We start from the raw sequence: 50,663 nt of genomic DNA on the forward strand, positions 1-50,663 counted from the left end.
GTCTCCTCACTGCTAGTAGCAAACCTTTCTTTTTGAGTGGATTCAGCGGGGATATTATCCATTTCATCCGACAGTAATAACTGAAGCTGCTGCTCAGCATTGTGGGTTGACAGGGGCTGGGGGGGGGGGGTTGATTGGCCTTTGTAACAAGTCATTCCGGAATACTCTGAGATTTCCATCGGTAACCAAAAAAGAAATAACATATTGCCGAGCAAACGTACGATCAGGCTGATAATAATCTATAGTCTGTACCCGTTCTGATTTATAATGAAAACGTTTTACAATAGGCAGAGGGTCAACTTGTTTGTATATCGGTATGTTTGTTTACAAGTACATCGATCGCAGACTATCAATTGATACAGCCGCAATTATGACTTTGAAACAAACATAAAGGGAATACACATTGCTCTAAGGAACATTAAACTGTGTTATCATTTTTTGTTCAAAAAGAGCAAATTTTAAAGATATAAACTCATGATCGACTCGAGTTTGGTATGTGTTTAAGATCTGATAAGTTATTGATGACGCTCGTAGTATATTGGAAATTAATGACCGCAAAATCTCTTTGATCTCGGCAATAACTGTAGTAGAATATATCTTAATATCAAAAGTCCAAAGGCATGTTAATGCTTGATTGAAAAAGAATGTAGGCTTTTCCAATATTTAATTTGTAAAAAATGCATTTATCTTTAAAACTCATTATTTTCCCCTTATTTCATTGAAAATTGACAATTCAAAAAGATGATTCACAGACTGAACATTTTTCATGCAGTAAAATAAATGGTAAATACTAGTAAGAAGAAACTAAATTGTATTTAAATTGCAAACATCTGTAATTCAGTTACTTTGATAGGCCTTTCAATTACACATGACATTCAGGTGATAAATGGCAATCCGGTCAAAATTATGAGAAAATATGTCCAAATCATTTCTATTCAAACGCAAATTTTAGTTTATTATACATCAATGCCCCCTTTTTCAAAGTCATTTTAATTTTTTAAAGTATCAAGCCATTTTATCAAAATTCAAATAAAAATGGCTAACGACACGACTAATAGGGAAAACCAGTCCCTTCTTCAGGACCAAAATTTTTTTTAAAAAATTACATGAGTTAAAAACAAAGAGAACAAAATCTAAAGCTACTACTCAACTACTTAAGAAACTATAAAAAAGAACAGCTACATTATAAACATCTTTCGTTCACATTATTAAAGAAGGTGTTGATACTGCCGCCGATCGCTCTAAAGTAATAGGCGATCGGCGAATGTCAAATTTTGAAAAAAAGATATTTATAAGCAATGATATACTTTAACTAATTTTCTTTTAAAAAATGAAATAAATGATAAGCTAATTAAAATTCAAATTCCGTTTAAAATACTTGTTTGATTTTTTTTTTACACTTTTTAAGTGACTTTCAACGGAAAATAATCTTGGTAATAATTCATTCTTTAAGACCTGTTAATTTAAAAAAAGCTCAATTGGCATGACCATTTTATACTCTATTGATCTTCTTTTAAATACGAGCTCTATCATAAACTATAGAGTAGTACCCAAGTTTAAAGGTATATTCTTTGCCATTTAATATTTTATAGCTTAACAAATCATATCTTCAAATTGTATGTACACGTTTTGATAACAATATTGTGGAAAGTTTAAAACAAATACATTTACATCTAGAAGTCTACATTATGCCTGAAGGATATGCTATAAAAATATACAATAAACAATGCAATTAAATTTTCATGATAAACATAAGTTGACAAAGACAAATTATATTAATCCAAACCAGCTGAATTTAGTCTTATCCACATTTTTAAAAAGTTGTCTCCCTTTGCAAGGTCAAAAAGGGAAATAAACCAACGTTTCTTCTGCAACCAAATCTGGGCATCCTTAGATGAAATCCAAAACCAATTTATTCCTTCCTACTACGGTCTATATATAACAAAGGATAAAGATATGTCATTTAGTTCCATTGAATATGGTTAGCAGATAACTAAATGTTAAATCAATGGCATAGCGCTGATTTCTTAAAACCTTTATCGTATCCACGCAAACTAAAATAATGCATATGCAATTATTCTTTTAAAGACATTATCAATTTCTTACTGAATATCCTTTTCACACACAAAAGGGGTGCCATAACTGCAAGGCCTATCATTCCAAGTCCCGGTGCGCCCAAACATTTCTACACAGTGTTCATTGGTTCCTGTGTTATCTGGCTGGTTGCCATGCCAATTTGTAAATGTAAAATTATTTCCGCTGTCGATCCAAACGAACACTCCTTCAACCTGCTGATCACTTCCACCAATCCATACAGAAAACTTGAGGATATCTGCAGTTTCTAAATTTACTAGATACAAAACAATCAGAAAAGAAGAAAAGATTAATCGGTCATGGTTATTTATTAAAAAGAAAATGAGTAGTATGCAACTTACTGTGAAATATTGTAATATAATTATCTTTGATATATTGATATATTAAAGTTTGTGTACTACCACTATATATATATATATATATATATATATATATATATATATATATATATATATATATATATATATATATATATAATCAAAAAAAGAAAAAGAAAATGAACAGTTACAAAGTTTCTTTTCACTAGCGCTTTCTGGATTTACATCCTTCTTTAGGTGAACGTAAATAAGTTATGAAATTGTTTTCCTTAGAAATGTTAACTATGAAGTCATGATGTGATCACAGTCTTTTCAGGGAGGGAATAAATACATGACGTCATAATACAATAAAAAGCTTTAAAGTTTGAAAAAAACTGAATTAGACAAAATATGATAATAACGACATCAATAAATTTACAAAGCCTGGCTAGAAAAAAAATAAATATATATACAGATATTCAATGTTTGTTGAGTTTTGGGGGGAAATGATTTAATAAAATAGTTCTCTTTCACAAGTCTCTTGGCTGTTGAATCGGTTTTAAGTTTATAAAATGGGAATACTTCATAATCTCCCTTAGCACATCTATCAAAATGTTCACTGCAAGGGGTGTTTCTAGTACTGGGATCATTGATCTGTTGGCGATGGACGCGCATGCGAGTGGTAAGTTGTGTTCCGGTTTGGCCGATGTAATCTTCGCCACAGTGGTTATATGTAATACAGTAAAGCAGATTTTTGGATTTACACGACATATTTTCATTAAGTAAACATAAAAAGTCTTGCCACATTTAAAAAAAATAGAATCTCCTGTCTTTAGATAAGGACACGTACCGCACCCTGAATCTCTGCATTTGGAAACAACATATATTTCTGGTGTTGAATTAAATTTTGCTCTAAATTATCCTGAAATACTAATAGATTCGGCCATAGAAGAAGCAAAGAAAATACCACATAATATACTCAAAACAACCAAAAAAAGGAAAAAGATCCATTTTTAATATATTTCAAGAAGCAAAAAAAATTTTTTCTATCATTGACCGGGATCAAGAACTTACACAACTTATTAAAAAATATGACCTATTCCGTAGCCAAAGACAACCACCAAATCTAAAGAAAAAATAAACAAGAGGAAAATTTTAATAAGTTTTGCCGATCTTTAATGTTTTATATTGTATTATGGCGTCATGGATTTATATCTTCCCCTTCCCTGAAAAGACTCTAATTACATCATGACGTCATAGTTAACGTTTCTAAGGAAAACAATTTCATAAGTTATATACGTTCATTTTTACCAAAAACAATTTTTGATTATTTATACCGTGTGATATCACATTTCACTCTTTTTCCACAAGGCTTTTGTTTCCACATAATGTGACGGAATTGGCATATTATACTGACTCATATTTACTAAAGTCTGACAGGTATGGCATTTAATGAAGGATTTACCAAAAGGTCAACATAAATGTGGTTTTTTGACATTTTGTCATACTTGATATCCCTCTGAAATGTTGAATAACCAGAGTTTGGTGGATCCAGTTATTTTCTTGAAGTGAGTTGATCTCTGCAATGTACGCCCCCTTGGATTCACAAATTTCCTAGAAATATTGGTAAAAGGTTTAAACACGATTTTTTCGTATGCAAGGATTTTCCATTTTACACAAAGTGTAATGAAAATTAGGAATTTAAAAAAGTTCTTATTTCATTAAATACAGACCTTAGCATTCATCCACGTTTTTTTGTCTGCGAACAGGCGATATATGTGATTACCAAATTGTGCCCATCCTAATATAAAATAAAACGTCTTTTACATACATGTAGGTGTTTGTTGATTTTGCAAAATAGTCTGTTAAACTAGTTTTAATTTTTGTTTGTTTTGTTTTTTATAAGTTAGTTGTGAATTTTGCATTTTAGTCTTTTTACCCTTTCCGCCGTCCATAGTATGTTCACCAGCCGATCAAGTAACAACAATTTGTGAATAAATCAATGTAGGTAAATTGGTTTATTATTTTTGGGGTAGAGATATTTATAGCGTACTTTTAGTTTGTTTCTCGTATTTGGAAAATTTATCGCGAGTTATTATTATTTGCTTTTGTTTATTAGTATGCTGCGTCATCTTAAACTGTGAAATTATTAAAACAATTTTCGTTTATTGGTAAAATTTAACAGGTTCGTGGGGACGTAATTTCGTGTTTTCTCTTAGACCTTTCAAAGGGAACTAAAACTTTATAACATTTATCTACTAATTTGAGGATGAAGTTAATTCTTGGATTTAAGGTACCCAAGCATTCCATGGAATCTATGGACCACACAATGTATGCACCGCGAAATCTCATAACTATACAGTAGTATGTTAAGGCGAACAAATTTGAGCTTAGGGTTTAATATGGGTCTTATCTAGTAAGTTCGGAATTAGCTCAAAGTAAACCCTGAAAGTAAACTAAGGATTATGTTGGGGTTTACATTCTGTTAGGTTGGGTCTGATCGATACGATACTGTTTACGAACACAGAAGAGAGTTATTTTATTAAGAAAGTACTACCGTAACAGCAGTTTAAACTAAGTCATATAGTGTTAATTCTAAAAATAAGGTGTTACCTGGTTCCTCACACAGAATGTCGTATTTCCACTCTCCGTTCGACTGACACACAAGACGACCAGATCCAAACTTTTGGTAACCGTCAAAACAGGAGGCGTGTATCCTCCTTCGTAAACCAATGGCGTCTTCGCGATTTTTTTTATCGGGATCCATTCCGTTTCGTTGTGGTATTCCACAGTCTTTAAGAAAAAACTCCAGTTTACGTTAACAGTGTCAATTGCTGAATTTCATAGACAATCCTTTACCTAAGGCATAAGTTCAGTGACTCATAACACACTTGCTAAACATTATTTTTATTTAAGTTTAAATTGTTCACAATAGGCCTAAGCAGAACATCGCTCACCTGAGCAATAAAAACATTACACTTTGTCTTAAGTCGTTAGTCTTAAGAGTATCAGTTACAAAATATAGATAACGTTGTTAAATATATGTCTTAATTTGTATATGCCTTCAAATTGTACTCAACATATTTTTAAATTTAACATTAAGCTCCCTTTGGTTTTCCAGTTTTTAAAAATAAGATCTTTTTCTATCAATTCCTCCCCATGGTGACACACCTTTCCCCTGAAAATCCTTATTTGAAAAATTAAAAAAAAAAATACACAACCTGAGGATGCTTCAAGCTAAATTAAATTTCTCTGGCAAACTGGTTTTCGAAAAGATTATAACAAGGGTTATATATTCCAATGTTTAAATGTTGACATCCCCCCCTCCGCTATTATAGCCCTACCTTACCCCCGGGTATATTGATTTGAACACCCAAGCTACAGATTTCTTAAAGAATTTGTTTTTGAGAACAAAAATTTTGAAAGACTATTATATTTTGTAATAAAGGATGCTTCCGAACGAGTTTCAGCTTTCCTGACTGAATGGTTTTAGAGAAAAAAAACCAAATTTTCAATAACTCCCAAGGAATTGTTTCCCTTCTTAAGAGTCATACAAATCATCAGGGTACTGCAAGTGCTGACCTGTTTTTTTTCTTGACTTGACTTAATGACGGCAAGATGCTTACCTCCCAAAAAAATGAAACTATGCATTTCTCAAAGTTACATCATGATGTGATATGCTTGGCAGTTCTTTAAATGATTTCAACTTTGTTATTTGAACAGTGATAAAGAAAACAAATATTGAAGTTGTGTAGTATGAGGTTGTAAGCATTAATTCTTTTATTATTTATTTATTATTTATTATAATTATTCATTTATTATTTATTGACATTAAGCCCAACAGAATAATTTTGTTGAAATGGAACACTGACACTTGTTGATGAGGGTGTTTAAAGAGTTTAAGAGTTTCGTTTATAAACAGTTCACCAAATTATCAAAAGAAGGTACATGTTGTACTTATTCAAAGCGCTTTACATAAAATGGGGGTATATTCGTTGGTTTCTCAGGCATGATTCACATTGGTACTTATATTCTTTACAAATGTTACGTAAAATATTTTATATTTACATTCAACTGTGCTGTACTTAATCCGTAAAGGTAGGTTGTCATTGCCATATGAAAGTAACTTTTTATCAATATTAACTAAGTCTAGCATAAATAATTGATCAAAAAGGTATCTCGATCTAGAGTTTGAACAAAGAAAAAAAAGATACTCATCCTCTCTTACACCACATAAACAAAACGGATCATGTATAATATTACGTTTACAAAGATCATAATTTAATACACAGTTGTGTATTATTATGTTGGTATACCGTTTAACAAACGAAAAATAAACAGGGGGTTTCGTAACATTAGAGTATGTTTGCAAAACAAATTGATTCAGGTGGCTGTCCAGGCTTCTATATTTAGTTAATTCTACTGATTGACAGCATTACGTAAAAATGATTTGTTTTTAGTAAATCTAACCTACACTTAGGAACATTAAAATGATCCGTGTTTCTTGTGTTGTATTGTGATATATTTTCCCGTTTGCCATGAATGAATCAAATAAATAGTCGGACAAAGTTCTCATGCTAAATTTGAACACTGTTTTCATTTTAGCGATGTAGGGTTTGGTTTGTAAAGTTCCCCACCCTGTTTCTAAATAAAGCGCTTCCTTTATTAAAAAAAAATGACAACCCGGTAACAGTTCGAGCACACACAATTGAAACTTTTCAAGTTCGCCTGCATCAATCACAGAACATCCATCCCATACAATTTAGGCATACGCAAGGGTAGGTCTAATAAATGAAATATATAATTGAGAGAGATATTATCTACTAATTTTATAACTAAGTTTTTTTAAAAGTCCTAATGTTTTAGTTTCCAATATCATCATTGTATTTAGACCAGCTGAGATTTTGTAATAATGAAAGTCGTAAGTGCTGATGAGTCGGGAAAAACTCTTGTCTATCGCCTTCAAAAAGTAATTTAGGTAAAACAGAGTTATGCTTCTTAGTAAAAAAAATCCTTTCTTTTTGTCCGACTGAATTTGAAAAGGACGACGATTCTTAATTTTTTAAATCCTGATTTTAAAAAAGTTCAATGCAAAGAATATCGTTTGAAGAGTATTAAAGCAAATTATCAGCAACTAATCTACACATTGATACAAGTTACATTTACATATTTGTTGATAAAAATATGCCTTTTCTACTTATCCCAGGTAGTAATTGTTCAAAGTTTTCAAAACAACCACAATAAGTATTTTGTAAGCATGTTTTTTGCGTGTTTATCATGATAGGAGTTGCTACAACCTAAATTAATTTTTGTGAGTGATGCCCACCGAGGGGTTATTTTACATATTTATGTCGGTGCATTTTGAAATTAACTGTAGTTGGTAAACTATTAATAAATTATCGATAAAGTGAGAATGTGTTCTGTTTAGAGAGTCCTTTTAACTCGTATAATAAAATGACCGTGGTGGGACGAAGATCTGTTTTCAGCACGTGTCAATTACTGTAACTCAAAATCCACGTGGTACAAAAAAAAAACGATATACAATTATTCCGGTTTGTATGACCCTTGAATTTCCGAAAGCTCCTAATTACGTTAATTAGGTATGTGAAAGGAATTTTTAGTATTTCAACTATTACAATCAGCGTAATTTCTTATTCCCTAACGATACAATTAGGGAAATCTGAAGTTATTCGCATATGTGTTTTCAGCTGTACTGTCTTTTTAACTTAGATAAAAATACTAAACTGTGTGCGTATTCATATTTTCATTTGTTTCATTTGCATAGAGACTAACGGATTTATTGGTTTACCTGACAAAACACATTCATAGAATTTGTCCTTGGAATATCTCTTGTTTTTACATGTCTGGTTCATATGACAGTTTGAGTTTGCACAAGATCCAGCCAGATCCTACAAAAGTAAAACACATTTGAACATGACACAGAACTAACTGTCAATATTGATTGTTCAAACTTATTCGAAGCATTTTTTTATAACTCATTGTGCACAATTTATGCATATTTGTTCGAATATTTGTTTATTAATTCTTAACAAAGTATGGAAAATGTATAAATATATTTCCCAATGAATGATTGATTTTTTAAGATTGGCTTTGTGTGTAACGTTGCTCGTTGGCTGTTAGAGTTATCCGCTCTTACACCACTTCATTCACGTTTTAGTTCTTTCCAGGTCGTCCATGTGAAATCAAGTGTCCTTCAGTCTTAATCTCTGTAGTGCTTGATAAATAGCACGGTTAGTTGAAAATCAAACCCTTAATTTCATCAGTCGATGTAATCATAACATAAGGGTGTGTGGAATGTTCCGTTACGATAATTTCTGTCCTGTTACAGTAAGAGTTCTTTGTCAAAATGATTCTGGTTTGTCTTATTTCTGACATCCCCTCCCCTAAAATATTCAAATAAACGATTTATGTTTTCTAATTTTATGATTTATTTGATCAAAGACAATTTGCCAAAATGTGTATTTTTTGCATCTGGTTTTGCTTTTTAACTTAAAAAAAAAATACAGACAAATTTATAAAATTGTGACGCTCTTTTTTATATAATTTGCATAGTATCACAAAATTTGTAGCTTTTGAATGTGTATGGCCGTTGACATCTTGTAGACTCGAAGTATTTCATGTTGTTTTTGTTGTGTTTTGTAAAACAATTGCGAAAGATTTTTTTTAAAATGTCAGTTATGGCTAAAAATATGTTTTGCTTTTTAACGTTTTAAAGATTCTTATTTTGATTTTTTAAAATAAACAATATTAAGGATCCATTAAGACTCTTTCTGTAAGTTAAGTAAATGTTTCCAACAGTGAGCTTAATTTTGACCATCCACGTTTTTGTCTTTTCTCAAAAATTGTTGGGCTTTTCTTCACTCGGAAGCAATTCAAACCAAGTATACTGTAAATTCCTTATATTACGCGAGTACTTAATTCCGCGATCTGGTGGTTTTGGATCAAATCGCGAGAATATAAAATCGCAAACACGGAATTTCCATCCTTATTTCTTATAGATTTGAACTCTTAGAAAATAATAGCGAGGTTTTACAATCCGCGAAGGGTGCTTCTCGCGATTTTACGCGGATATTAATTCCTCGCGGTTAAATAGGAATCTACAGTATGCCGTTTCTGTCATGATGATTTATTTTGTGACAATGCACTCGCCTCTCACCACTGCGACCTTAATTAGATACTCGTGATCGACAGTTGATGTATATGAAAGGGTATATTGGACGCCTGCTTAGAGAAGTGGGGTTTCACCGGGTATTCAGGCTCCCTTTTACATCGACGATCTCCTCACGCTAACATGCTTGCCGACGAGATAAATTAATATAAGTTGAAGAACTTATTTGTCAACCGTGGAATAAAGAAAAAACTTTGTTTTCTGTTAACTCCGCTAATGCGATTAAGGTAAATGATGGAAAATAAAGAACATTACGAAATACAATATGTATCATTTAGAAAGATAGTGTATAAATATAAAACATCAACAATTATTCAAACTTCAACTATGATCTTGAAAACAGTGACGTTGTTGAATTAAAAAAAAAATATATAAAAGGTTACAAAACTGTACAAGAACAACAAACGGTATGACTTACCTGAGGCCAATGCTCCTTTTCACTGTAAACCCATCCAGCGCTCACCTCGTACTTAGCGACCAGTCTGTTTTTATTCTCGTAATTAGTTTCACAGAAATTAGCCCCTTTGAAATAGTTGACAGATTTACACCGTGGTGTTACCAGACATTCTATAACACAGTCCAAGAAACTGAGTTGTGCGAAGGATTGGATCATTTTTCTGTCCAGTCTATGGCCCCACCGAAGCTGAGAAAAGCCAGGCTGTAGGCTTCCATTACATGGTAAAATAAAACTGACTAGAAAGCACAGCCATCTCGAGATTTTAAACAGCAGCATTGTACTGAGGAAAAAAACACATGAATGTTAAAAACTGTTGAAAGTTCAACAGTGGAACATTTGACAAGAAATTGTATCTTATATCACGTTTTGGATAAATTGCCGTTAGGCCTTGGACCAATCAACTGGTATTTTTAAACGGAAAGAGCAGATTGGATAAGTAATGCGAGAACAGGAAAAAATACAGTATTGTCATTAAAAATATTGATCAATCTGCTATTGAATTGGTTTAACAAAGGATCTCTACACGACAAATTATATATGATTGATCGAAAATCCTGCATATATATATATATATATATATATATATATATATATATATATATATATATATATATATATATATATATATTTGATGATGTAGCCCCGCCGTTTTGTAATAACATAACTGATGTGTATCTGACATTTGTTATATCAAAGTCCGGAAAACTGAAACCAAGGTTAAATTTCATTTCCGTACCATTCTTTTTAGAGAGAGCCGAAGTTTGCATTCAATACTCTGTGCATTATTCAATAGCAAAAACATTTAAAAATATGATATGAACGTTTTGCTTGAAGAACAATTTTTCTGCACTACATACTCATTTCCGTTTGTATTCAAAAACTACAACTGCATTGGTTAAAGAAAACAAAGGTATAGAATATTGGACAATCCCAATTGTTTGACAGGTAAAAAATAACAAACTAAGTAACAAATTGCTTAATCAATAAAATAGAATTGTATAGTAGCTTAACGTCTAGGAAACTGATCTCAAAGAGGGCATTAAATTTTTGCACTTAAAATAGGCAATTTCTATAACAGTTACAATTTGATTTTAAAAAAAATTGAATATCAAGAATTTTATAAGATAAATCCAGTTTGTCTAGCTATGTATTCAGTATCATTTCGACATTATAAAAAGTAGGGGGTCAATGATGTCAAATTTCATATATATATCTTTAAAGGTAAAATTCTCGCAAAATTTAGCTTGAAAAATTCAGACATTTTCTTTATATCTGCATTATTTTATGCTTAACGTCTATCAATCTTTCAAGATTTAATTTTGTACATGTCACACAGGACCTTCAGAACATGTCACAAACCTCTCAAATGTTTAAAATGTATAAAATGAATAAAGTATAATAAAAAGAAAAGTATATTGACAATTTTTAAAATTCTTGTTTCTGTAATTAATGTATAAAAAAAACCTTTTACCCAAAAATATATTTCCGCCGAAAATTTGTTTGTTTTATGAATTCAGATGGATTTTTCTATGAACGTTATGTATAGTTACATAGTTTTGTAGACATACACCCTCTAGCAATAGAATTCAATGTACGTTTGCTAATTTATGAATGTTTCATGTTTAACGATTCTCAACTGTAACTTGTATTCTGCAAAGTAATAGTCCGAGATGAATGATGCATTTCTGCATGTTTATACATGTAATCATATAGGACAAACTATATGAATTCATTTATTATAGAGTTAAGTTTTTCAACTAAGATAATATAAATTATATTGAATAAATCCACGAAATAATAGTCAAGCAATTATATCATTACACGTTCCATCTATGACGCAAACAATGAGACGCTGGCTAGCTTCATCAATTATTTAAGTCAAAAGATGGAGTTACATTTTACAAGAACGCTTCATTTTAGCTCTTGAAAAACTCATTTGCATCGATTTCTTGCTAGAATATTTGCTATGTTTGATACTACAAGATTTTACTGTGAATATCACATGAATATTCTTTCTCCTTGATATCATTTGTAAATTCAAAAGAAATGAAATAGTTGTTTAAATGTTTGATTACTTCCCTTTTTTGGCATCCAAATTTAATTCAAATGAGAAAAGTTTTATAAGTAATCAAAATTAATAGCGATAAAATTATCAAACGTGTACTTATTTGTATAAGTCAGCTGTCTTAGAGTCTCAAAAATAATGTTTACGTTTGACTAAGAGACTATTAATTCGGTGTTAAGTGTATCAAGTATGACTATCATATAAATAGTTTACAATCAACAATAAAGGAATCAAATGCTTATTAGATCATCAAAAATATACTTAATTTTAACAAAGGTAAGTTTTTTTATTTACTGAATCGATGAGAACATCTACGTTCCTAATTTGAGAGACAAGCCTTTCAAGCTTGATATCATTGGAAGCCTTCGAGTTTTGCTATACGCACACTTATTGATTTTCAAAGTTATTACAAAGTTATTACAAAATTTTGACTAGCAGTTTAAAAAACAAGACCCGTATCTCTCCTATTGGAGTCACTCTAACAGTTTTGAGGATGGATTTTTTTATGAATTATATTCAAAACAACTTTTGTTTGTAATGAGATACATGTAGATATTTTTTTTTTGAGATGTACATAATATGAAAGTCATGAAATGTTTCTTACTTTGTTATAAATCGTAGTGTTTGAGTGTCAAACACTTGTATTGAAAGCAGTTAGGAATGTGACCACAAAAGAGCCTGATGTTACTCAATGTACCATATATCAGTTTAAAAATCTGTTTAAAATCTGGGTTTTCTGGAAATAAAGGCTGCTAGTATAACGATTCAAAGAAAATTTTAGTTAGCTCCCTATAGCCGTAAATCTTCCATTTGGTGATATCTTCTCTCCTAATATATACAGCTGGTGATATTTTGAGATGGACGAAGAAATCGTATTAAAATAATCAGATTTCATTCGTTTTAGAATTTATTATACTATGCAAATATAAATTGAAAGAAACCAAAAAATGGTCTTTTATTAAAACCTAAAAAAAAAATGATCAGCGACTGTTTTTTTTAAAGTATAATAAAATAACTACAACGACAGAAATAGCAATAATCAAAATGGTAAAGATCTAGTAAGTTGTCGGAACTTGTGTACTATTCATTTGTATATGTATCGTTGTCACGAATCAGTATCTATTGTAATTTTTTTTTGCGTATTAGTATCCTGTAGAAAACATTTAAAACATTCTTTTGTTACTAGTTTTTATACCACTCTGAACAAGGTCTCAGCCACTGTTCTGGTCAGTTCTTTTTCTACCGTTTAGGTATCTTATCTAAACTGCCGCATTGCAGACCTGGCAGACAGTAGACACGATTTCTCCACTACAAACCAATCGCAAATGCTTTGTAACTTGTAATGCTATAGATTCTTTTTCATTAATACGAACAGAGACAATTGCAACTATTTCGCCAGTAGTTGATAGTAATTTGTAAATAGATCACACTTGTGCCACCCTTATTTATTCAAAAGTATAGTTTCTTCAAAGAAAGAGGACATTCGATCTTTGATCACAATAGTAATCGCTTCAGGCCCCATTGGAAATTCATTCATGTTTGCACAAGGCAGACACATAAACTAAAACTAGACTTATGTCTGCTACCCCTTTTTGGGCATAAAACGATTACAAGATTTCTTTTCTATCCTGTGTAAAACTGTCTATCTCTTTCCAGTTTTTGCCCATTTGTTTAATATCATCTCCAAATCTTTCTGCCAGGTGTTCATTGGCCTGTCCCTATTGCGTATTACTTCGGGGTTCCAAAATAAGACTTGTGTTGTAAAATTATGTTATGACGTGCTTAGAGTATCTTCCACCTTGCACCTTCTACCGCCACATCCCCACAACATAAATCCACAAATATTAGTTTATAAGGTTATCTATCAAAATGTACTTAACCCCATATGCACGCTGACATAAATGACGAAAAATAATAGCATCTGTGAACGGTTTTGGAAATATATAGATATTGAATAGTACGCTATCGGATTTTGAATAGGGTTAAATTATAAAAATGAATAATACATTCGCAATCTTTACTTTTTTGAAAACAAAGTGAAACAAATTAAATGGCTGAATATATAAATTGGAGAAGGAGCAAAACATCACTATGTAAAAGATTCATAAAACATGATATGAAGATAATTGTCATTGGTTGGATTGAACGTATAAAACACTTTGAGAAAAATAAGATTTCATTTTACAAAAATATCTTCTAATTCATCTGAAGCATAAATAAACAGTTCATAACGTATAACACATTCATTTAAGGTCTAAAATTCGACCTTTCAATTCCACATTCAAAATGTAAACAAAAGCATTGTTTTCATAATAAAGAATTGTGAGCTTATAACTCAACGAATGACTCTCAAATTTTGGTTACATATTAGAAATGCCTTACTTAATTATTGTAAACATTAAAATCGAAAAAATAATTTTTGACCTTAATCGTGACCATGCCCCTTTAAACTGCTAAGAGGTCTGCAGCGTATATAGGGGTTGAAGGGATAGCGATGGTGAAAAAGAAATATGGCGGACAGTGCCTATTAACGAGCGGTGTTCAGCTTTAAAGACAGAACCAAATCTACAATGCTCCTGTAAGTCATCTATATACATGTATGTATATCAGTTTAAGTTTTTTTCACATATAAAATGGGTGTTGTAATCACATGGCCTGCCATTCCACTCCCCAGTAATAGCTAACATCTCAATACAGTCTTCGTTGCCTTTATGTTTATCTGGGTTATCCGATAACTATTTTGTGAAAGTGATTATATTTTTACTCTTGCTCCAGATAAAATTTGACTCCCTACTCTTGTCACTGCCACCAATCCACACTGTACAGTTCCCTATATTGTTTGAACAATGATCTACAAAACAGGTAAGCAAGCAGTATTACTCATAGTTTGTTGTTTATCATCTCGTGTTTGTCTTATTATTGTATAAGCACAGACTCTTTGAGTTCGCTGTTGTAGATACAAAAACCAAGAATTTGATGTCTTTTGTTATACAGATGTCACTTTCATTTTTCCCGTATAATGATGACCGGTATTACAGATTTCTACGTAAAAACTTGACTCGGGCTCGATACTTTTTTCAGTGTTTCTTTATATCAAAACAGCAAATACAAAAAGACGTACCAAATCAAAACGCGAAAGGTCACAATAAATGCATTGCACAGAGATACACAATCGATTATGTTAAAAGTGACTTTTTAGGGGCTTTTTCAGAAGTTTTATACAAACAACCATACATGAGATGAATAAAATATTTTTTATTGAATGTGTGATAATTTCAAATTTTCTTTCCAACTTGCTGAATTGGTATTAATACGGCAAGAGTACAATTTAAATTCATCATTTTGACTTGTTTGATAAAACGAATATAAAGTCACAAGATGTTGACATGCACATTTCATATATTTACATACAGCTTCATTTTGATTACTGTTACAGTTAAATGGATGTCTCTTGAAAAATTCTAAACAATTACTGACAATCTCATTGAAGTATTCAAGTAATTACAACTTGTGTTTGCTTTTTTCAGTTTCTCATATTTTTTTTATATATATTTAATGTATATTATTATTATACTTATTTGAGATTTGAAAAAATAAGCATTGGATGAATAGGCAAACTAAAGAAAATAATGGAGCGGATTAAAACTTAGAATGCACAAATTTTGTATTCAAGTACTTGTACTTACAACATTGTTTGCTATTTTTCAAACAATTACAATACAAATTTAATGTTTTAACTTTCTTGCATTAAATATATCTTGGAGTATTTGACATTTCAAAAGTAGGCTTACTCATTATCGGGAGAAAGTGTTGTTGAACGATTTTATCATAGATCCAAGTGTTTTCTTCCGACGATTCGATCTCTACCAGATATGCATCTATTGATTCACAGTGGTCCTAAAAACGTATATTTGCATTTAAAAATTTAATGTAATGTGTTTATATATCATATTTGCTTAATTTACCTGATAAATATTCAGTTTAACCTTTCTTTACCTTTGCACTCTCCCAATTCTTCTTTTCTGTGAATAAGCGATAGATATGATCCTCGTTCTGAACCCAACCTAACGAATGAAAATAACATCCGGTTTCAATACATTACTCTATAAAGATCAATTCGTCTGCATCAGTTAAACGTTAAAGTGCACTGAAAATAAAAATGTGAAAATAAAACTGTAAGGTATTCTTAGAGCTTCTGAATAGATGCAAATGTCACCTTCAAATGATATACATGTATCTCAATTAAATATGTCTTACGTGTAGTACACAAAAACAAAATAAAGATGATTATATAGTTTCTAAATCAAACGTGTTTGCAAATATTGGGTGCGTTATTCAATGCTTAATTATTATTAACACGTACCTTCTTCACATGCAATTTTTTGCGTATTGCCATTCTCCGTTTGACTGACATATCAGTCGTCCTGAACCAAACTGGAAGTATCACGCAGAACACGAGGCGTGTATCTTTCTGCGTATACCAATGGCGTCCTCACGTTTTTTTCTACTCAGATCTATTCCTGTTTTGACAGGTATCCCACAATCTACAACATTTATAATAATGATGACTTCAGCTGCGTTAGTCTTACTCAGGAGTGAGTCCAAATGTTTAAAACTCTATGACTTTTTAAAAAGTTCATAAAAGTGTAAACTGTTAACAGATTATATATTTACTTATCATTGACAATATTTTTATTCCCAAATCTAGAAATCAGAGTAACGCATTTTTATAAATGAAAATACAAAAATCTATAGTAAATGAAAGGCGAATGTATGCATTAACTTTTTAGTTACATTGGCAATCTGGTCTAATTAATAATAAACCGTTTCATTACCAATAAAAAAAGAGAACATGATTTCATTTCATCATGCATTTTCATGTGTAAAATATGTTTTAACCGTTTCAATTATAAAAAATCTAATTGATGCCGCCTATAAAGGTAGTATACCAGTTATGTTATCTAATTCTTAAAATGATTGGCTAATCAATATGTATGAAACTGTTCCTCTATCTACAAAATAACAAGGTGTAATAAATAAAGAAACATATGAGGAGTTTTTGAAACTAACTGAAGTTAATGGCGGAAAGACGTTGTCCGCCTACTTATTTGCTAGTCGAAAACATGAACAATAAATTTTTATTAGAAGTGAATACTCCATCCGCCAGCTCTAATAAGGAACTTTAAAAAAAAAAGATCAATTGCTTTTTATGAATGCAATTGTTACATACTATATTCCCAACTTTCTTTTTCAAATGATTAAAAAAGTAAAATAACCATAACAAGTTAAATCTGCTATTGTATATTCAAATTAAAAACAAATTGTGTATGCTCTCTTGGACTTGAATTTCTTCTTGTCCTGTATCTAGAACAAGGCCAAATACATTTACTAAGATAGTGGACATTCATCTAGTGTTAGTTCCTGGTAAGTTGTTAGAACCTTGTTCAAACTTACTGCATCTTATATATCCAAAAAAAAAGGCCAAGACCGCACCTGATGGAACACAATCACATATTTTGTCTTGTGTATATCTCTTATGCTTGCATGTCTGGTTAATTAGACAGTTTGCGTTTTGGCAGGCTCCGGCAAGATCCTATAAAGCAAACAACAATGAAGTTTATATGCAAAAAATGTCTGAGGTGTATTCTTCTATATTATTATCTTTTTTTTCTTTTGGTAAACACAACTTTTGTATAAAAATATTGAAAATCTAATGAGTATCCAGTTTTTAAAATCCGTGGGTAGTTTAAAAGATATATTCTGTTTCAGAACCATTTATGGCTTTTTTTTTTGTTCATTTCAAGACTTTACAATGAAAATTCGGACTAAAATAAAGGAATTTAAAAAAAATTCTGTTATACCACACTATAGTTATTGATCTTTTGGTAAAAAAAAAAGGCAGAAACCAATCATTCGTGACAAAAATAAGGAAACCTTAAGTTGGGGAACAAATATTTTGACAAGACCTGGTGAAATATTTAACAACCAATTTTTATAGAAGACCATGAAAATAACAAATTGGACAAGCTTTTAACTAAAGTCATCGCCGTCGTTTACAAACTGCCTCTTAAGTATTGTTGTATTGTATTCGATATAGTTGTGACACATGTATATCATATACCTAGTAGTGTATCAGCCCTGACACACGTGTTTTGGACTAAGTGAGACAGCAACCGGAAGCTAGGGCTGTATTGCCCTCGGGGCTGATATTTCTTTGTCTCAGCCCGTCGTCAAGGGGGTGTATTGCCCTCAAATTTGAAATTGATAATTTCCATATATCTCTGCTTTAAATTAAGACTAGTTGTGAAATAACGATAGAATAACGAATACATAATACAAATTATCACCTTATACGTCTAAATATTTTTATTTATTATCAAAAATTGAGAAAAAAAAATAATTCAAAAATAGCGCCAAAGAGTGATGTGTATCTAAGTAAGGGGAGGTAACCTACACAACAGTTGTGTATTTAGAACAATAGCACGCTTTATTTAATATCAATCAACGTTTAAATTATGGATGTTATAGAGAAAGATGGAACGAGAAAACCAGAGATTAGACTGTAAAAATGAAGGGGTAAAAGTAATGGACGCGCTTAAGAACGTTCTCAAACAACTTTCTAGTTGCTATAACAGTACGGATCTTTATGAGTTGAATCTGACGGGAAACTTACGAAATCCCAGTGAAAGAATTTGACTCATAACGAAGGTGCGTAAGAGGGAAGTTTCTCTTGCGATAATTTTGAATTCTAGAAGATAGTGCTTCATTTCAGACGACAGACTCCCTTCTATTGTATTTCAAATGACGATGGTTTGTCAACAAAGTCCGACAACTCTTACAGTTTTAACACATATATATAAAGAAATGAAAACGAACAAATTTTGTAAATCCGAAAAAAATTTATAGCTTCTTCATGATAAATTATATCCCTTATTTGGAATTTAAATTTGAATTAAAGTCTTTCATTATAGATATATGATATAAACAAAATCACACTTTGGGCCGATATCAACCGCTAAGGCTGATATCAGGGCCGAGATCAAAACAAAAGTGTGATATTCTAAATGTATACATGTATCCAATTGCTGCCAAAATACAATTTTAAGTTAAATATTCAAAAGTTTATCGTGCATTCATTTTGTTTTACCGGGAATATCTATTGTGTGCTTGTACTGAACTGGGCAATTTCGTCCGAAACAATTTTGAAAACGTGTTGAAAGTTGCATCTCAACCTTGATATGATAAGATTTTTAAAACTGTGCGTATATTTTATAACATTTTAGAAAATTACCCTCCAAACAAATCAATACGTATTGAAGAGGCGAAACGCTTATTTAATGAGGAATCAAAGAGCATCGTTTTTATATTTTTTTTCCACAGATGCTAACTGTTATGTATTAACTGGCTCAAATGTAACAATGTATCAAAATCCGGGACACTGAAATCGGGGATACATAAATATTTTATTCCTGTTTTATCATTTATTTAAAATTAAAGGCGCCGAAGTGTAGACTTTCTAAAACACAGTATTGTATGATGACACAAAAGCTAGAGAACGCTGAAGTTCCTAAACAATACCGTGTGCATAATTTAAATGGCATTTAAAAGCTTTTTATTATTTTTTTTAAGGTTTATAGTACATATCAGCTTGGACGATCAGCAAGAAAAAAAATCAATGAGTTATGGATGTCGTAAAATCAATCAAAATTAATCATTGTCAGGTAAACAGTACATATATGAATGGATATTTTATTTCTTAATCCGATATTTTGGTGTGGAAACTACGTGTTTTCTACTGTGTCGATTTGAATTAAAAATATTATTGATTTAAAGAAACACAGTGTATTGTTTTGGACAATTTCGTTGTTATGGCAAAAATTAAAAAAACACAGTGCATATACAATATCAATTTACATCAGAAACACCAATTGCTAAAAAAGCTAATCTTAAAAAGTAGTCTAACCATGTCAAAGCCATTAGTCTATACGATATAGCATTACTTGAAAAAAAAAGTTATTGTCGTAATAAAAGTAAATATTACAGAAACTAAGCATCGATAGTTTTTCTACAACGAATAACTTCTACAAATGCCATCAGTACAAAAAACGATGGAAAGGAAATTACAACGATCCAGACATCATAATGATCATAGTAATAAAACTGTTTTCTCAATTAATAGTCGCGTATTCAAAATAGTTCAAGATAATAAATGCAACCGACACTTGAAAACAAAACGATAATTCGGTCTTTTTAATAATTTGCAACAACCCTTCATTTCTGAGTCAATACTTTATAAAAAAAAAAAAAAAAAAGAAAGAAAGACTAAATGCAATAAAAATACTGCCATTTAAAATGAAAATTGATACTTTGGTCTGATTGGGGAATTTGTAATAACTTTTCAACTCTCAATTTAAAATTTTTGAAAATTAGACAACAATAATACATATAAGTTTATTGTTATTGTTCAAAATATGTTTGTATATCTAAGCGCCAACCTTAAAACACTAAGTCTGATGATTTAAAAAACAACATTAACTTCTAGCATTATGCTTGCGAACAATGCTTGCTTGAATCAGATTTATAACGTTTTATTTTTTTATCTATTGGCTCGAAAATGAATATGATCTTGATATGATATATGAAAAAAAAATAAAGTCAGAGGGAATCGTCTACGCTCATTTTTATTTGAAGGTAATCGTTTGTCTAATCTCGGGATATTTAATGTTCTTATAATTTAGCGTAGGTATGTCATATTTTTATTCAACAGTTTTATTTGCTCAAGTCATGAGGCATTCATGCTTAAAAACAGGACCACAAATCAAAGTCTATTGTGTGCCAAATGTGTATGTACTTCATTTTAAGATTTTTTCACATATTAAAGGATTGACGTAGTCACATGACCTATCATTTCCTTTTCCTAACACCTCTATACTGTCTTCATTGCCATCTGTCACCTGGAGTCGACGATATCCATTATGTGGAATAAACAAACGATAATAACAAACCGTGAACCATTTCAAAAGTTCATTAAACGAAATACAAATTCAAACCAGAGCAACACTGACCTCCAAATAGATAGAGGTACGATCAGGTGCCTAGGAAGAGTGAGCATCCTCTGCCGACCTGTCATGCCCGCCATGTGCTCTTTGTCGCAATCGAGAAAAAAATCGGAAAGGTCCGTAGACAATATTGTGACTAATTATGGTGTAACAGTTAGTATGAAAAACAGCATGTGACCCAGTGGAATATTGCACTTGCTGACAAGGTCGTTGTATCGACCATAGAATTTACGAAAACATGACTTCAAACGAGACTGTTGTAATCCTTTTTTGATTATCAACTTGTTAGTCAGTAGCTTGCTTCGTCTTAGAAACTGTTCATAAGATGAGCATGTTCTTGCATATCGAATCAACTGAGAGACAAAAACACCATATGCAGGTGATGAAGATATACAGCTACATAAGTAAGGAAAGATGACTATAAAAAAAATTGAAGTCATTGCGTTTATCATAGTTTTGTTTTTATGTTACCATCAATGTTTATGCCCAGTAAAATATCCAGATATGTAACAGATGACGGGGAATCTGTGGTATCTTTTATTTCGAGTTCACTTGAATATATCAGGTCGACGTAAGCAGAGAAATAACAATTGTTAATTGATAATACGTCGTCGATATACGTGAATGTTGAATTGAAGGCGACAGCGAGTGGTTTATTTTTTTCACGTACAAGTTTTAATAAATTCATCTTCATAAGAATACAAAAATAGATCTGCTAACAATGGGGCACAATTTTGCAAACAGATAACAGTATCTTTTTAAGAGTGGTTTTTTCACTCTTACTCCAGATGAAGTTTGCCTCAGTGGACTGATCGCTGCTACCAATCCACACTGTACAGTCATACACATTACGCAAACATTAATTTACAAAGTAGTAAACAAATAGTAGTATTCATAGTTTGTGTCTTATCAAGGTTGTTCTTGTTGATACAGTCTGATAACCAGCACTTTCTCTTTAAGATACTCACTCACAGTTGTGTCCATATGAGTCATGCGGCAAATTTTACTATTTGCACATGTTTTGTGTCTTGAATTACCGTATTTACTATGCAATGACAACGTCGTCTAAATCTTTTGTCACACGTTGATTACTAAAACGTTACTTTTATCCCGTCGCATTGAAAATAAAATATTTATATAGTTACAAACATGATGATTCAATTCCACATTTTTCTCCACATATGCGTTAGGATATTTATCAAAAGAATAATTCGACATCTAAAAGTAAAGCTTATTCATGCCTTGCTTAGGAAATCAACATAACGGGGATATAATTATATATAGTGTTTTTCAATATACATGCGTAATGCTTTCGTATTACATTTATAGCGCTGACTAATTCTGCCTTAAACAGGAATACTTGTATTTTATTTCAATTAAATCAATATACAGTTATTGAAACCAGTATCGATCTTTTTTCTTGTCTTTAAGAATCTTTGCAGGTACCGTAATATTACATGATTGTATCACTTAAATAGTATTGAATGTTATTGACGTAATCCTTAAATCATATCCCCTTAAATATTTATATGCTGAATAGTATTTATATCTTTTATCATTTACGTTCATTGAATAAAATCATATTGCATTGTATACATGTAACTTTTGTCGATGTTGTTTTCGTATCAATATAACTTTTGTGCATCTTATGTGATCAATCATAAACTCAATTTGTGTTCCTTTTCACTGTCCATAGTCCCCTTCTCAGTTAATAGGCAATATATATGATTCTCATACTGGAACCAATCTAATGAGTGACAATTACATCTAGTTATATTACTGTATAAAGAACAATTTGTCTTATTAGTGAGAATAAATTGAAGTGCGCTGAAAAAGAAAGTTCCGAAAACATATAAGATATTGTAAAAGCTTTTGAAAAGATGAAAATATCGCCTTTACTGATGAATATCCTTAAAATTTGTCTTTATAAAAAAAAAACGACATGTCATTACTCATTCAACTTTTTAACCAGTTTAAATTGTTTTTCATAAGTTTTAATCGTAAGATTGTTCATCGCTCATTACAAACCCTCATCATAATTAGAATACGTTGAAGTTAGTTGCAATGTAGCAAATCAAGGCGCATTCGTTCCAATGCTAATGTTACAAAATACTATGAAGGTACTTTTGAAACATTTCTTTGCATATGTTGACTGTTTTCTTTTAACTTGTGTCTTCTATATTTTTTTTCATAGCCAAAAAAGGAAACAGAGAACGCTGTATGGACACATTTCATTCCAATTCTATACGTTGCCTTGTTGAAGTTTAGTGAAGCTTTGCTGTATACTAAAATACAATATAAAAGTATGGGTCAATCAAGGAAAACTGAAGTTTTCAATCATATACTTTGTGCATGTAACCAGTGTAAATAATACATGTTATTTTTCGGTGTTTTTAATTACTTGTGTGTATGTGTGCGATTGTTTTTTTGTACGGCGTCATGTCCTTGTGTGAATGTCCACATGTGTTTTTATTTATGTTTACATTGTGTGACGTGAAGGACCAAATACCCGTTCGACCAGTTTAACTGTAGATGTTTTCTATATTTAACCACATACTAACCTTCACGCTAAAACCATAGTTGCCCACACACTCGGCGTTACACCCTTGAAGGGAAGTCTTATGTACATGTTAATTACTGTATGTAGCTGAATACTTAGCAGTGCTGGGTAACTATAACTATTTTAATGCATATGTTCTGTTATAATTATAATAAAGTGTAATCGTCAATGTTAGTAATATTTAAAAATTCATTGTAGGTTTTTCGTATATTCATTATTCGAGAATATTAAAAGTATAGTCACCCTGTATGACTTTGTCAGTTATAATTTCTCTACCGATCTGGACTACATGCAGAACTGAGTAGAAAACAAGATCCTTGTCAAAACAGTTCGATTGGAAACAAAATTGATTATTACTTTGATAAAACCAAACCTTAAGAAGAATAAAAAGAATCAAATAGCCTTTGTAATGGAAATCAATATTATGATCATATTGGAGTTTTAATGTTATTGGTTTTTTTTACAATTTTATTAATAATGCATATGTAAATAGTCTAAGGGAATGAAAAGTCAATGGTATTTTATTTACATTTTTAACTTCAGGTATTCTGTTATAGTGTAGAACAAAGGTCCCGTGTTCAATGGAAAACGACACTTTTATCCTATTTGAGGTTTAAGGGTTTTTTAAAATGAAAAATGAAATACCTAAATGAACTGAAATTCGAGTTATAATTATTATTATAAAAAGTCATATTAATAATGCATATGCAAATAGTCTGATGAAAAAAAATGTCAATAGACATCCCTTGATACTGTTAAGACCAATTCTATGTAAGAATCAAAATTCGGTGGCCATGCATAGTCACGGATTTTCTTCATACTTCACAATTTGATAGACTTTGGTGAGTAAAAAAGCTTAACACCATCTGTCTGTTGCTATGTAGTCCCGTTGCCATGGTAACCGAGGGTAAAGATGTAAAAATGGCATTTCAATGCTTAATAAAGAACATATTGTGAGTAATGTGCAGAACTTGGGGTTTCCAGGATAAAATATATTATTAAAACAGTTGTCATTTTTCAAAGAAAAGGACAAAAAATAAGGAGAAACGCATATTTTTATGGCGTTTTCATGGTTACTAAACAGAAATTTTAAAATCTGTTTTCTTCATTTAATTTGAATAAAAAGTGCAAATCTTGGATTTTTTGGTTAACACCATTATGAATGTGCAATTAAGAATTTAGTTATGAAAATTGAGAACCGTTGCTATGGTAGGAAGCTTAAAAATAAGGAAAATTATAATATGTTTAGGCATCTTTGAATGGATATTATTCATTTATAATGAATAGATATATAAAATCAAATAGTGAGAAAAATAAAGTATGTCCTTAACTTCAAAGACACTTGAAAAAAATCTGAAATTTTCTAAAAATAACTGCCGTTGCTATGGGCTTTTCCTAAAGTAAGAATATTTGTGTGATTTTTCACGCAACTTAATTTTCCGTAGCAACAAGACTTCTCTGTTGCATAAGAAGGCTTTTTGTGGTAGATAATGAAAAATAAGATGTATTTTGACAAGTTCCAACAAAACAAATTGCAAATAAATTCTAAAATCGGGAATCAAAGCATATCAAAATCATCTTAGATTTCTCAGTTTTTCCTATTTTTTGGCCTTGTTGCCATAGCAACTGATGTCAATTTTCATAATAATATATATATAGCATGGATATGGATATGGATGTAAAGATTTAACAGTTTCCCATTTCGGCCTATTAAAAAACCAAAAAAAAAAATGATTTCAAAAATTTGTAACAGTTTCCATGGTAACATTTATAAGTATTGGTTTCTCCATCATTTTTCTGAAATAATTAAATATTTGAAAATAGGACAAAGGCTGTTTTATGTCTTTGATAGTTTACATTAGAGAACAAAACCTTCTAATATGGCTTCAACGTAGGTAAGTTTTGCTATGTTTCCGTCTTTAACCTCAATTACTATGGCAACGGTTACCCCTAGCAACCAACTTTTAGTGTTTTTTTGCGTTTTACACCTAGGTGTGTCCATGTATGAAATATTAGATAAATTGGTGACTATGCGTGGCCAGACCCTTTTATAAATCTTTGATTCTTACATAGAATTGATCTTAAGTTCTAAGACTAGTGGTCTCGTGTAGATCTTTCGGTTTTTTGTTGCTTTTTTTTTTTGGAGTAGCTGGATCGATTCCTATAAATATTGAACATTTTACCGTTCACTTAAATCATGATAATAAGAATAGAGTGAGTACATTACATGTCTCTAATCTAATCATGCATTTATGAAGGTTTCTTGAATTTGACAAATCAGTGTGTTTAGACACCATCATAAAATCAGTTCCTAGGCTTCAAAAATCATTTTTATTGTATTGTTAAATAAACTTTAGAACATTGAAAGCTGTTTCAACGCTAAACAAGCATAAACGACATTTATAATTTGCTGTTGATAATATAGTATGCAATTATATGATCTTAAAGTCTCTTAATGAGTAAGGACAGGATCCTAGGCACATTTTACGTGTCTTGTTTATCTTATTTTCTATTGTTTAAGTTCTTTTCACACATGAAAAATGTGTTATGATCACACTTTCTATCATTCCACTCCCCAGTAAAGGCAAACATGTCGATACAGTCCTCGTTGCCTTCGATGTCATTGGGATCCCCAGGTGACCATTGTGCAAAGGTGATTATATTTCCATTCTTACTCCAGATAAATTCTGACTCCGTGCTCCTTTTTCCACCTGTCCACACTGAACACAACCAATAAAATTGTTGACAAACACCCACAAGTGCAGAAGTCGAGATATCTTTAAAAGAAAGGTAACAATTGAAAGTACTGAAACCATTATATTATTATGTTTCACTTTACATGTAAAGACACATCTAATTAGGTTTGATAACTAAATACTTACCAATACTTTGACTATGTTATTTATTTCAATACAAGTACTGACGTATTTATTTTGTTTCATATTACTATGAATTTCTAGGTGTTCTAAGTTTATTATTATGTCGTTTATTGTGTTGTCAATCATTAAAAAGATACCGACATCTAAAAAAATGAGTTTTGAAAATCATTGCCTTTTGTTCGACAATTATAGACGCCTTTAGTTCAGTGTGTATCACTGTATGCAACATGTATTAAACTTTTTCATATTTTGTTGTTTATCACTATCTGCATTCTCAATACAATATACAAGCCTAACACAAACTATCTTTGATTTTAAATTTACAAATTTTTGAAAGTTTTTTCTGTTTAGTTTATTTTCTATTCATTTCATTCCTTTAAAGGAACTAGGATTACTATTATGGAAAGTGAAAGAAATGGATTAAAAAAGTAAATGAATCAATAATTCCAAAACAGAATAGATGTTTATCTTTATAAAGCAAATACGGTCGTTCTTAATTACGTATGTACTTCGAAGTATATCATTTTTTTCAGTCTTTTTCTTTCATTGTATATAATTATTCAGCAATGCTATGTAAATTTTGATTTAAGAAATGAAGATAATAATTTTTCTATTGATCGACGTATCAAAGAAAAAATTGACCGGAAAACTTCATCAATGCGCGTAGCGCATTGATGAAAAAGTTTTCTGGTCAATTTTTTCTTTGATACGTCGATCAATAGAAAAATTATTATCTTCATTTCTTATCATTTAATAAAACATTTTCAAATAAAAAAATGTGAAGTGTCATTGATCAAAAATGTAAATAATGTAAATGAAGCGGCGCGTATGAATACAAAACAACAACAGCAACAATATTCAAAATGGATGCGCCTTTGACAGCTGATGCAGAACTATTGAGCTGAATTAAAGGATTAAACACAAATAGTGAGTTAAAATCTGAACCGGCTGAATTGAAAACGAAAGGAAAATACATGCGATAGCTTGTGATATTATTCACTGTGCAGAAAAACTCGTAATAAAACTAGTTTTCATGTGAGATCGCTGGAATATGCAACTGGACATAACCATCCAAGAAAAGGCGATCGTGGATGAAAATAGCTGATATGTTGACAGAGAATAGTATGTATAAGCGACTTTTGTAAACGTTGTGGTAACTAGATAGCCAGTGATGTACCTAAATGGTATTTCTGCCGCTTGCAATGCGCCGAAGGAGTTGATGCATTACTCATAGCTTTTCTTTACGACGCTTATTCTGATGACAGATGGTGTACGTGTGTTAATTCAAAAATCATCGTTACCAAATTTGAACAGAAGTGTTACCGTGAAAGTTTATAGGCCTATATGTTCGTTATAATATTCCTGGAAAAGGAACAGCCAGCCTCGCTGTAAATGTTGATTGATCTCAAGCAGACGAAATCGTGAGAAGACGCTTAATTCTCTATTTCGTGAATCAAATAATGTGTTTTGTTTATTTTTGAAGGTTAAACTTTCATTTTTTTATATTCACAAGATTGCATTTTTTTTGCTGACAATAAAACAGACACAACTTTACATTTTGTTGACAGTGTTTATCTTGGAAATTCCCGTTCTATAAATAGTGTTAGATCAGAACAGTTGAGAAAAGTAGATCCGGCAAAAATTTTATTGATGCAGGTATCAAAGAAATTTTTCGACCAATCAGAAGCGCCGATATCTCATCAAATGAATAAATATTAAATGATTTCGATTTGATATTAATAAGAACTTTGGAGTATCCAAGAAAAATACCCCTCCCCAAGAAATAAAAGAAAACAAATACACAAATAAAGGCAAATATGTAAAACAATTAAAGTTTTAAGAGAAGGCTTACCCATGTTTGGGAAAAAGTGTTTATAAACCATTGAATTATGGATCCAAGTGTTTTCTTCTGGCGATTCAATCTCTACCAGATATGCATCTATTGATTCACAGTAGTTCTAAAAAGAAGTAATCTTTTCATTTCAAATAGATTTTGTTTTTAAATGATAGATGATTTGTATTTGATAATTAACAACAGATTGTCTACCTTTGCACATTTTAAATGTACTTTGTTTTTATATGATAGATGGTTTTTATGTGATATTTATGAACAAAATGTTTACCTTTGCACTCTCCCAATTCTTCGTCTCATTGAAAAGGCGATAGATATGATTCCCATACTGAACCCAACCTAACAAATAAAAATAAATTGCATCTGGTTTTAATACATTACAGAAATACATTACTTTTAAAACAATTTCTCTTCATCCATTACGTTAAAGTGCAAACAATTATTTAAAATTTGTACCTTCGTCACACATAATGTCGTATTTCCATTCTCCGTTTGACTGACATATCAGTCGTCCTGAACCAAACTGGAAGTATCCCGCAGAACATGAGGCGTGTATCCTTCTGTATATACCAATGGCGTCCTCACGGTGTGTTGTATTGAGATCAATTCCTGTTCGATTGGGTATTCCACAATCTTTCGAACAAATACATATTTTAATAATGTTTAGATAAGTGCTTTTTTATTTAAATATATATAATACCCGAGGTCATAAAATGTCTCATTCTAAATTCAAAAGGCCAATGACTTAGCAGATGCTTACAGATTATAGATTGGAACATTAAATGCCTAACAAATATCAAAGGAGCAGTTTTTAACTGTTTTCAATGTTTCTATGCACGTTATAGGAAAAGAAATAATGAATCATTGAAAACACTAAATTAAGCTGATATAAACATCGATCCAATAGGTTCGCTTTGATATTTAATTAAATATCTGACAATATCCTTTACTTTCATAAAGATACTAAATAACGACACTTTTGGAGATTTTTATTTGTTTCATTTGCATATAGACTAACGGATTAATTGGTTAACCTGACAAAACACATTCGTAGGATGTGTCCTTGGAATACGTCTTGTGTTTACATGTCTGGTTCATTTGACAGTTTGAGTATGCACAAGCTCCAGCCAGATCCTAACAAAATAAAACATACATAAATTAAGGTTTAATTTATTAAAAAAGTGCTGCTGCTTTGATGAAATCTATAGAATGATTTAATAAATACGTAAAATATTAAGCGAGGGTCATATAAATTCTAACCGGAGCTCATTTCTTTGATATTTATTTTAATAAATGAACTCTATGCAAAGCAGCAGCACTTTTCGGAATCTACCAGAGGGGTAGAATTTAACCATCATCTTAATTTTTCTTTTAAATAAGGGTATGCCTCTGTAATATTGAAATTGGTTTATGACCTCCATTTGGGAAAATTATCAACACATGTCACGTGCTTGTCAATTCAGGTGACCACACTAAGTGTCATACAATGTAGTATTTACTATCCCGTTTCATTTAATATCACAATAATATAAGTTAACATAAATATTTTGTAATAATAGTTACATCGTTTTATGAACGTTTAAATCTGCTGATATTTTCATAGTCAGCCTTAACAGTGCTGCGTACTTATAATCAGTGAGAGTTATCTCCCGTAGTCCGGTCACTTATCGATCGGCCACTATCACTGTTGACTGTGGGATAATTACTGCTCAGTTATCGATCAATTTTCCTGTCGTTGCTATCAATTTATTTAAACGATTAACTGTTAATTTTCGTTTATACAGTTAATATTTGTTCGGTATGAAACATCGCTCTTTAGCTTTTAGAGTGATATCCCGACCAGTCTCATACACGTTTGAGTTCCTGCCAGGCAGTCCATGGGCAGTCATGTGTCCCTTTTGTCTGAATCCCCGTTTTATTTGATAAATCCAACCCTCATTGTCCTCAGTCGACGTACTCATAACATAAGCCCGTGTCAAATTTTCCAATTTTTCTGTCATGTTACTGTAAGAGCTCGTTGTCAAAATATTTCTGGTTGTTCTTATTCATTGATGAAATTCACAACCAAATGTGACCATTTGATTTCGAGGTGAAGTACTCTTGATTTATTGTTTTTTTTATAATCAATTTAATTAAAAGCAATTTTGCCAAAATGTGTATTTCCTGCATATGGTTTTGTTTTACTCCTATTTGTTTTTTTTAATACATACGTATATGTATGTAAATTGTGACGCTTCTTTTGATTTCATTTGCATTAAACCGCACACAATTTGTAACTCATCTCTTTGTATAACAGTTTCACTTCGTGGAGAAAACGTTCCTCTTTTATCTGTGTTTTAATACAACAGCGAAAAGTGAAAAAAAAATATGAACATTTATTGTTCAAAATATGTTCTGTTTTTTTAACATTTTAAAGATGCAATTTTTTATTTTTGTTTTTTACAAAAAAAATACTACTAAGGTCCCTTTAAGACTCTCTCTTTAAGTTTAATAAATTTTACAGCAGTGAGCCTATTTTTAACCATATAAGGTAAGAATAAGCAGAACTTTGTTGATTTAATACATATTTAAAAACCAATTTCATTTTCTCTGAAGAAATTTGTTTTCTATTTTACAACAAATTTAGTCATCTTGTCATCTCCCAAAGATTGTTAAAGTTTTTTTTTTACATTCGAAAAAATTCGAACCTTGCAGACGCCGTTCCAATCTTGGTTGTTAATTTAGCGGAAAATGCACTCGTCTCTTTTCGCTGCGACCCGATTTTGATCCTCGTGATTGACAGTTGGACACCCACTTAGAGACGTGGGTTTTTACCGGATACCCCGGATTTTTTCACATCAATGGCTCTCTCGCGCTAACATCCGTCCCGACGAGATATATTAATTTAAGTTTTAAAACTTGTTTGTCAATCGTTTTAAAATAAATAAAGTTCAGTATTCTGTTATGAATTGCCACTGTGGTAAATGATGTAATATAAATCAAATAACAAAAGAATTTTAGACATACACTATCATATAGAAATATAGTGTGTACTTTGAAACACATCAAACAATTATTCAAAGTACAACTTTGATCTTAGATAGAGTGACGTTATTGAGTTTTTAAAAAATATTAAAAGCGTACAAAACTGCACAACGACAAAACGTTATTGATATATTTACCTTAGGCCAGTGCTCATTTTCACTGTATACCCACCCAGCGCTGTCCACATACATAGTTTCCGCTGCCATCTTATTTTCGTAATTGATTTCACAGAAGTTAGCCCCCTTGAAATAGTTGACAGATTTACACCGTGGTGTTACAAGACATTCTTTCACACAGTCCAGGAAACTAAGTTCTGCGAAGGATTGGATTACTTTCCTGTCCAGTCTGTGCCCACGCTGAAGTTTAGAAAAGCCCGACTGAAGACTACCATTACAAGACAGAAGAAAAGTGTATAAAATCCACGGACATTTTAGGACTTGGGGCAGCAGCATTGTACTACAAGAGGAAGTTTCGAGAGAAATAAGGTTGTTCTCTGTACCTCTAACAACTATTATCGCGCATTTCATAATGATTATATGGACCGTTTAATTTTTGTATTTAATATGCAGTTTGTACTTATGGGCAATTAATAAAACCAGTTAGATGGTATATTAACATTTGATTAGAAATCTGAAACGTCGATGTTTGATAAGCATCAGAAAAAAAAAATTATTTGCATTTGTTAAACTAACTTTGAAACAACCGCATTTATTTTTGAAGTTCCAAACCAGGTAGTGCTTTTGTACTTTCATGTTAAATCACTAAGGACCATGCAAGCTAATTATTCAAAGACTGGGAATGTTTTTAAAATAAATGTGTTTTCGAAAAGTGCTTTCACAAATAAATAATTAGTTAGTCGTATAAGTGTAGAGAAAAAATTCATCCCGCGTCAAAAGCCCATCAGTTATACATGTATTTTTGAAATAGTAGTTTCGGTTGTTAAGAAAAGCATTCTTTTTCTAACATCTTCATGATGTCTGTATTTATAAACTATTAATATTAGCATGACCCCCCCCCCCCCCAAAGTTGACAAAGTTGTGTCGGTGCACGTTTAATTATTTTGTCGCTAGTATAAAAGAAATGAACGAGATGCCATGTCAATACAAAATTTTACGAATGACCCCCCCCCCTTAAAAAAGCACAACTGTAACCTTACAATAATTATTTCACATACTTAGTATTGTTGTTGTTGTGGGGGTTGTTGTTGGGTTTTTTTGTTTTTGTTTTTGTCTTTGTTTTGTTTTTGTTTTTTTGGACTTTAAGTGTCGATTTTCTGTGTTGACTTGCATCAAATTATTGTATGAGTTTTTTTTACTCTTTGTATCAACTTGATGTATCGACTATTTTGCATCGATCTATTGTATCGACTTTGTCTATCGACTATTTTGCATCGATCTATTGTATCGACCGATTGTATTAACTTTGGTATTGACTTATTGTTTTGACTCTGTGTATCGACTTTGTGTGTGATATTTTTTTTTTTTTTTGGTTTGTTTTCTTTTTTGTCTTTTGTGTTTGTTTTTGTTTTTTTGTCTTTTGTTTTTTGTTTTATTTTGTTTTTGTTTTTTGGGGGTTTTTTAGGGTTTTTTTTTTCTTTTTTTCTTTTTTTTTTTTTGGGGGGGGGGTTTGCAGTAGGTAGCGCATTGTTATATTAACTATTGACTTACTGTATATACTTTTTACAAACTTTTTTTCTTGTTTTAACTTATTGTATGTCTTACAGTGTTGACTTTTCGTATCAACTTATAGTATCGACTTTTGCGAGTTATTAACTTTATATTGCGACTTGATCTCGTTTAACATTCCATAACTTATATTTTCTATAATGCCGTTTGCCTTTATTACATTTCTTATAATGTGTTTGATTGACATCTCTTTTTATTTAAAACAGTATTAATCGATTGTATCGAGGACTAACATATGTCGTTTATAGGTATTATTTGAAACTAGATCTATCGGTGACATGATTTGCTATTATGTATTAATATCTTAAGTACAGACAATCTAAATCTACAAAATCGGGTAATTCCTCGGCAGTAACAGGCAAATATGAAATTGGCAATTCCATTTTAATACTCTTACCCAAATTCTACAAATCTAATAAACTGCTGTTTATGATATACCCATGTTAATCTCTGTATGACTTCTGTAAATATTAAATGAGAGAACCTAATTACCGGTAGCTCATAATTTCCTACTAATAACTGAAATGTTCTTTTAAATCTGTTTTACAACTAGGCAATCACAGGTATATTTATACATACATCCCACACTTGTAACACTATTAAAATTATCTTAAGAGAAAGTATGGATATACAGTACATGTCTTTTAAACACACAAAAATCTAATTTCGAATTCAGGAACAATTTTGAACTAATGTCCACGGTCTATAAAAAACCTGCTCAACAAATATTATTGCAATGCTCAGCACAATTGAAAATGGCTGAAGTTAAAAATAAAAACGTATTCGCTCTGTTGCTTCCTGTTACTTGGTACTATATATAATATGCATTGATTTTTCTCTAATTGATCGTGTTCAGACGAGTATTTAATAAGTCAAACTACAGACAGTTTAGAGACCAGTTCCATAAATATACATGTACCATCAACCCTTTGATAATTTTTTAGACAGTGGCACGTTTGGGATTTTGAAAAGAGTGTGGCGCTTTTATAGAGTTAACGTCAATACTTTGTTGTTTGCTTGAATTTTATATAGAGTTTACGACTTATTACATCTACATGAAACCTTATAAAAAGACTTAAGCATAGCCACATACAGACTAGAAATGTTTACAAAGTTTATGCGACTAATTTACCCTAATGTAGAGTTACCATTTTTTTTTCTTCAAATTGCATTGTCACACAAAACGAGAAATAAGGATATTAAGGTAGCAAAAAAAAAAGCAACGAGACTGAGTAAAATGTTAAGAAGACAAAAGAATATAACAGAGAAAGAGACCCGAGAATCGTCTAAACCAATCTTAATATAATATTAAACTTTTTTTTCAGACAGAAGGGCCAGGATATAATGTGGTTGGTTTTTTTTATTCGATTCTGCATTTAATTTGATGGTGTGTTTTTGTATTATATTTTTAAAGTATGTCAGATACATTAGATTCACGAGGGTCAATCAAAAATACGAACTCAAGACAATTGGGCTATCATACATTTTTCATAAAATACATAATTAACAGATTTAATCATGCAAAAACTCTTAGTTTCTTGATATACGAAGTATCATCCCATTTAATGAAAAGGTATGTTTGTTACGCGATTTTTTAATCAACATGTTTTGTCACCACCGTGCATGGTAACGTTGAAAACATGACGCCAAAAAGACGCTTGCACAGTTAATAATAATATCTAATATCTTTATCAACCTTAGTCTATTGTGCTCTTCAGCATACAATTGATCACATTTGTTCGAAATCATAAGTTTGTTTCTCGAAGTTTTCTTATTTTTTACCGCATGTCTCTTCGTTTACAAGAGGAAAATCCTAAAATATCAGATGGCGTTGTTTATTCTTATGACAAAATATTTCCAGATATTCTACTCTCTTTTGTTGTGTTTCTTGTTCAAAATACAGTTACCATAACCCCCACAAAAAAGATTAGAGTTAAACATAACTGTTCAAATATTTTTTTACTGATTTTTTCACCATTGAGCATCTCAACAGTTTTTATCGGCTTTTCGCGAGTTAAATCTATACTGTTAACGTTTATACTTTTCGTTGCGCCATGACTTTCGTCCATCTCAAAGTTTTTAGTCAATTTTAAGGACGACTATATGTCTGTAGATATTTAAGAGGGGGGGGGGTTATATATTATAACGTATAAGGTATAAAAAAAAATTGCTTTAACTGAATCATTAATAAAAAAAAACATCTTGATAAACCACTTAGTGTAAGTCATTTATTAAGGTGGCCAACTGTAATTCGTATCTTTTGTTAGTAATACTGAACATTTTGCAATTGAAAGTAATGAAAAAGAAAAAAAAAACATTCCGAAATATTTAATAATGTGAACATACTTGATGAAATATATGATTTCATTTAATCATAAACTTATTGTTACAAAGTAAGACAATATCAATTTTAACGATAATCTATTAAAAAAAGGAGTCTAAGTTTGGCTTTTTTTCCTTAAAAAGATCAATAACCCTATTTTATCAATATAGTTCTCTTTTACAAGGCAAATCTATCACTGCAAGTCCCATCTATAATGCAAACCTTTGCACTTGGATTGGCTTCATCAATTCATATATATCATTTACAGTAAAAGATAGAGCTTATTTTCACAAGAACTCTTCTGAATCGATTTAAAAAGCCATTTCATTGATTTTTTGCGAGAGTATTTCCGGCATTTTAAATAAGTTTTACTATTTTGAAGCAATGGTCTCGTGAGGTTTTTTTCCTTTGTAAAATACATATGTCACATGAGAGACAATTTAATGGTGCTTTGAATATTTCATTATTTCTGTTCTTTGTCTTCGAAATTCAATAATTCAATACAAATGAGAAAACATACAATACGATAACCAACACATTATATATAAACAAAAGCAGATGTTTAATGGACATTTGAATCTGAGAATTCAACAAAAAAGCAAGGTTTTCTTTAGATTAAAAATAATATAGTTGACACTTAAACATACACTAGTTTTGTTTCCCCTGAAACGACAGAAATGAATTGTGTGTTGCATATTTTCATTTTCATTTTATATACAAATAATATCAATCACTTTCAGGTTACAAAAAACCCAGTTATTTGATGTTCAAAACTTGAGTGAAACAATGCGACAAACTTACAACAATGATGATTTCTATTTAAAAAAAAAAGTAATGTTTGTACGAAAAAGTTAGAGGGAAATCATCTACGCTTAGTTTCGATCAAAATCAATCGCATATTGAATATCGGGATGATTATTGTTCTTACAACTCAGCAAATGTATATCTCACAATTCTATTAACTTTGTAGCCAACAGTTCCTCGCTAAAGTGATGAATGCTTAAAGACAGAACCACATTTACAATATTCCTGTATGTCATCTACATATCTACATCAGTTTAGGCTTTTTTCACATATAAAAGGAGTGTTGTGATCACATTCCCTATCATTCCACCTCCCATTTGAAGCAAACATCTCGATGCAGTCTTGATTGCCCTTCAAGTTGTTTGGAGACCCAATTGACCAGTTTAAGAAAGTGATTAAATTTCCACTTTTACTCCAGATAAATTGCGACTCCGTGTTCTTGTCACTGCCACCAATCCACACTGTACAGTCATATATATTGTATGAACAATGATCTATAAAACAGGTAAACACGTCTTGTTACTCAGAGTTTGTTGTTAATCAACATTTTTTTTGTTTTATCAGTCTCCAAGCACTGATTATTTGAGTTTGCTGATATCGCTCAAAACTTTAAATTTGATGTTATTTGTTGCAACCACTATTGAAATAAAACCATTACTGAAATAAATTATTTGAATAGTGGTTTGGATGTATGTCATTATAAGAATCAATTAGCAACCACAATTTGAAATATAATCAATATTGAAATATCATTTTTTAAATAGTATTTAGGAATGAACTTCATTATAAGTAACAGATTGTAACCATTGTTGACATACAATCGATATTGTTCCATAATGTTGGCGATATATATCTAGGTCTGTCCGTCTGTATGACTATCTGTCCGTCAATTATTCCGTCTGTGTGTAACACTTTCGTTTCCGAATGACAGGTATCGGAAACCTGGCAATATACATCGTAATTTAGGAGAACGTCATCTTGTTATAAGACATACTTCTTATACTAAGAACTTCCCATGCCACCTATCATCCACAAACGAAAGTGTTACACACAGACGGAATAATAGACATCACAATGACATACATCCCAACTCCTATTGAAAAATTTCATTTTAAAATAATTCATTTCACCAATGGTTTCAATCTAAAAGTGGTTGCAACAAAAGAACATCTTTTTTGTGTGATTTTATCATTTCTCTATCCATTTCGTTTAAATGGTATTCAAAGCTTACAATTTAAATACATCATTTTAAATTGTTTGATAAAACTAATATAAAATCAAGACATATTAACATACGTGTTACAGAATCAGGTTACAATATTAGAATGCACTACATGTATTTATTTTTGAATATATTTAAAAAATTGTTTAAAACATGTTCTGAAATATCCATGCACTCATTAGTAATTATTTTTTTAAATCATTTACGTTCATTAACATTATATTGCCTTGAATAACCCAGTGTGATGTCGTTCTTGTATAAATACAACTTTAGTGCCTTGGATATATCTTGAATGCATAAAATAATAACCCGTTTAAAATTAGAATTAAAACTAGAGCATAGTTCGTTGCAAAGCAACAAGTGGGTCTTCCGTTAATGTCGAGAGTAAAGCTAGATGTTCCTGTGAGAGGCAATGTTCTTAAACCAATAACAAGGGTAACTTAAACAAAAAAATAAAAAGAATCGATTAATTCTTGTTACGACTTTACAAAATCTGAATGATTCTGAGTACGAATTAACAGACACCTTTACGATTTCAAGAACGTCTTTACAAAAATGTTCGAACGTGTCAAAGTAAGACTTAACAAAAATCGAATTATTTTTGCTACGAGTTAATTTCTTTTTGAACTAAATGCTATTGTTTAAACCTAGAACGCGTAATATAAATTTCTGGAAAAATCAATTTTTTATCCCCAATATCTCTGCAATGCATCGTCCGATTTTAAAACAGATTTCAGATTTAATTTACCCACGGAAATTTTTTTAATACTGTTGTATTGTCTTATTTTGTTGAAAAAAACCCGGAAATTTCCACAAATTAAACCTACTTTCGATTTTGAGCAAAATTGATGAATGAAATTTTAACCCCCCCCCCCCCCCTCCCAGTAAACCATAGAATTGATACATCTATCATCGGTAAAAATTGTAAAGCGATATCTTTAAAGTTTATGAAGATTTCTTCCGGACAAATCACTTTTTTTTAAAATTAAAAATGGCCGTCAAATATGAACGGAAGTTCCTGAATGCTTAAACTTTAACATCGTTGAGGCACAAAAACTTTACAAAAGCTCTGAAATTTCATTGAAATTGGATGAAACCTTTTTGAAATATAAAGTCAAGATGGAATAAGAAAAAAATAAAAAATAAAATAATAAGAATAAGAAATCAAAGAAAAACAACGGAAGACCCTAAAAAAAACCTGTCTTTGACTTTTTAAAAGAAGGCTTACCCATTCTAGAGAGAAAATGTTGATAAACAAGTTTTTCATGGATCCAAGTGTTTTCCTCAGACGATTCGATCTCTACCAGATATGCATCTCTTGATTCACAGTGTTCCTAAAAATACGAAGTTTGCAGTACAAATTCAATGTGCTTCTATATGATATACTATTTGATATGATCAACTTAATTCGTGTACCTTTGCACCGTCCCAATTCTTCTTCTCAGTGAATATGCGATATATATGATTCTCATATTGAACCCAACCTAACAAATGAAAATTACATCTGGTTTTAGTACATTAGTGTATAATATCCGTCTTCATCAGTGAATAAAACGTAAAAATGCACGGAAAAATGTACCAAAAAATGTATTGTGTTCTAAAAGGTTCTGAATAGATGGACTTGTCACCTCAATTGATAATCCTTCGTACCGTACAATTTGTTTTTAAAAAAAAAAGAACAGACACGTCAATACCTATTTATAACTTTTTATCCTCCTGTTGTTTAAATTGTTTTGCATTAGTTTAAGGTATCCGATGTACAATTGAGCCAGAGAGCTCGGGATTTTCCGGGATGAGCTCGGTAGATTACGGAGCTTGAAATAAATTTTCAAAAAGTCGCACTATTTTTGATCTGACATAATAAACGATAAATAATAAACAATTGATGCATAAAGTCAAGCAATATTTATTTTTCTTAAATTTAAAACGAGTTATTTTAACTTTTCCCCCTAACGTTGATTGTGACGTTGTAGCAGCTTTACGTCATTTGCCGTTGTATGACGTTATTTTTTTCCCGCGGCGCTCTTGCAATAACGTGAAGAAAAAAATCTTAATTTATAGAGTAAAAGTTGCAGTGCACAAGTCACGTATTTCGTCGAAAAAAATTGAGTAGGTCGTTTTAATCATTGATTTCGTAGATATTAATTGTGACTGTGCATGACTTGAATTGTTGATTGTCTGTTAATAGTATGCCCCTATTCAATCTGTTCAATTTTTTGTATACCTAATTTCATTAAACATACAGAGTGTTGCGGACCTAACATTTGTATATAGGCGTATTTGCTACTAACTATTTTTAATAAGTACTATGCATACGGATTGTGTGGTTAAAATGCTTGTACACGTTTATTGTAATTATTGTGTTAAAACATCTCCTTGTTATTTTCCGTAAATCAAGTTAACAAGAGTCAAATAATGAAATTTATATTCATTGATTTATTTTTTCATCGGGATTCCAAACAATTTTCTTCTCTCGCATTTTATATCACATGTATGTGCATGAACGGTACATTTTTTACTCTTTTTCAAAATCGCTGGATTTTATATCATTCAAATAATACTATTAGATACTGATTCCGACTGCTTTAAAGTCAATTCGTTTCATTTTGCTGTTTACATAAAAGAGGCGCGTCACCATCCAATGAAATCAAATACTCGAAATTTAATTGACAGGTTCAGCCAGATAGCCGATGTCCGATGCATGTTATGTGTGGTATTTGTACACAATCTTATCGTGTAAAAATGCATGCTTATTACAACATCACAGCGTCATTTATGGTTGATTCATATTTTGTTATAACTGTGTTAAGCATGTTGATGTATTGTACATTCCACAATTGTACCGATACGGAAACATCGTAGTCAGACTTTATCGACAGTCTCCATTTTGAAACTGACTTAATTTTTTTGTTAAAAAGGATACAATTTTGAGTAAAAGATAATACAATATATATTGTTTTCTACGAGTTTGGAATGAATTGGTTTGGAATGAGTTCTAATAAAACATTTCACACGGTTCTTGCACGCTTTGTTCTTAACGCTTTACACACCTGATGTGACCCGCAATTCACGACTTCGTTGTATTAGTAACAATATTTTTTGTGCAAACATTTTGCTGAATGAAAAAAACCTGAACAGTTTAGATTTTTAATTCTAAAATTACAAGTTCTAAATGGTAAAGGTATAGAAAACAGGAAAATTACCAGGTAACGGGAATATGCGTTGGATTATGAATGCGGCGGCTGACGTGGGGGGGGGGGTAAAAATCGCGTGAGTTGTCATGATCATTGTAAAAAAAAAATCGCAAAAATAAAAAAAGATATTGATAAAGGTAATCAATTTATTTAAAAACTTTATTTTTATTAAAATATGTTGGCAATTTTTACTTCATAAATATTATTAATGATTACACATGTTTTCGTCAAAGAAAAGTAGTATTTTACCATGCGTGATTTGCAGAGCTAGAGTTACTTCCCCATAGTGATTTGGCGGGAAAAACATCTATTTTTAGAAACTACATATCCTTACCTATCAAACGAGTACATTGAATATATACCTTACCAGGCATCATTTTTTGGTCAATTGTACATCGGATACCATAAATTATTTGATTGTTCTCGCTCAATACATGCCCTCGTCACTGTTAGAATACCTTGAAATAAGTTGCAGTGTAGCAACTCGGAGCGGATTCGCACCCATGCCAATGTTACAAAATGTTGTTTGTAAAAAGAACAGATTGTCGAACACTATCGTGTTTTATAAGAAAACCGCTATTACATATACGTACCCTCTTCACATACATTGATTCTGGCGTGTTACCTGGTTTATTCCAAAACGGGATATCGCATTTTCATTGTCAGTTTTATTGACCGTGGGGACCATTTCACGTGACAAAATATTTATTTATTTATTTATATTTTTAACCTCATCATTTGCACAAAATATGTGTAATTAAAAATTCACAGCAGTTTTCTTCTGTGGTCATTGTTGTTACTATGAACATATAATTCACAACCTGTGATATCATTGAAAAAATAATTACATAGTTTCATTTCAAACTTGTTTGCAAATATTGGTATGTTCTTCAAAGTTAAAGTATCATTAATTCATACCTTCTTCACAAGCAATGTCATATTTCCACTCCCCGTTTGACTGACATATCAATCGTCCTGAACCAAACTGGAAGTATCCCGCAGAACATGAGGCGTGTATCCTTCTGCGTATACCAATGGCGTCTTCACGGTGTGGTGTATTAAGATCAATTCCTGTTCGATTGGGTATTCCACAATCTTTCGAATAAATACATATTTTAAAAGTATTCACATCAGTGTTTTTATTAAGATTAATCAATTTTGATTAATACTTAGGGTAAAAAAAAGTCTAATTCTAAAACCAAAAGGCAAATGACTGAACAAATACTAACAGATTAAGGATAGGAACATTAAATGCCTATTTAATATTATAGGAACAGTTTCTAACTGTTTTTGTGCATGCTATAGAAAAACAAAACATGAATTTTTGACAACACTGCCTTAAGTTGATAAAAACATCGATCCAATAAGTTCGCTTTGATATTCATATAAAAAATTGACAATGTGCTTTACTTTCATAAAATTACTCAAGTACGTCACTTTTGGAGATTTTAATTTGTTTCATTTGCAAATATTTACATTCCACATATTTTTTGCTTGTAAAGTGTGCTGAAAGCTACCACGGTTATTACACTGTAATGCACACAGGGTACTCAGAGGTTAAAATGACGAGTTTTATTATGACGTTACAAACGTTGAACGCTGTTAAGTGCAACGTCACATGCAGCGATGCTTGCTTACGAATTTTTCATAACGCGTTAACGCGCGTTTTGAAAATTTGTATGCACACACCGCTGGAGTTATGAGACTGTATACTTCAAAAAATCATGATTCAATGCTATAATAGACTAACGGATTAATTGGTTAACCTGACAAAACACATTCGTAGGATGTGCCCTTGGAATACTTCTTGTGTTTACATGTCTGGTTGATTTGACAGTTTGAGTATGCACAAGCTCCAGCCAGATCCTATCAAAATAAAACATACATGAACATGACACAGAGCTAATTGTAAATGTAACGTTCAAAATTATTCAACACATGATTTGTGTTGTATCAAAGTGTGCAATATGTATGTATACAGTAAAACTTGTTGAATCTGGATGTTGTCCAATCTGGCGAAATTATTCAGTCCCTTGACATTTTTCTATCATTTATATTTTTAAAATGTTGTGCAATCCGGATCTTGTCTATACTGTAAACTTGCCGCGAAGAAAAAAAAACTGACTGCTGATAATTAGTAAGAGTTATATTCCATAATCCGGTCACTATCACTTTTATAATTATTGGGATAATTACTACTAAATTATCAATCAATTTTCCTGTCGTTGCTATCAATAAATTTAAACAATTAACTGTTAATTTTAGTTATACAGTTAAGTCTTGTTATGAATAAATACGCATTTTATTCAACAAAAAATTAAGATTTTATTTCACCCCATTTTTTTCAGGCCGTGATTCTGGATACCGCGGGTAGGATGGCCTATAACGTTTGCATTGCGCGTTGTGTGGCTACACTGACAAAGTTACATTTTATTCTGTCAAAATGCCGTATTCGTTATTAAATTCTCGTGTACATAAATATTTATAAATTGTTCCCTGCATCAAAACAGTTCTCGCCATTACGCAATCAGCCACCTGTTGACTTGTCGCATGGTCAATGTTTGTTTTAAGAATTTCCGGTGAAGCATGCATTTGTCTCATGTTGGACTTCTCAGGTTAATCTGGTGTATCAAACACTTTATCAAATTTTAATATTATTTTATTGAAAAAGTTTTACCATTGCACGTTTTCCGTTATGCAATTATTGTTTTCAAAATAAAATATGAAAATGAAAACTGGCACTTTCATCACGATCGACGAGGTCTTATATACTTCAAAAGAATTGAAAATTTTGCAAGAATAGACGATTAAGACCCACTGCATCAAATACTAAAATAAATTTGCACCAATGTCCTCCTAACCAGATGTTGGAAACATCCGGCCACATTCTTAAGCACCATTCTTCTCCGCCGGATTAAACAAGTTTTACTGTATTCGTTCAAATAATTGTTTGATTGTTCTTATCAAACCATGGCAAAATTATAAATTTATTTTGAAATAAATGTTTTTTTAAAAACATGTTCCGTATGAAACTGCGATTTTTAGCTTTTAGAGTGTTCTTCGACAAGACTCATTCACGTTTTAGTTACTGCCAGGTCCTTCATGTGCAATACTACGTCCCTTTAGTCTTAATCTTCATATTACTTGATAATTATTCAACCCTCAATTTCGTCAGCCGACGAATTTACAACATAAGGCCGTGTCAAATGTTCCAATTTTTCGTCATGTTACTCTAAGGGCTCTTTGTCAAAATAATTATGATTGTTCTTATTCATTGATAAAATTAACCACTAAAAGGGACAAACTTATTTCGAGGTAAAGTATTTTGATTTATTGGTATCTTTGACGAACATCTACACCCCATTCTACAAAATTTTGAATGACCAGTATATTTTTTTTTATAATAAATTTGATAGCAATTTTGCAAAATTGTATATATTCTGCATTTGTTTTTTTTTATTCTTATCGTTTTTTTACTACATACATAAATTTACGTAAATTGTGGCGCTACTTTTGACTTCTTTGAGACTTGTTTTGTTACATTTTTTTCTTGTTACTGTGTTTTAATACAACAGCGGGATGAAATAAAATGAACATTTATTGCACAAAATATATTCAGGTTTTTTTCTTACACTTAAAAGATACTTTTTTTCTTATTTTTGTTGTTTAAAAAAAAGAAAAAAAAACCTAATAAGGTTCCTTTAAGACTCTCTCTTTAAATCTAATAAATTTTACACCAGTAAGCCTATTTTTGACCATATAAGAAGATAATAATTAGCCCAATTCTTTCGATTCAATGCATTAATAAAAACCATCTACATTTCTCTAATGACATTTGCTTTCTTTTTTACAACAAATTTAGTCATCTTGTCATCTCTAAAAGATTGTTAGAGTTTTCTTTTACATTCGAAAACAATTCGAGCCCTGTAGACGCCGTTTCAATCCTGGTTGTTAATTTAGTGGAAAATGCACTCGGCTCTTATCGCTGCGACCCGATCCACATGGAGACGTGGGTTTTCAACGGGTACTCCGGCTTCCTTTCATATCAATGGCTCTCTCGCGCTAACACCCGTGCCGCCGAGATATATTTATATAAGATTTAAAACTTGTTTGTTTATCGATTTAAGATAAATAAATTTCAGTTTTCTCTTAACTCCATTAATGAAATGTGACTGAAGTAAATGATGTAAAAAAAAAAAGTAAAAAAAAACAATTTCATACATACACTATCATATAAAAATTTGGTGAGTACTTTAAAACATATTAAACAATCATACAGTATATATTTATATAATACAACTAGGATTTTAAAAACAATGACGTAATTGAGTTTTTACGAAACATAAAAAAGGTGACAAAACTGCAGAAGAACGACAAAACGTTATTGATATATTTACCTTAGGCCAGTGCTCCTTTTCACTGTAAACCCATCCAGCAATGTCCACGTAATTTATTTCAGCTGTCATCTTATTTTCGTAATTGATTTCACAGAAGTTAGCCCCTTTGATATAGTTGACAGATTTACACCGTGGTGTTACGAGACATTCTTTCACACAGTCCAGGAAACTGACTTCTACGAAGGATTGGATTAGTTTCCTGTCTAGTCTTTGACCACGCTGAAGTTTAGAAAAGCCAGGCTGAAGACTACCATTACAAGACAAAAGGAAAGTGTATAAAATCCACGGACATTTTAAGACTGGGGACAGCAGCATTGTACTGAAAGAGGAGGTTTCGTGAGAAATAAGGTTGTTCTTTGAACCTTAAACCATTTTGATTGAACATTTCAAAAAGATTATTTGTATCGTTTAATTTAATATGCAGTTTGTACTAAAGGACAATTAATAAAACCATTTAGATGGTATATTAATATTTGATTAGCAATCTGAAACATCGATATTGGATAAGCATTCAGAAAAAAAAAATTAAGAGTTGACCTATTATTGTTTCCATTAATTTTGATAAATCCACATTTGCATATGTTAAACGAACTTTGGTAAGAAGTACTTTATATATCAGTAGCTTAAAATTTAAATTCTTTGCTAACCGAACACGAAAATTTGAAGTTGTATGATGTGCTCGTAAAGGCTTTGTCAATAGGGATAGCTTTATACGTTATATATGAGAGTAACAAAACAACAGAGGCGAAAGGGATACCTATCGTTATTTATTTAACAAATTGGTACATATAACATGGCGAAAAAAATCTTTAAGCAAGTCCTTAAAGCTGACCTAAATGTGGCGTAAAGGTGGCTTAAGGGATATACACTCTTTAAGCCGCCTTTAAGTCACCTTTAAGCTGAGCTTATATGTCCTTAATGTCCAAACTTCTTTAAGTCACCTTTAAGCCATCTTTTAGCTACCTTTAAGCATTATTTAAGTGGCATTTACGCTCCCTTTAAGTTGCCTTTACACCATCTTTAAGTTCCCTTTAAGTCAAGTTTGATCAAGCTGAACAGATTCATATTGAAAACATAAATTAAATGCAAAAGCTTTTTATAGGGATGAGAGGGGGTGGTCCAAGTGATGAAGGGGGGGGGGGGGGTGTTCCAGGCAGCATTAATTGTCGATCCATTTTACAAAGATCGATATCATCACGACGCCCCAATGGAAACAGATTGCCATTATAAAAATCTTTATTAATTTTTTTTTTTTCAAAATAAGTGTAGGGGTGAGCGCAGTCTCTATATCTAAATCTGTGCATTAAATTATATAAAAGTGTGTTTTGTTTTCAATTATGAATTAATAGATGAAATCTCTCTCTCTCTCTCTCTCTCTCTCTCTCTCTCTCTCTCTCTCTCTCTCTCTCTCTCTCTCTCAGTTCATCCGGTTAGAAAATGAGCAAATAATGCATGCTTTAATTAAATAATCGGTTTAAGATATGTATTTTTTTGTTCAATTTTAATTATTTCTAGGTCTAATTCTACATCAACTAGAAACATGTTATAGATGAAAAGACTCTCAACTGCCTTTGTTATATCGGGCGGGATATTACTGCTTTATTTGTCTAAACAACGTTTTGTTCGTTTGTGTATATCTAATTAGAGCCTATTGTTTGTCCAACTTAAAAAAAAACCTGGAACTAACACAGAATATACAAAATATACACAACAGGAGTGTGGTGTGCCCAGGTGCACGTTAGGGTTTCTAAAGGCGTTGAAATCTTAGTACGCACGTGTAGACGATAAGTCTAGTGAATTAAATTTCATTTACATTTATAATTCATTTTCAAAGTATTATTTCTTAACTCTGGGTTTTAAAAATGTTATGTCAACAAATTAAAAATGTATGTAAGAATAAAATCTAGAGGCTAAGTAATTACTGTACCGGTGGACTTAATGGGGGTTCATTATTTAATATATGTTTAAGGGTAAATGTTTCACAAACCCGGATACATCATACAATTGTATGTACAAGTATATGTATACAGCATTTGCAATTGCCACATGCAGTAAATACGTCACCGGTAATTGGTAATATTGTTTGTTGTGGAATTGATAGCTTAAAAATCATGTATACATATATTTAAACATAGCCTTTATTTTTTAATTTGTTATTCTAGATCTGTTGTAAATTTATAATAATCAATATTATAAAAATTTTACATGCTGGAACGCCGCCGTGATCTCGAAAACTGGGAAATTGCGCAGAACTATTACCCTAATAGTTTCAATGCATAGAAAAAGTTTCATCTTCTTCCTTGCATTTCATTTAGCTTGAATAAGGTGAACGTAAATTTACCCGGTTAAAATTTATTAACTAAGTACTAGTAAGCCTAACAATTTCCATTTAAGTTTAATGTATTTTTTTCATTGAAAAAAAAGCGCCGCATTTCATTCTAAATACTTGCATGCATGTAATTTATAAATAAGATATAATTGCTTGTTACAAACTAAAAGGAAGTCAAAATCTTTTCAATTAAAAAATACACACTCATTACATTGATTTAATAGCCACTAATTTATAAGAATATAAAAACCACTTCAAATGTATAAGGTGCAGAGGCGCAAAGGAAGTGAGGTGATGTTAGTAAACAAAGGATCCCGGGTTCAGTCCTCGTCATGGGCGTTTTGAAATTTTTATTCTTTTATTTTATTTTCTAGAGCAAAAACCGTTTTAATACCTTTTCTGTCATAAAGTTAATACATTTTGTTGCTAAATTAAGCACATAGAGAATTAAAAGATTTTTAATGGCTTAAAGGTGGCCTAGAGGTAGCTTAAATGTGACTTAAAGGAGGCTTTAAGAAGTTTGGACATTAAGGACCTATAAGTTGACTTAAAAGGTGGCTTAAAGGTGGCTTAAAGATAGTCTTTTAGCTGCCTTTAAGCCATATTTACGCTTTCTTTAAGCCATCTTTAAGCAACTTATATAGCTTATAGGTGGCTTAAAGATCGTCTTTAAGCGACCTTTAAGCACCTTTAAGCTATCTTTAAGGAGAACTTAAAGATAGTCATTCATCCTGTGTATGTTTTCAGACATGAAAAACTGCAATATGTATAGTTTTAACTGTCAAGTGTAAATTAGCATGGTAGCTTTAGGTAGGTTATGCATTCCTATCGCATAATTATCTACCGAAATGGCAGTAATGTACCATTCGATTGTTTTCTTTTGACATCAATTCAAACCAAAAATACTGAGAGTTTGGCCAGAATCAGAACAGTTATTTAATCTAGAGATTTTGTATAGTACAGTTACAATGACTTTTGTCTTAATAGTGTAGTTTGCCTATATGCTTTCTTAACCTTCCCACGAGACTGCGATAGAACCACACAAAATGTTATGAATAAGGTACTCAGTTTTGAAACATCCGCAGTTAATTGTGAAGTTTTAAGCCAGGTAATGCTTTTGAACTTTCATCTAAAATCAGGTAGGACCATTCAAGCTAATTATCTATTGACTAGGAGTGTTTTTAAATGTGTTTTCGCACAGCGCGATGTTAAATAATAAATTGATTAGCCGTTTAAGTGCAGAGAAAAAAAATCATCTCACGTCAAAAACCCATTAGTTATATTTTTAAAGTATTAGTTTTGGTTGTTAAGAAAAACGTTTTTTTTTTTCTAAGAGCTTCATGATGTCTGTAAATATTTATAAATGATTAATATTAACATGACACCCCCCTCCCCCCCCCCCAAAAAAAAAAATGAGCAAAGCTGTGTTGGTGCTCGTTTAATTATTTTGTCGCTAGTACATAAAATATGAACGAGATACAAAGTCAATACATGATTATACGAATGACCCCCTCCCCTACAAAAAAACACACCTGTTACCCACCAATAATTACTAACATACCAAGTTTCGTTGTTTTGTTTTTTTTTTTGGTTTTTTTATCAGTGCTTTTGACTTTTAGTATCGATTTTCCGTATTGACTTGTATCAAATTATTGTATCAGCTTTCGTATCGACTTGGTGTATCGACTATTTTGCATCGATCTATTGTATCGACTTGGTGTATCGACTATTTTGCATCGATCTATTGTATAGACTGGTTGTATTAACTTTTGGAATTGACTTATTGTCTTGACTCTGTCTATCGACTTTGTGGGGTTTTTTTCGGTTTGCAGTATGTAGCGCATTATTATATTGACTATTGACTTACTGTATATAGTTTCTGTACGAACTTTTTTTTCTTGTTTCAACTTATTGTATGTCTTATAGTATCGACTTATATTATCGACTGTTACGGTCTTTAACATTATATTGCGACTTGATCTCGTTTATCATTGCATAATTTATATTTTTTCTATAATGCCGTTTGCCATTAGTACTGTTCGTATAATATGTATGATTGACATATCTTTTTTTCAATTCATTAATCAATTGTATCAAGGACTACTGTAAACCAACATTTATTCGCGAATACTTTATTTCGCGATTGTTGATTCCAAAAAATTGGCTCGCGAAGACTTATGTTTGCGATCAAGCCTTATCCAGACCCGTATTTGTTATAACAACCATACAATAAAGACTGGTTCGCGGTGAGAAATATTCGCGACGACGAGGCCCTCGCAAACCTCGCGAACATTTCTTGCACGCGAATAAAAGTTGGTTTACAGTATTATATGTCGTTTATAGATGTAATCTGAAACTGGTTCTGTCGATATCATGATTAGTTATTTTGTATTTATATTTTTAGTACAGACAAGCTATATTTCTAAAACCTGTTAATTCCTCGGCAGTAACAGACCGATATGAAATTGGCAATTCCTTTTTACTCTTACTCAAAGTTTACAAATCTAATAAACTGTTGTTTATGATATACCCATGTTAATTTCTGTATGACTTCTGTAAATATTTATTAAGAGAACCTAATTACCGGTAACTCATAATTTTCGACTTACAACTGAAATGTTCTTTTAAACTTTTTTTTGCAAGTAGGCTCTTACATGTCTATTTATAGACGCATTCCACATTTTTAACACTATTAAAATTATATTAATAGAAAGTATTGAAATACAGTACATGTTTTTTAAACACACAAAATCTAATTCCAAATTGAGGCAAACTTGTGAACTAATGTCCACTATCTATAGATAACTAGCTCAACAAATATTACTGCAATGTTCAACACAATTGAAAATGGCAGAAGTAAAGAAAAAAAACCGAATTCACCCTGTTGCTTCCTGTTAATCGATAATATAAAATCTAATGCATTGATTTTCCTCTAATTGATCGTGTTCGGATGAGTACTTAATAAGTCAAACTACAGACAGTTTAGAGACCGTTTCCCTAAATATACATGTACCATTTACCCTTTGATAATTTTTAGACAGTCCCACGTTTGGGGTTTTAAAAAGAGTGTGGAATTTTTATAGAGTTAACGTCAACACTTTGCTGTGCGCTTGAATTTTATATAGATTATATAACATATCATATTTGTTCGAAAATCATAAGTTTGTTCCTCGAAGTTTTCTTATTTTTTACAGCATGTCTCTTCCTTTACGGGAGGAAAATCCCTAAATATCA

At 31.3% G+C, this 50,663-nt stretch overlaps 3 protein-coding genes and 1 pseudogene across 3 annotated transcripts; all 4 read right to left on the reverse strand.

Annotated features, from left to right (window-relative positions):
- Positions 1-657: 657 nt before the first annotated feature.
- Positions 658-10,322, reverse strand: LOC128173151 (versican core protein-like). The gene is made up of 7 exons (XM_052838871.1): positions 9,998-10,322; positions 8,200-8,299; positions 5,004-5,183; positions 4,124-4,191; positions 3,899-4,004; positions 2,107-2,350; positions 658-1,932 (listed from the first exon to the last, which is right to left on the reverse strand). Exons 1-7 carry the CDS (start codon positions 10,310-10,312, stop codon positions 1,926-1,928), a joined length of 1,020 nt encoding a protein of 339 aa, XP_052694831.1. The 5' UTR covers positions 10,313-10,322; the 3' UTR covers positions 658-1,925.
- Positions 10,323-14,707: 4,385 nt separating this feature from the next.
- On the reverse strand, positions 14,708-22,153 carry LOC128174005 (neurocan core protein-like; annotated as a pseudogene).
- A 3,911-nt stretch (positions 22,154-26,064) lies between these two features.
- On the reverse strand, positions 26,065-31,927 carry LOC128173233 (versican core protein-like). The gene is made up of 6 exons (XM_052838952.1): positions 31,613-31,927; positions 29,486-29,585; positions 28,908-29,084; positions 28,723-28,790; positions 28,452-28,557; positions 26,065-26,497 (listed from the first exon to the last, which is right to left on the reverse strand). Exons 1-6 carry the CDS (start codon positions 31,925-31,927, stop codon positions 26,223-26,225), a joined length of 1,041 nt encoding a protein of 346 aa, XP_052694912.1. The 3' UTR covers positions 26,065-26,222.
- A 4,007-nt stretch (positions 31,928-35,934) lies between these two features.
- On the reverse strand, positions 35,935-45,415 carry LOC128174006 (versican core protein-like). The gene is made up of 6 exons (XM_052839654.1): positions 45,101-45,415; positions 42,470-42,569; positions 41,622-41,798; positions 38,926-38,993; positions 38,738-38,843; positions 35,935-36,781 (listed from the first exon to the last, which is right to left on the reverse strand). The coding sequence occupies exons 1-6, from the start codon at positions 45,413-45,415 to the stop codon at positions 36,537-36,539; spliced, it is 1,011 nt and encodes a 336-aa protein (XP_052695614.1). The 3' UTR covers positions 35,935-36,536.
- Positions 45,416-50,663: the final 5,248 nt, after the last annotated feature.

This window comes from Crassostrea angulata, chromosome 2 (genome assembly GCF_025612915.1).
Source record: "Crassostrea angulata isolate pt1a10 chromosome 2, ASM2561291v2, whole genome shotgun sequence".
Taxonomy (NCBI): domain Eukaryota; kingdom Metazoa; phylum Mollusca; class Bivalvia; order Ostreida; family Ostreidae; genus Magallana; species Magallana angulata.

Excerpts from the sequence above, each read along its gene's own strand:
- LOC128173151 (XM_052838871.1), bottom strand. The coding sequence starts at position 10,312 with ATGCTGCTGTTTAAAATCTCGAGATGGCTGTGCTTTCTAGTCAGTTTT. Across the intron at positions 5,184-8,199 it reads CTATGAATGTGTTTTGTCAG|ACTGTGGAATACCACAACGA; the intron begins GTAAACCAATAA and ends TTTTTCTTAAAG. Across the intron at positions 4,192-5,003 it reads CATTCTGTGTGAGGAACCAG|GATGGGCACAATTTGGTAAT; the intron begins GTAACACCTTAT and ends ATTTTATATTAG.
- LOC128173233 (XM_052838952.1), bottom strand. The coding sequence starts at position 31,927 with ATGCTGCTGCCCCAAGTCCTAAAATGTCCGTGGATTTTATACACTTTT. Across the intron at positions 29,586-31,612 it reads AAAATGAGCACTGGCCTAAG|GATCTGGCTGGAGCTTGTGC; the intron begins GTAAATATATCA and ends TTATTTTGTTAG. Across the intron at positions 28,558-28,722 it reads AGAATTGGGAGAGTGCAAAG|AACTACTGTGAATCAATAGA; the intron begins GTAAACATTTTG and ends ACTTCTTTTTAG.
- LOC128174006 (XM_052839654.1), bottom strand. The coding sequence starts at position 45,415 with ATGCTGCTGTCCCCAGTCTTAAAATGTCCGTGGATTTTATACACTTTC. Across the intron at positions 41,799-42,469 it reads CTACGAATGTGTTTTGTCAG|ATTGTGGAATACCCAATCGA; the intron begins GTTAACCAATTA and ends TTTATTCGAAAG. Across the intron at positions 38,994-41,621 it reads TGACATTGCTTGTGAAGAAG|GTTGGGTTCAATATGAGAAT; the intron begins GTATGAATTAAT and ends TTCATTTGTTAG.